Source organism: Lepisma saccharinum, chromosome 10, assembly GCF_977018435.1.
Source record: "Lepisma saccharinum chromosome 10, izLepSacc3.1, whole genome shotgun sequence".
Lineage (NCBI taxonomy): Eukaryota > Metazoa > Arthropoda > Insecta > Zygentoma > Lepismatidae > Lepisma > Lepisma saccharinum.
In genome coordinates this window covers 27,090,287-27,162,375 of record NC_139238.1, presented here as the reverse complement: position 1 = coordinate 27,162,375, position 72,089 = coordinate 27,090,287, and the positions used below count along the sequence as shown (strand labels likewise).

Genomic DNA, 72,089 nt, shown 5'->3' with positions numbered 1-72,089 from the left:
ACGAAAACTACAAGCAGTTGAACGTGGAAGTGAAAATCAAACCGTCGTTTTCTACCGTAACGGATACCATAGTCGAGCATTTGCTCCCCATCGAAAATAAACTCGGACAAGTTCACAGTAATCTGCTCGGCGTCGACACTAAATTCGCTAAACTGCATTTTCTGCAAGCCATCGAAATCAACAGCGTACCCAATCAACAGAGAATCTCCACGTTCGTCGAAGGCAACAAACTGTACATGTTGCATCCTTATCATCCGTACTACAAGTTTCTCCTCGATGGCACGATTCAGATAAACGAATTTTCGTACTGGTCTCACGGTAGAAAAGCTAGCGTTCCCACCATGACTTTGATATCGAATCGTGGTGTCCAGAAAGCAGGAAACATTCCTCTGGCACGTTGGAACGAAACGCGCAACATATATGAAATACACGAAGACGAAGATCTCACCGTTTTCGACGTGAGTGCCGGCGATAAGCTGATCATTCAAAACACGAGCGAAGTGCCACACTCTTTGAATCCCATCACGCTTGTGCTTCTCTTGAAACGTAATCTCTAAAAAAAAATGTCTAGGCAAGCCATCGTCGAAGAATTGCATAAACCTGCACGCCGTAACTACGAACGTTTGGCTGTGGTAACCAAGGGCATCGACGACCTCTGGCAAAGCGACCTCGTGGAGATGAGTAGCGGCAATTTGAAAAACGAGCATAAATTGAACAAGGGCAACAAGTACCTTCTCACCGTCATAGACACGTTTTCGAAATTCGCATGGGCTCTACCTTTGAAGGCGAAAACGGGAACGTGCGTCACGGAAGCTTTCAAGACAATTTTTCGCGAAAGCGGTGGCAGACGACCACGGTTTCTGCAAACGGACAACGGTAAAGAATTTTACAACGCCGTATTCCAAAAGTTTATTCAAAAACACAAGATTCGACATTATTCGAGCTTCAGTCACATCAAAGCCAGCATCGTGGAAAGATTCAATCGAACCTTGAAAACACACATGTGGAAACGATTCACGCTTCGGGGAAATTACAAATGGGTCGACATCCTGCCGGAACTCGTCGACACCTATAATCACACACGGCACAGAACGATAGGCATGAAGCCAGCCGACGTTACCAAGTCCGACGAGCAGCGTTTAATTTCTACAGTTTACTGTCCAAAGTACACACCCACGACAAAAAAAGCTAAATACAAAATTGGAGACCAGGTGAGGATCAGCAAATTCAAACGCACCTTCGAGAAGGGGTTCACAAAAAATTGGAGCACGGAACTCTTTACCGTGGTTCGAGTTCTACCCGGAAACCGACACACGTATATAATAAAAGATAGTAGCGGCGAGATTTTGAAAGGAAGATTTTACGAAGAGGAACTCTCTAAAACGAAACATCCCAACACGTACCTCATCGAGAAAGTATTGCGTAGGAAAGGTGACAAACTGTTTGTCAAATGGCTGGGACTTCCAGAAAAGAGTTGGATCGACGCGGACGAAGTGATCTTGTGAGTACGTGGAACGTGGTGAAGCGTCTACCGGATCCGGAAAGTCAAACGAGAAAAAAAAGAACGGCGAGTTGCTTCCCGACAGCATCCGCTGTCTGATCGTAGGTCCTTCGGGGTGTGGGAAAACGACACTGCTCGTGGACAATTTTCTCCTCGCACCGAATTGGCTAGATTGGAAGAACAGGCACCTGTACGTGTTCTCGAAAAGTTTGGAGCAATCCAAATACCAGCAACTGATGAAACTGTACGATGGTCTGGACATTGCAACGTTCGCCTCGGAAATAAAACCACTCGACGATTGTCGTGAAAATTCAGTTGTTGTGTTCGACGACGCCATCCTGGAAAATCAAAATGAAATTCGCAACTTTTTCACGCAAGGTCGTCACAAAGGAATGGATTGTTTTTACCTAGCTCAAACGTTTTCCAAAATTCCAAAACAGTTAGTACGCGACAACGCTAATTTCATATGTTTGTTTCGTCAAGATCACACCAACCTCAAGCACGCGTACGATGACTACGTAGGCGGAGACATGAACTACAATCAATTTTCGGAACGCTGCTGCTCTACTTGCTGGAACGGTGACGATTTCGGATTCGCTACGATCGACATGACGAGGAAACCCAACGACGGAAAATACAGAAACAAAATCAACGACTTTCTAAACGTTGCAACGTTGTGAGAAACGACGTGTATAAATAACGTCATGACGAAACGAAAAATTGAAGACGAAAATCTCAAGCTTCGCGATTACCTCGCGAAACGCTTCAAAGGTTGGAAATCCGAGAATCGCGGATTCTACGAAGAGAAGAAACGTCAGGATCAACCTGTGATCGATGCCATCAGCGGTCTAGGTAAAGAAATTAAAAGTGTCACGGAACAAAATAAAAATTTGATTAATGAACTCGTACCGCTCGCAGCTAAAAGTTACGCCGTACCCACGCCTATTTCGAGCATTCCTTCGACACCGTTCGAACTGAGGGATGCACCTGCACGACGTCGAGCCATAGGCAGCACGTCGTCTTCGGATAAAATCGAGTTGGGACCTTTGGCACGAGACTACCTGAGCACGGGGAAATTCGACAAGGATGAAGTGTTCGGATTGTATCCCAGCATGGAAACCAGCGAAGGCGGCGGTGTGGTGTGGAAGATTGGGAAATCGAAGGTGACCTTCGAAGGCAACGACATTAAAGTCAATTTAGGCGACAAGGATAGTTGGAACAGGTATCCGGGTACGGTGGGACTGTGGGAACTCGTTGCCAAAAAGCAGCCGAAAGATTACACCGACGAAGATTACCAAAGTTACAAGGAAATTCTGATCATGACGGATGCCTTGTACCAGAACAACGACGCCTCGCAGAATAGGGTGAAATCGAGCAGCGGCGAGAAGTACAGGAATCTCATCAAACCGATTTGGAACCAGGTCAAAACGGGCAGCGGCGTCAAACGCTACAACACGTTACCCAAAGAATTCGTTTGGGTGGACGACGTGAGGAAGCTCGTGGACCGATTGTTGGTGATAGCCGGCGAAGAGAATGCAGGTAACCGTAATTTCTACAACGAGAAGGTTGGCATCGTGGACATGATCAGCACGAAACTTTCCAACTTCATCGTGAACGACGACAAGGGCATAGGTTACCTGATCAAAATCATCAACACGCTGCCTCCGAAATTTTGGAACGTGGCCGAAGGAAAGGGACTCGTGAACGACATCATCAACAAGTTACCTTTCGAGATGCATCTACCTGGCTACCAGTACTGCGGACCGGGTACCAAACTCGAGAAAAGATTGGAGAGAGGAGACAAGGGTGTGAATCCGTTGGACGCGGCATGCAAAGATCACGACATCGCCTACAACACCACGCAGACGGATCTGGACGCACGTCACGAAGCAGACAGAAAGTTAGAGCACGCAGCTTTCGAAAGGTTCGTGAGCAGAGACGCATCGCTGGGTGAACGGGTCGCCGCACTAGGCACCACCATCGCCATGAACACGAAACAAAAATTGGGCTGGGGTATGTAAATAACATAGAGTAAAAAATAATAATAATAACAACATGTCTCGCATAACTGATTTGCCGCACGAACTACTATCTAAAATATTCAAAAAGGTAGTTAACGGAGATGTTAATAAACTTGTGATCATAGCAAGAACAACACCGGAATTTCGCATCCCTTGTGAAATGGTTCTCAAGGACCATCTTCGGGAGATCAGCGGCCTGAGGTGCGGTGATCTCAACATTCTGCTTTCGGCTGCAGGGGAAAAATTGAACGAAAGGTTGGACGAACTGGAGGAGGCAAGGCAGGGAAGAAGATGGTACACAGTAGATTGGTACAAGTCTATGCAGGAGACGAAAGATATCATTACGCACATCATCGCGTTTTCCGAAGCACGGACTTTCTTCCTCTGTTAAAAAAATAATAATATATATACGTGTCAAAAAAACTTGATATATAAATAAATAATCTTCGGTATATATAAATAACACGCATCGTGAAAAAACAATTAAATTTCTCTCTAACACTTTGAAATTTTTTTGATATGACGACTGAAAAAATAAGTGATCTCCAAGCATTAAAACAAATGCTAAATTTGCCAGTCGAGTATGTAAAAATTCAGGAATTGGAAGTCGACAAACCTTACACGATAACTTCCGGTTCAATCGTTTCTACCCAGTATGGTCCCAAGGTACGCCTGTTGCTCAACGCACAATACAGTCTATTTTTACCAGATCGATACGCTAACATGTTATCCGACGAGAAGCTATCTATTTTAATCGAGAACAAAACTCGAATTGTGTACAAGGGGACAAAGGAACTTCTTGGCAAGAAAACGAAGCACGTAATAGAATTTGTGTAACAACTGCGAGGCCTTGAAAATATATAAATAACATACCGTAAAAAACTACACAAGAAAAAATCTCAGAATATATATATAAATAACATACCGTGAAAATAACACATAGAGCATCAACATGAAGCCCAAGGGTGTCGTGTACCAGATACCATACTCCAATCTGAAAAATCTAGGTGCCCTCGATGGGTTACTCACCAAGAAACAACGCGAGAAGAAACGTTCTTGCTTGTCGAAAGGACACGGAATGAAATTGCTGCTCAGCACACCTCAATTGAAAAGATTGCAGCGTTCGCGGAAACAGCAAAAGATCGGAGGCTTCATATTCAGCATCCCGGCCATCCTGGCAGCATTGGGGGCCGTTGGAAGTTTGGCCGGCGGAAGTGCCGCCATCGCGAAAACCGTCATCGACTCGAAGAAGAACAAGGCCGAGTTGGAAGAACAGAAACGTCACAACCTGGCCATGGAGAAGAAAGGGGGGAAGGGCGTGATGAAGAAGTTTAAAAAAAAGAAACAGAAGCACTCACCAACCGAGACATTGAATCTCTGATCGGACCGTTACGAATCAAACACTTCAGAGGAGTTTTCATGTCCGACTCGTTACCTTCAAGCGTTAAAAGAAGAGAATGCGGAGTAGTCAACTTGGACGGTCAAGAAAATCCAGGCACGCATTGGATATGTTACCACAAAAACGATAATGATAAAGCATTCGTTTTCGATTCTTTCGGAGGTGTTCCACCTACAAATTTAATTCATTATCTGAAAACGAACAAAACCTCTATATACTACAACGACGAACGCATTCAAAATTTCGGAGACGTGAACTGCGGTCATCTCTGCCTCTCCGTGCTCGCGTTTCTCTCTAAAATAAATAACCCTACGGTCGAAGATTTCCAGAAAGCATTGTGGAACCTCAAACAGCATCACTAGGATGGGCGTGTTCCATCTCACGAGCGAATCTTCAATCTTGAAACTCACGCTGCACGACGACATCGTCTATCCTAAATCCGTGGCTCTGCGTGCATTCTACAGCATGTACCTCATACCCAATGTTACGCAGCACAACAACAAAATTAGCGTCGGAAGCGAACACATCGTCGTCACGCCAGGCCAATACAATCTTTCCACTTTGCAAGCTCAGTTACCCAAAGGCACATACCTTTCTCAAAATTCGGTCACGCACAGAGTGGAAATCCTATCCGCGTCGGAGACCGTGGACCTGGGCACCATGGGAGAACTTTTAGGTTTCGAGAACGACACCAAACTCGAAGCTGGCATCAAGCACGTAGCAACCAACATTCCTAAATTCTTGGCCATAGAGACTCTGAACGTACACTGCAACGTGGCCGAAGGCATGATCACGAAATCTTCGGACGGATTGTTAGGAAGTCACAAGCAGACGGGAATCATAGCCACGTTCAAACCAAGTTCCGAGTTCATGGAACCGATCATCTACACGCCCTCTTCGCCGATCTATTTTCCAGTATGTCGCAACCGCATAGACGACATAGAGTTGGTGGTGACGAACGAGAAAGGAGACGTGGTGGATTTCGCAGGTGCCACTACGACGGCCATCGTGGAGATCAACGTATAATAAATAACACACATAGTGAAAAAAAAATGGAGCAAATCGAAAGTTACGAATTGCAATCTTTCCCTCCCAACCGTCGCACGTTCGCCAATCTCAACGAGGCGAACAGGGAGATCGAATACGACGTGGACGTAGGGGACGGGTTCGTTCATCCTCACAGAGCGGACCTCTACCTTCAATTCGACGTGGTGAAGAAGGAAAGCGGAGACGCGTTTCCCGCAGCAGCAAACTTGATACTCGTGGACAACTTCGTGCCTCACCTGTTCTCCCAGGTGGAGGTGAGGAAACACAACACCGTCATCGACAGAATAGATTATCCAGGCATCACGTCGACGGCGGTGGGAACGTTGAAATTATCCAAAACGGACGCAGCGTACTACCAGGCCGGGGGATTCGAAGCGGGAACCAAAGTCACACGGTGACGACAAGTCACACGGTGCTCTTTCCCATGCGTCTGCTGCCCGGTTTCTTCTCCGACTACAAGGAGATCATGTGGAAGGGAGGACTGCGCGTCACGTTTCGAAGAGCTGCCAACGACAACGACGCACTGATGCGATACACCAACTTGAACGCCGACGGCACGCCGATAGCCAACACTTTACCCGAAGCGGCGAAATGCGTCATCCAAAGCATGGAATTGAGAATGCCGGTGGTGGAATACGAAACGAACTACGCCCTCAAGTACAAAGCGGAGATCTTGAAAAGTCCGCAGGTGCCGATTCACTTTCACGGTTACCAGTGCGTCCAGAAGATGGCGTCGGGAAGTCACATGGAATTCGACGTGACGACGCAGTTCAACAACATACAGTTCGACATGCCAGATTTTGTCGTAGTGCTCTTTCAGACCGGGCGCGATAAAAATCAGGAAAAAGATTCCAGCAAGTTCGACGACTGCAAGATCAAGAACGTTTATCTGAAGAATGGACGCAACGAAGTGTTCCCGCGCGAGAATTACAACCTCGACGTGACCAAAGATGATTACCTCAAACTTTACGAAGCTTACACAGCTTACAAACGCGTGACCGAGGGAAGCGTGGACATGTACTACACGCCCAGCGAGTTCAAAATCCGCAGGCCGATGTTCGTCATCAATACATCTAAGAGGAAGAAGGTTGTGGTCAACGATCGAACCAACATCAAGGTCGTCTGCGAGTTCCACGATGCCTTGCCCGAGGATACCCTATGCAGTGTCATCCTGATTGCAGAGAAGTCCTTCGCCTACGACGTGAAGAACGAGAGGGTCACAGAGCAGTTTTAACAAGTTTTTTAACATCTATTTTCTTGCACAATAAGAAATTTTCTGCACTAGCACAATCAGTTACAATGGCACAATACGAATTTCACTAGTTCAGATCACTTACAAATATTAATTTCATTAGTTATCAGTCACAATATCTTTTTTGCACTATAGCACGAGACAATCAGAAAATTTGCACAAAAAAAAATTTGTTGTTGTTTTTTACACGTGAAAATTAACAATAAAATTTCTTTCTTATCGTTTCAGATGCTGTCGAAACATCAAAAACACATACACACACTAAAAAAAAGCATGCAATTTTATTTACATACATTCTCCATCTTCATCAAGAAAATATTATAATAAACATAATCATTTTTTATCTATATCTCACAATAAAACTCTATATCCAAAAATATCACAACATCAAATAACACTAGAGTCGTTAGTACACGTTGCATGCATTATGGAGGTCCTCTGTAGGGTTTTATGGAAGTTTGGGGGAAAAAAAAAACACGTGAAACTCTACAGAGGTGCGGTAATCTATAACCGCAGCCATTAGAAAACTTTTACATTTTTGGTTGGGCACCACGCACCCTGGCGAGGTTATAGGGGCCAGGCCTCCTAAAAACAACAATTATTATTTTGTTTGTTTGTTTGTGTTACAATACAGGTGTGTGTGTGCGTGTGTGTGGCACATCGTTCCCCCGAGAGAGGTTTACAAAGGTCACGATATACGGAGTTGGAAAATTACGATATGGCGCATTCGCTCGTTACTGTTGCCAGCCATGGGTCTCTCTCTCTCTCTTCATCTTACACCAACGTTGGCATCTCTATTTTTTTTTAGTTGTAAGTGGGTTTCCAACACACTCTAGTTAATAATACTACATATTATACACACACACGCACACACATACTGCGTTGCCATCCACCCATCTCTCTCTCTTTTACAGCAGTGTCGGCTCTCCTTGCCCAGTGTGTGCAGGTTGGCAAAAATTGCTTTATGCGCTGTAAGGCAAGCCTCAAGCAAAGTTGCCAGCTCCTTGCTTTAGGTTAGGTTAGACCAAAAAAAATCTTGGTGATTTTTTTTCGAGTGAGGAGTTGGCAACACTAATCTCCACTTGAGGGCGGTCAACCGGGTTGATTGCACAAGCAAAATTGCCAGCTCCTTGCTTTAGGTTAGGTTAAAACAAATAAAATCTTGGTGATTTTTTTTCGAGTGAGGAGTTGGCAACACTAATCTCCACTTGAGGGCAGTCAACCGGGTTGATTGCACAAGCAAAGTTGCCAGCTCCTTGCTTTAGGTTAGGTTAGAGCAAAAAAAGCTGTAGGTAAGCTGTCGGTTGTTTAACTCTTCCCTTTCTCTTTTTTTTTCTTGTAAAAGGCTATGGCAAAAGTACCAGTGGGTTGGCAACCTTGCTTTATGCACTGTAAGGCAAGCCTCAAGCAAGGTTGCCAGCTCCTTGCTTTAGGTTAGGTTAAACCCAAAAAAAAACCTTGGTGATTTTTTCGAGTGAGGAGTTGGCAACACTGCGAGAAAATACCTCAAGCAAGGTTGCCAGCTCCTTGCTTTAGGTTAGGTTAGACCCAAAAACAAAAACCTTGGTGATTTTTTCCAGTAAGCAGCTGGCAACACTGCCAGACCAGGGGGCTCTTTGAGCCCCAAATGAGGACGTTCAACCGGGCTTATTGTACTACTTGGCGACTGTCTGAGTAAGTTGTTTGATCTCTGTCTGGATATTCTTGATATCTTCTGATTTCAATATGCGATTCACAGCTCTCTTAATATTTTTAAGTTCCTGTGATGTTGGCAGATTTGATACAGTATCTTGCAAAGATTCAAGTGCCAATTTCACATTATTTAATTCAGAAGCATCAGCCACATTTTGCATAGCATCTTGAAGCAGGGTTATGTCAGCCTGAGTAGGTGTTGATTGTTGTAAAATTTCAAGCTTTTTTTGGATATCATCGATCAAGTGATGAAAATGAGATAGCTCAGATTCAGTGTTGAGGTTTTCAAGTTTTGTGATCTGTTGCTGGACACTGGCAAGGGTATCTACAATACCAGGCAAGCGGGATTCTAGAGATTCTTGTACATTTGTCAAATCACTTTGCACTGCTGCTATTGTACCCTCAAGATGGGTTATGGTACTTTGAATTTTTCCAAAATCTTCATATGTCTCGAGTTGCAGCTTGATGTTGGCAACACTCCGAGTTATAGCACTCAAAGCATCAGAAGATGGCAAGTTGTTCATAAAATTTTCAAGTGTCTCAATTTTTTCTTTAACCTCGGCTATGGCATTGTTCAAGGGGCCCAGATTAGGAATCTCCAGTGATTGAATCTGTTCTTTTAGAGTGGAAATCACTAGATCAAAATCTTCTTGTGATTTTATGCTTTTGACAATTGTTTGGAGCTGTGTCTGGACATTATTTATCTGCTCTTCCAATTGTTGTTTCAATTGCTCAGACTTGGTAGCCTGGGTCTTAAATTTCGCTTGAAGAGCTGCTACAGCCTCCTCTAAACTTTGAAAATTATCCAATGTAGCCAAATCAGTATATTTTTGAAGCAACAATTTGAGTTCTGAATCAATTTTAAGAAGAGGGTCCATGCATTTTGATTGAAAATTTGTAATTTCTAGTTGAAGACTGGCATTGAGTGTGGTTTGTAAAGCTTGTAAATCACTTCTTAATTTTTTGACTCTGACATCAAGCATCAGAATCTCATCACTGTGATTTTCATGCCTTGTATGGCCAAATATATCATTAGGCATTTTGATTTAGTGGTTATTTATTATTGAATATCTAATTCTTAATTCTATAAAAAAAGGCATGAGCTTGTCATAGGATCCCGGGACCTCAATATATAGGCAGTCACCAGCAGAAACAGTATATACAGTGCCAGAAATCATGTTTGAGTGTTTTATCCTGTAAATATTTTTGCCTATTGAAACCTTGACATTACCCTCGGGAGTTGTAATAAATTGTAATTGACCACCTACAGGTAATTGGTAATGATTTAAATTATTGTTAAATATGTACAATATTTTACCTGTTTCATCATCAACATCTGTAAGTATGCTGTTCAGATGAATAATTAACAAAGCACTTAGTTTAGATATTATATCAGAAGAGGGTTGTGGTGTTGGCAGGTCCATAATAGCCTGTATTTTGAACCCAAATAAGTTCATAGGCATGTTTATTTATTTCAAATCATGCTCTGTAATTGGGCATTGATTACCACTTTTCAAATCACAATGACTCCATGGTAGAGTATGTATGCCACATGACAAAATGCATCTCTTATCATCATGTGGGTCCAGAGCCACTTTTCTTACAATATTTGTAGTCAACAAGTGATCCTCACTCTGAATTCTGCATTCTGATGTTCTGATTAAACTCTGGGTTTTGAAACAATTTTTGTAATCTTCAAATTCAAGCTCTTTGTCAACAATTACTCTGCCAATGCCCTTGGCCTTTTTGGCAACAACACCACTACATGTTTCAAAGCTGTACATCTTGGCCCTTAACCCAGCAAATGCCAAAATAACATCACCAAGTGTCTCATCTTTTAACTTGCCAGGCACCTTTTTGTTGTGGGGTTGAATCTTTGTATGTTCACTGGTATCAAAATATTCAAGCAATGCAGGCTTTGACATATCTTGATAAACATCTTCTGTCTGAATATCAAGAATAAAGCTATCTGTCCATGTACATCAGTTTTACACGATCATTATAAAAAGGTTTCAATACATCATAATATAGCTTTAACATGTGTAATTTGGCCAATTCCAATATCACAGCCCCTACATAAATTGGCTTATCAAACTTAATCTTTGTTTTTTTCATGTTGAAAAGTGCCATATTTTCATCATAAATTCTTCTATAATTGAAATTAGGCTTTGCAATCAATCTTTTGCTCAGGCTGGGGTCAGTAATTAATTTAACATCAGTATGTTTTCTGACATTTTCTATGGTTTTACATACACTGAATTTACCACCAATTTAAACAAATTTTTATCAAATTGGCTCATTGCAGATGTTCGAAGCTCTGTGTTTGTATCGATATATGGCTTCAACCATCTTGAGTGCCTGAACCTTAAGACTTTGCCAACTTTGGTCACTTGAACACCATGTTTCATTAGGAACTGGAGGTTTTTGTAATATATGACATAATCCTGTTTTGGCTCTAGAGTCATCATGAGCTTCTTCTGTTTAGAGCCAGGTGAACACTTAACCTCAGGAATTGGGGGCAGATCAGAAAATGTGTTGTGTAAATCATCAGGAATTGTCAGATCAACCTCTAAGAATAGACCATAGGGACTGTCATCAAAATCCTGAAGATCTTCAATATTGAAATCTTCAACCCACTCAAGCCCTGCATATGGCAGTTTATCCATCATAGCATAACCATACAGGCTGTTGGCATCTACATACAGTATATAATTTGATGGCTGTGCTGGATCATAATTGAGAATATACTTGTTATTTGCTCTGGCATATCTCTGAGAACATTGCACCATGCCTCCTCTTATACATTGCTCCATAAACAGATACATATCCTGATCCTGGATCAGATCCAATTGCATTTTAGTGTTTAAAAACATTGCAGACCATGCTAGGCCTTGTGCACTATAGAAATACATTGGATCCAGTTTATAATTTTCCATGGAACTGGGCATGGTGATAATCATCATCAGTGATTCCACATGCCCTGAGTTTACTGTAGAACTCTTGTTTTGGTGGCAGAGAACACTCATTAAATTTAGAAAAATCTGTAACATAATCATATGGGTATACACCCTTCCGCCTAATTAATTTCAGGTCCTGATTTGGAAACATAGCACATGTGATTTTGAATTGATCATCAGATAATTGACTGGCCAGTGTAGCCAGGCTAGCAGACAGAATTCTGTAGGAATCAAGAAATCTTAAGTGAATGGGAACACCATTAACTTTAATTATCTTGCTAATGGCTATATATTTCTCATCATTTTCAGCTAAAATATTTAAATTCTGCTTGTCAAACCCCTCGTACCTGATCAAATGATGAAAATGATAATTGGATGCACCATGGAAAAATATAGGGACAAAGTTTGGTCTCTGGATCTTAATATTACAACTATTACACAGAGCTATTTTGAATTTACCATCTGTATGAGAATGGTGTTTCACCTTGATATTTATATCTGAAAATTCAGAATCACATACCGGGCATTTTTCTGCATTGTTGAAATCTTCAATCTGATCCTGTATTAAAGGCAACATAGGTTTTGATTTTAATAAGACATTAGATGCTATGTCATGGCACTCATTTTCTATTCTATGTGCAAATTTTTTGATGGCATCTGGTCCCATGTATAAATATTCTTCACTAACAACACCATCCTGTACAACAACATAATAAAAACTAGAAGGCTCATGTAACTGGTATGATGTAATTGAAGATTCATCAGGATCTGGGCTGCAGAATGCAAGGGGCTTGAGGTTTGATTCAAAATCACACACTATATATGCTGGGTGTTCCAACAAGGCTTCAATTTTTTTGAATTTGGCATTTTCACTTGGGTTAGGCATAAGCATATGAACAGGTTTATGGTTGCCACATTATTTTAAATGTTCAATTAACTTGTTTTTAGCAATTTCTGTATTCTCTTCACAAACACTATTCACCATTTTTCTACCATCAAATACAGTCAAACATCTTCTACACAACTTGAATATTGTCTTAGATTTGTCTAGTTGTTTTCTGACTAAAGCTTCAAGACTGTGTATCAGAGTGTAATGGTGTGTGTCATCCCCTTCAATTAAGAGCAGATCAATCGGGACAGCAGAATCATCATCAAGTGTACTGATTTTGAGAGGTGCTATCAAGCAATTGCCACGGCCAGTAGAACAAATAAAAACATTAATAGATAATTGTTTACCATTGATATCCCTGGCCTTTTTTTTCAAACTTATCAATATTCTGGACAGACATTGGATATTCTAAGCCCTCCATAGCATCATCAAAATTGTGTTCATATTGTTTATAATAAGTTATTCTCTGAGGATTCCTTAAAACTGGATACAAAGCAGCTAAAATACACCACAAGCATTTCTCATCATTATTTTCTATGTTAACCACAGCTTTTTTGTTTTTAATATTGGCAGGTAATGGCAGATATGTAGAACCTTGTAATGGGCTGAATTCAGAAATATTAATATATAAATTGTGTGGAGATCCGCATAGGCTCCATCCTGACTCTTTTCCAGCAAATTCAGAGTGTTTAATATTCAATTGCTCTATCAAACTGCTTATTATTTTGTCTAAATTTGCATTTGAATATATAGGTACAGTTTCTGTTATGTGGGGCTGTGTAAATTTTGTGCCATTTGGCTTCTTATATTGTGTAAACAATTTGAGGGACAGCTTATAAGAGCCATTTTGTGCATTTAGTTTTGCCTGCATATCAGGATTTATACTGTTCAAAAAATTCTTAATGTCACATCTTGGCTCTGATACAAAACTGTAATCCCTAAGTTGGCCAGCAAAACTGCTATGGATAGGTGGTGCATAGCGTGGCTGCTTTGCCGGTCTAGCATTAACAGGTGTTTCATGCTTCCTTTTCAGACCAGATGTAGATGGCTGTGAGAGCAATGTTGATGACTGTACATAACAAGTACACTTATGCCTATTGTAATATGCTTTGCTTAATATTTTATGGCATCTTGGACATATTTTTGTAGCCTTTCTGCATTTCTTAGGATCACAATTATGCCGGTGCCTAGCCCAATTAGAACTAGATATATTTTTATTGCATTGATTGCAATATTTCAAGTTTGGCATTTTTATTGTTTGTTTATATAAAATTTCTTGTTCCAAAAAACAGAACTATGGATAATATGCCAAAACAATTATAACAGCAGTTAGTGGCTGAGCTGGTGCTTTTATACCCAAACAACAGCAGTAACTAGGCTCTGGTGATCCCCAATATAGAGTAGTTTTGCTCTATGCTGTTGTATAACACACTTTACCAGGTATCAAACCTCAGCTGGTTATCAGCTAGCAGTGAATATTCTCAAAATCTCACGTGTGGGGATATTATTCTGCCACATGTATTTCAATCTTACACATTTTATCAGGCCTCAAACCCAGGAGCCTTTGATTACAAGGCAGCAATACCAACACTTTGCCATGAGGAAGGCCTACACATTCTACCAGGTTTCAGACCTGGGAGCCTCTTGATTACAAGACAGCAATATTAACACTTCTCCATGGAGAGGCCTCAAACCCAGAAGCCTTTGATTACAAGGTATATAAGCTATGGGGATATGCCTGCACTTTACCAGGTTTCAGACCTGGAAGCCTCTTGATTACAAGGCATATAAGCTATGGGGCTATGCCCACACTCTCTACCGGTTTTTTAACCCGGGAGCCATTGAGCTGGATATCAGCTAGCAGTGAATATTCTTAAAGTCTTACTTGTGTATATATTATTGCAGAGCAAGGCTTTTTAGAATTGGATTCAGGCTTGCATGTTGTTATGTAAGGGGGTAATGTTCTTTCACTAAGAATTCCTCCTATTACACAGAAATATTAATGGAAGTTTTATGCCCTTTCAGTGAATTGGAGTCAATGCCATGTGTCAGGCCTAGAATTATACAGAAATATCATTAATGCCCCCTTTCAGCTTATTTCTTTGTGTAGATTATATCCCATGCGTGCTAGCAATAATGTAATATGAAAGCCCCTAAGCGTGCATAATTTATTGCCCGGGGCAAGCAATACATTAGTCTTCCCGATCAAAACTGTTTGATAGATTAATGTATTGCTGAGTTAAGTAATTACTGCCCTGGGCATGAAACTGATCAAAGATTAGGAAGAACATGAAACTTCAATTTGCAACCTACCTTTATCCAAGTAATCCTGTATTGTATTGACCTGTAAGTTGTAGAGCATGAGGATATGAGCATTTTTGGCTTAGTTTTAAGTGTAGCTATAATAATATCAAGAGGGACATATTTTTGACAAGCTTATGGACAACAATCTCACAGATTCAGCCTTTGCACACTTGGCCAAATCTGTCTGTTGAGGCTTCTTCATTTGTACACTAGGGCTCAAGATTCTTTAGATTTAACTGTGTGCACACATGGCCGATTGATTCATATAGACATCTTGACATTGTTTTAAGTATAGCCGAATCGGGCTGTTTAATCATATGAGCTCTTCATTTGTATGATTTTGTGCTCATAGTACCACAAATACTACTACTAGCATTTCGCACCCCAGCCGTCATAGGATATTTTCCTCACTTGTACCTCCCCAATTTCTTCACTATGGTGGATTGCTACCGGTGCTATACCCAGGCCGAGAACCCAGAGACTGAACACAGGCGAACTCGAACCCATGACGTCCCGCAGTCGGAGTCCAAAGCACAGCGCCTTACACGGCACAGTCAAGGAGGGGGACTTTTCTTATTTTACTTTTGGCTAATCGCGACGATGAGGATCAATAATGAATAGAAAAATAAATAAATAAGTTCACGCACAAAGAAGAGGACGAATCTTCAAACCTCTTAGATTACGAGTTCAAGCCCTATATATATATATAATTATAAAAAAAAATGCCTATTTATACTAAATTCTGATCGTGGTCTAAACAGTTTGTAACTGTGAAACTATCCCTGAATGCAAATTCACATTTTTTTCATGCGAGTAAGAATTAAATGTGTGGCACATAGATACTTTTTGCGAAAACAGTTAATTCTGTCCTGTCCCAGCATCTCTGGAGCAAAGCCACACATTTCAGAAGAGAAGGAGAGAGAGAGAAAGGGGGAAGGGGGGGAGATCGACTGCACAGAGCGAAACAGTGCACGCTGCTGGGAAGGCTGGTAACTGCAGTGGCTTTCCTCCCTCCACGCAATCCCATTCCACTCACTTGTTCATCGCTGCTCAGATACCTGTTTTCGTTCACCTGCTCCAGAGATAAGTGGGACAGAGTGTAGTTCGCATACATGTAGCAAGTAAACAAACTTATCTCAGAATGAAAATTCCACAGAGTTTTAAAACTTTCCTTCAGCAATGAATAACTGGAAACGGATCCCATATAATTCCCTTGCAAAAACCTAGTGGTCTAAAATTCATTTGAAGACTTGAAAGTATATATTTACTAGATTCCAAGTTGTAAGGAACTATTTAGTAGATGTTCATGTAACCTTTATAAAATTACAAATAAATTATTCACAAACTTAGATATACTAATACGCAGAAAGACATTCAGAGTTAAATGCATCTGTATAAAGTAATTCTAGAAGTACAGAGCTATATCAGAGTATTGAACTTTTCTTTTGCAGGATAACGTTTACAATATTAAGGCGAGAGAATTATTAAGAATTTTTGCTCCAAGGGAAACGAAGGGCGTAGTGTATTGGTTAGAGTTCTTGAAAGCATTGATTGCGGTCCCAGGTTCGATCCTCCATATTAGAAAACATGTTTCCCCTTCTATTAAACAAGAGCATGGTTACATTATTTGTACAGAAGGTCGTTTCATGTCCATGGTAACAAAGTTAGAACCCACCTCACCTTAAGAAAAACCATGACGCCACGAGCGGTGGTGCTCCACGTGATACCCCTGTCTTGCAGCAATGGCCCTGCAGCCGAGATTCCATTGGAGGAGACTGCGTTGAAGAACACATTGGTCCAAACGATCATATTCCTCCTGACAAGCTTTCCAAAGACCCTCAATTGTGCGGGGCCGTCTGCTTCCCAAGGCTCGTTTCAACAACGGAAACCCACAAAAATCTATGGAAAAGACATCGGGGGATTTCACAGGGATGTCTGTAAAGGGGATTGCATGAATGCCCGTTTCACGTGCCATCCGATCCATGTATGCCTGCGTGGACTTTGCCGTATGACTGGAAGTCTTGTCCTGGTGGATGACAACACGAGATGTGTCGCTGCCATAGAGAGAAGGAATATGATGTCTGTAAAGTGGCTCCAATATATTCGTCTCGTAATAGGTTAAATTTATTTTAGCCTTTTTTTCCACACTGCGCAGTAGAAGTTTGCCGTTATGGCAGTAACCACCAACAACCATGAACCAGCGTGGAAAACTTTCAGCACATTCACGTAGCCACTCAGATCGACCTCTTGCATCACGTGGACGATAGTAGATGGCCATTTTTTACCACATCCCGAACAGATACATCCATGCCTCATCCAGGGACACCACATACTTCCAGCGGTCTCCTGCCAGATGGCGTTCGTAGAGCTTCCGACTGTTGGTCTTCCTCTCTTGGACATGTGAGGCACGCAACTTACGAACTTGAGCCTTGTGCTTCCGCACAAGTTGTAAATCTTGAGCTATGATGCGATTTACAGTTGCAGGGAAACATTGCACTGCCTGTGCAATCACTCTTTGCGTTGCAGGGTTTTCACATCGCACCAAGGATCTCACTTTCCGCACAACATCGGAGGAACGCTTGGGCTTATGATATGTCTGAGGCCCACTTTGACTGGTTCCAGCAACAGGTACAGCGCAAGTTCTATGGCGATTGAATACTGCATTGATGCCCTTCTTTGACACATGGAATGCTTTCATGTGGCACTGTTTAATTATCTGGCTATAACTATAACCAACGTCGGAAAGGGTACAGATGTACCCCTCCCAAAAGACTGGAATTTTTGGTGCCATATAAACACTCACTCACACACACCAACCATCGTTTTTGCAAGTCAACACACAGTACTTTCGTCCTACTGGCTCTGGCTGCTCCGTGCTATGCCTACGTGCTGCTCCCTGGTGACCGAAATCGTTACCATCAACGTGAAACAACCTTCTGTAATAGCAGTGTAAAGTGGCTAGATTGTTGTGCATCTGGAATTTATATATATATAAAAAAATAAAAAATGAATTGACACACGTTCAAAGGGATATTTTCATGTATAAGATCCTGAATTATGATACTCTAACGATAATTCTGTACTGCTTTAAAGACATTGACAAATATTAATGAAATAACTCTTTATATTTGTGGCAATTCAGTATATACTAATTTTACCCCTTTCCCACTCGAGATCAATGCAAGGATACCTTCGCAAATATCGAATGAAAAGTTTTCAACATGTGCAATTCTCCGTTAAATGTTTACGCCGATTCGTTCTACCTTAGTTTTCTTTGTTACAAACAAGTATTATTTGCACATTACATGTAGGAGGAGAGTTGCATCTACATTTCACCTTGATCAGCTCCTTCTACCTGTTTTCGGGAGCGAAAGCTTGTGGGGTAGTGGTTATCGTTAAGGATTGTCAACCTGAAGGTCGTAGCTTCAAACCCCTCCGGTGGCAGAAAATTTTCGTAAGTTTTAGACATATCTCATTGTGTTCATTGTCCACAATGTGTGAAACGGAATGATTCAGTTTGGAATTAACGATGGGGGGAGGGGAAATATTAAATTACAACATCTTCATTTCAACGAAGCGAGAAGTCGAGAAAAATTGGATAATTCTTATAAATATTAAAATTACATTCATGTTTTTAGTGGTATAATCGCAGGAAAAATCAATGATCTTACGTGAAAGATTTCATCTTGCTCTGAACTCAGCCAAAAGGCATATGGCACCGATCTAATACATTCTCCAATATATGTCAAAACTTTATTGAGTGTTTCATATCGATAATTTGATCAATGCATCAATTCTTAACGCCGAGATGATATTTTCTCCAACTACCTCTTCTCTCCTTTCGTTTTCATTCTCTTCTATTTTCTCTTCTCCTTCTTATTCTTTTCTCCTCTCCTTCTCCTCTGCTTTTATCTCATATCACCTTCTCTATTTTTCTCGTATCTTGTCTCATCTCACTCTTCTCCACTCCTCTTATCTCCTTTCCTGTCTTAAGATTTCCGTCTCCACTTCACTCTTCTCCTCTTCTTTTCATTCTTCCCTTTTACTCCTTTTTACTCGAATCTCGTCTCCTCCCCTCCTCTCCTCTCGGTTTTCTCCTCTCTTCTTTGCTCAATTTTCCTCATCTCTCCTCCATTTTTTTCCTTTCTTCTCACTACTTCTCCTCTCCTCGTCTATCCTCTCTTTTTTCTCTCCTCTACTTTTCTTCTTCTCCTTTCGCTTTCTCTTTCTCCTCTCCTTTGTCGCCTTTCATCTCCTCTAACCTGTTATCCTTTCCTTAGGCTCATCAGCGATGAAAAACTAGAAAACCTAGTTTCTTTCTTTTAGTAAGAATTTCGTCATTTGCGATATAATATTGATATTTTTAATAATTGTATACAATAATAATTATTTTCATTTCTTTCGCGTATTTCACAAATATCTGTTGTGCATGTGGCAACCATGAAATTGAGCCTAACTCTGCACGCAACCCACCAACGCCTTGTGTAAATTGGGTTGCCTAGTTTAAAATGTCGTTGTCCTAAAACTTTTGAGAGACACTGTACAAGGCAGAAATGGGCGAAACGCAAACGCTGCAGTCACGTTGCCCCTCTCCATGTAGTCCCATTCTATCGCGCGCGTTCCTTCACTTGGTTGTAGCAACACTTTAAGTCCCTGTTGTGATATCTGCTGGGAACACACCAGCCTCACGTTACCTCATCGACGGCTCCTATTGGCTGCGGTTCCTGGATCGGATGCCGGAGCAACACGTGACGGGTTTGTTTGAACTCAGTGTGACGCCACACTAATAATATAGTCCATTGCGTTATGTATATGTACAGTAACTCTTCAGTAAGGGAGTTTTTGAACGTGGCCCACGAGAGAACAACAGCGTTATGATTTATTTCCTGCGATACGGTTTCTACAGCCGCAGTGTGACATTCCAGTGTAAACGTACTCGCGGAGATTTTTAGAAGGCAACTTTAATCGGTCAATCCTGGTGCACGAATTGTAAATAAATTCAATCCCTGGCTGGGAGAGAAAATCAGCAAACGTGAATGAGTTCTAGACAGTGTATAACCTTTTCATATTTAAAGCATTCCAATTCGGTCCAGGAACCATTTTTCAGGATCAACTTAAATACGATCCAGGAACCTTTTTCCAGAATGAATTTCAATTCGGTCCAGGAACCTTTCTTCCGGAAGAATTTAAATTCGGTCCAGGAAACTTTTTCAATAAAACAATTCGCAACTTGGACCGAATTTAAGTTGTGCGAGAAAAAAGTTTCCGGTCCTGCAACGGAACCCAATACAACCCATTAGAATTTATGGGTTCCTGGGACCTTTAATAACCCTGTGAAGAACTAGGAATAAATAAAAATTAAAAAATGTTATCATTTATTTGTGTTTATTGCTGAGTACAATAAGAGTAAATGAAAATGCACTTGCTTTGTGCATAGAAAACATAGACCTGAAAGATGGAAATAACTGCCTTACGAATCTTACTTTCTATGTCACGATTTTAATGGAACTTTTCAGGTGATTTCTTATTCCAACAATTATTTCCAAAGGAAAATAGGCCGCTATCATGTCCGACCTTTCCAACAAATATTGATGCTCTATTTGTATTGTACATATTACGCAGCCGTGCACTGCATAATCTCCAGAACGTAGCGAGTTATCAGCAAATTTACCACCAACAATGTTGCAACAGTGCAAATTCAGTCGGCAGCCTCATTTACTGCCCTCGAGTGTAAATACATATTTCTAATTGCAATAGAAAAGCACTTGAAGGGCAACAAAACTAAACATTTCAAAGAATTCTAATCAGAGCCTATGCTCAGAATTTAGAATAAGACCTGATTCTTCCAAGCGAGTAACTGAGACCAATTTGTAAATGCTAGAATTAAATACTGTAAGGGACACCATACAAATGCTTGAAAGAAAATATTGATAATATTATTTTGAATTACAGGAACAAGATAAGTAGAATTTCAGATATTTCTTTAGTTATAATACCATTATCACATTATGTTTTTTTATTGACTTACTATGTCACATCAAGAGAATCAAACTAGTAATTATGTTTATATTTCACAACTTAAATAACGAAATTAAGCTTACTTATTCGTTCTGGAACTTTATGACACAAATACAATAATTTATTTCTCAACAAATACAATTCTTAACACTTTATCTCAGAAGTAAATACTGGTACCATGTTTTATTACTTTCGATTACAAAATATGCATAATTCTTTCTTTAGAGCGTAACAATTCTCCTCAAAGTTGCATTATAGATACCATTCTTTCAACAAAATTAATCTACTCTCTCTCTCATATCACCATTTTCAATAAATCAGAAATATTTATTTGTCTTATCGCGAGTGCAAGAATATTTTTCACTCTTTCGTTTCCGATTTCGTTCTGAGTCTCGTTCAAATAGGAGCAGTGGATACACGTATATTTCTCTCGTGATCACAGCAGGGACTAGGGATTACGGCTGAACTCTGAGCTCTCGAAGTGGCTTTTTCTCTTCATTCTGGAAGAAGGACATCTATCGGGAAATTCTTGAAGACTTGATCCGCGAGTTGTCCAAACAATTTGCCCAAGGACTCTATGAGCTGTGGTTTGAAGTCGTTTAATATTTCGTGGGCGTTTTCGTTCAAGAATAGATTCACAGCATCTCCTGCAATAAAAGTGAACAAATTGTTTATGTTAAATGCTGAATATCGTTATGCTTAGTTAGTTTATTGATTTTATGAATGAATTCAAGATGGAAGTGTACTTTGGAGTGTTTGACAATAGAAACATGATCGTATTTTAAATTATACTTGTTTTATGTTTCAAGTATAGGAATGTGTAAGTCAGTAGTAGCCTGTGCATACACGACAGTTCACATTTAAAATGTTAAACGTTTAAAGCGGAAGGTGAACAGTGAGCGTAAAGCACTTCATAGCGAAAGGTCTCAAGTTGAGATCTTGCTCAAGCCATTGAAGTGGGTGTGTCCCATCATCCATTTTATCATTCATCATCATCGTGACGATTAACAAAATAGGTAGAAAAGTTCTAAAACAATTGAAATAGAAAGAAAGAAATAATGAATTATATAAACTCATCCTAAGAAGTCTTTGGTTGTTTGTTTGTATATATTTTGTCAGAAGTGGTCACAGGAAGATATTGCAGCTGGGAAGAAATTGATGTTTGGGAAATAAGAATCATTTTCAGTCTCTTTTCAATTTTCAAAATATTAAGGAATGTTACCAATTACGAAAATTATCTACCATTGATCATATGTGATTAATAAAGAAAGTTTTAAGATATGAAATTCTAATACATTCAAAATATAACTTTCGGTATCAGGACAATTTCAGGCGCAGACAATTGGGACCAAGTTCCAACTAAACCAGTTTAAAGTGAAAATTCTAAGGGACGATTCCAATCTAAAGGATCGAACTTGTCTTTTCTTCCCACTTCTACATGCAAATATCCTATCACTGTATTAGTTTACCTCTTTTGAAATCGATACGCTATTTGTTTGTGTTGATTCTTTGTTTACTGGTAATTATTTACTGTTTAACAAGAATTTTGTCATTCTGTTCGACACTATAATAAATCCGAACTTGAAAATGCTCCAACATCCATCTCTTCCCCATTGTTTTATCCTAATAGGATCTTTAGTTTTCGTTCATTTAGTTATTAATATTCAATAACTTCTAAATACAAGCATGAAATTTGGATAGAGTCAAATAAACTTGAAATATTAAAGTAACGGTATTTTCTACTGTTACGGCGGCCGATCCTAATGCTGGCAAGGGAAGCAGAAGCCTGTAGAACGAGGTGCACGTAGTAGTTCCTCCACTCGACGTCGTGACTCTCGGCGCCACGCTGATGTCTGGTTGGTTTGAGGCGTATTCCCCGCTCCCCACTTCCCTTGCCAGAACTAGGACCGGCCGCCGTGAGAGTAAAAAAGACCTATAGTATAAGAGAACGTGGAATCTAAACATGCGAGTATTCCTTTATTCTGAAATATCAATTAGAAACTAAAGATACATTGCAATTTTATTACAGATACCTTATGTCTCCTTAGGAAAAGGTTCTGCATTACTGCAGTAAATTCTTACACATTTATATGTTTTTTTTGTTTGTTTTTTCAAAATAACACATCGTTCTATCATAATCAAAATAGTGCAGTTCACATAGAAACTTTCTAAAATCTAAATGATGTGTAAGATGTATAGCGATTTTTTAAAAAAAAACGTTAATGTAGGCCTACTTAAATTTCTTCTAAACACAAATTACACCTATTTTTACAGCATTTGGTAACATTTCCCATTTATGGCGACTGCAACACTGTATCATGTCTAATTTTGAGTAATGTGCTATTGCGATTTTGTCCCACATTTTCAACTTGTGATTACGATTATGTCCCATATTTTTATTTGCGACAACCTTGTTTACAGCACTTCACTGTACCCCTAAGTGCACTAGCGTATGCAGGATTATTTTTCGGGAGCGGCTGGAATTGATAGCGGCTTTCTAGGGGGACGGTATACATAACAAAATATTCCTCATACTTAGAACTTTCTACTCTGAAAAGTGGCATTAAGGGGTCGTTTTTAAGTTTTTCCTTTCATTTAGCACTGGTATTCCCCGAGTTCTTCACCGCTTTTATTTGAAAATGTTGATTTTCTCAATTTCGGAGGGGGCTGTAGCCCCATCAGTCTTCCCTCTGTGTACGCCAGTGCTACAGTGTAACCATTAATGTACCATATCTTGTATATTTACCAAGCATGTTATCTCCATCGTACAGGTTGCTGAAGCTGTATTTAACATCAGCTGGCATTATGTCCAACCCAAACTTTTCCACTTGTATATAGCTCTTAGCGTTCACCTCGACTATGTTGTAGTAAATCATCCACACAGAGGTCACATCCGCTGAAATAGAGAAGAGGAACAAAAACGCTACAGAGAGCACAAAATACATGCATGGTTATATGCCAGTGTCTTATTTATCGCAAGTTCTCTTTGAATGAACTAAATTACACAGCTAGAATGTATCGTATAACTTATATTGTCCTGCCGTTGAACATTTAACAGTCTGTCAAATATCGGAACACCCCCGCTTTTTCGTGAGCACATCCGCATTTGTGCCGTCACCTCTCTGCTCTGTCGCTAGCATAAGAAGTAAGGTGGTGTTCAAAACAGGTGCCTGCAGTCTCGTGTCGCTCGTTGCTTTCGTTTTGAAGCCAGTGGGTGGAGCTTAAGTTTGTCTGCGTAAGATGGCCGCATCTAGTTCAACCAATGACTTAACGGACAGAAGAACATCGCATCGGCTGCTGCAAGCGCACGCGGCTGGAAGGAGCATGGAAGTAGGCTCGAACTACAAACGAAAACTCGAGGTCTACTTTACACTTAAATACTACAAAACAAACTATAACTAGCGTTATTTGCTTATGGAACATTATTCCTTCAGGTTTTCTGTCGCTTTTGTTAGTACAGCCGTGTGTTGAGCAGGCACCATTGCTTCCTAAACCTTATTCAAAAGTACACAAAATTACATGCTTTCTTACGGCGTCTTCGAATGTTTTGGTCTGACTTCTCCGGTTCTGTCACGTGACCCGGCTTCAGGAAAATCGCGCTAGCCTTACTCCTCCCCTTTCATAAGGTTCAAAAGGTGCAAATATCGCAGCTACTTGAAGCGAGCATCTTCCGAGAAAGGTCTCGCAGTCTGAATCCTTGGATTGGAAGTGAAAGTCTTTGGAATTGCACTTCGACAGCAGCGCCAAATACGATCAGTAGAGAAAACTAAGGACACATTGTTTTTCCAGCGCAACAAACACTTGCTTCTCACCACAGAAATCCCAGAGCATCTTAAAATGTTCTCATACTTTCATTTCCACACATTAAAAGAACATCAACCAACACCTGACTGAATTTCGACTTCCATCATTTTAGACAAATGAACGAGTACACGAGTCGAGTATTCAAATCTGCAACGATTCGTGCTCCGTGCTATCGTCTCGATTGTTCGTTTAATTGGCGCTTTCGAACTGCACTAGGTGACGTCACTTCCGACCGTACTTCGAGCCTGTTTTTCCGACCTTTCGGACAGAGCCAAAATGTGTGTGTGTGTGACATTGAGACGTATAGGGAAGAAACTTTCAAATTTAAATATGAATATTTTATCTTGCATGAAGACAGATAAATTCCAGTTGTGTGCACCATAAATATAATTCCAAAACTGAATCATTCATGATAATTCAATGTCAAGATAGAGTATGTGCGAAAATTAATTACATAAATACATAACGAACACGTTTGATTAAGCTCTTGAGTATCCACAATTTAAAAATTTGGTATCCTTTACTAAATTCTATAATTTTTAACACATTTTGGTAACTCTAAAGAAAAAGTATACGATTAATAAAATATTTAGTTCTGGCTGAAAAATCGTTTGTTTATCTTCTATTTTAACAAATATTTGATTAAGAAAACTATTTATTGGCTATTCTAAAACACTATTCTTCTGTGCAAGTTATAAAATAATATTTTCTACAGAAAACTATTAATACATGACGTTTCCCAATCATGTTCCTTATAATCCTGAAGCAGTCCACCTTTATATATTCTACGTGGAACCATACAAAATCTCCTATGATATATATGACATGAATATGACATGCTTGCATTTTTGAAGCCATTGCAATTGTCTTTATTAAAGCTTTCTTCAAAGTTTTATATTAATTTCAATAAATGTTCAGTATTACAAAGGACAAATCTCAACAATCTATTCATTTAGATTAAAATACTTTAAATTCCACGCACACCAATATACTTACTCATGCTCACATTGCAGACTCCATTCCCTGCGACAGGAAGTATGAGTATTTGTCCCTCACCGGCGTACGTTCCCTCCATCACGAAGTAAGGGGCTTTAGTTATTATCTCGAATTTATTATCGTCCAAATTCGCTCTGAAAAAGAAGAAATAATGTTTATCTATTTTATATGCATATCACGGAACATTAAAAAAAAAGTGGTCGCAGGTAATTTTGTGTATTTTAATTATTATTTTCTTTAGTAATTTTCTCATCTTGGGCCGGTTAGCTTATTGCAACTATGCGCATGACTGGTGATCGGTACACATAAGAGCAAGCATGCATTTAGGGGATCGAAGGGGTCCGTAACCCTCAGTAAAACTAACTTAGTCCAAAATTAATTAAGCAAAATACTTATTGACGAAGATGATTAATTTCCGCGGAAGTTACGCAAGAGGTAAGGGTTAGATTGAGATTGCGAATATACAGTTGTGCGTTAAGGGTGCCTGTGAAAATTTATGTGAACCGCTACTAATAATAATACACATTAATTTCTTCGGTAGGACAACTCTTTTTAATGTTAGTAACCTACACATAACGTAAGCCATATAATGAATACATGTTTCTATCTGTCATGAAATACAGGGTGTTTACAATTTCGTAAAAGCAAAATTCCCTGGCTTTTCCAGCTTTTCCAGACCAAGTCCTTAGGGCAATCCATATATGTACACATTTGTACAAGAAGGACACTGCATTTTAGCTTAACACCACACTTAGTAACCCAGTAAATGAAGTTACAAGTAATAACGAGAAGAAAAACTGAACACAAATTGGCTGTTGGGCATCAAGGGTGAGCTTTTATGTAATACTTACCATGCATTGACTAATTATAAACAACAAAATATAATGATAGCATAAATAATATATAATTATAGTAAAATATGTGTTAAATTTACTATGCACCAAACACAAACCTACAACTGCAAGCGGTAAATGCCAATACCCACTTATGGCAGTAGATTTCAAGTTGAAAATAATTCAAAATAATATGATCCAATTTCCTAGAGTAGTTAATATGCAATTTAAACTACAGTATAACTGCCTGTAATACTCAGTATATCAAACTGTATCATAGTTTATCCACAACACACTTAAAAATTCTTGCATGTCCTTTAGTTCTTTAAGAACCTACTTTTGGTACACTTCCACACAAAAAAATATTATTTGATGAAACACAGCAAATTTCCATCACATTTCCAAACTTTTCCGGAATTTTCAGACTGGTAGACATCCTGAATAATAATAATAATAATGTTTAATTTACCTATTTTAATACTATTACTTTAATCTCATAAACGTATTAATTACAAACGTTATTATTATTATTATTATAACATGAGCATGGTTCGGACCCCCAGAAATATACAGTAGACCCAATACTAAGAAAACGTTGTTTCATAAAAATGCTAAAAACTGTCTTTTGAGAAATTTTGAATACCTGAAAATTAATAATTGTGTTTAAAAATCTTTCTGCCTGCACCCTACTAAAATTTCATAACGATCGGGCAACCTGTTTTTGATTTACAGAATTTGAAAGAGAGCGATTGTTTGCAAAATTAAAAAAAGGCCCTTTTTTGTTTTCGCGACTATTAAAAATAGACGGCGTACTAGAAACAAAATTGCTTAGCATAAATTAACGCAGAATTGAATAAGCTAAATTTTGATGTAACTCGTTTTAATGTAGGGCTACTGGTTAATGTTTAAGTGGAGTTCAAACTCGAGTATCTATATTTTTAATCCGATAGTAGTTGTAGATACGTGCCTGCCTATAAGGAAGTGAAAAAAACTTCTAGATATTCACGATACTAACAAAATTAGGCTTATTCGAAGTTCTAGGATGAAACAAAAAAAACGACTTACTTAACTGATATAGCTTCCAGCATGCTCAATCCCCTGATCCTAATATTCTTGAACAGCACGTCTAGATTCACGTTTCCTGCTCCTTGGTCTATTTCTAGGAAAGGCAACTTCAGAGGATCTATTGGGGGAATTCCTAGCTGCGAGTCACCTGCAAAATACAAAAGTATAACTTCAATACTGGCTTTCAACGCTTTATATTTAGAATGAAACTCCAGAACACAAGACATTTTTAATTATAATAGTTACTTATGTACAGTCCTGTTTATATAACAGTGGCGCATTTTGTAAAGTGAAATAGTTGAAATATGTGCCACTTTATGTGAGGAGTGTACCAAAGGAATCCTAAAGGTTATCTCGATATGAGTGCCTATCGGACATGGATCCTGGTATTATTTTTTTTAAGATTTATGATTCATCACTTACTCGACGTCACAATTAATCTGAGGTCCCAGGTTTGAATCCCGGCCTGGGCATGGATGTTCTTTGCGAATGTCCCTTCACCAATTTAATCCAATCATCACTCATCCTCATCTTCTCGATTAACCAAAAAGTGGCGAAAAGCGAAGTAAAATAAAACCAATAAATCAAAATTAAAATTATTATCATTAACCTCATCGTTGTAAAAAAAGGCAGAAAAGCGATGTAAGATTACAAAAATATAAAACACATACAAATAGTAGGTCACTGATTGATTGAATTGCTGTTTTCAGTCTACTTTATGCACAGTAAGGCTAATCGGGACTGGACCTGCAGTTAAAAGTGGGATCCGAACCAGTATGTGCCTCCACCTTGAATCGAACCTCGGACCCCTTGATTACAAGGCGACGACGCTACCACTGCGCCATCGGGGAGGCGAGTAGGTCATTGAAATTGAGTCATACATAATATTAATAGCAACACAGAACCATAATGATATTTTGCTCTATGATTAGTGTTTAATATATGAAGCTGAAAGTGTAAAACTTTTAAAGGCATACTAAACTATTGTTAAGGAAATATACATATATATATATATGATAGAGAAAAATAAAAATACATAAAAAATCAGTCGATCATTGCAACATATTACAGTAAATACGACTGATTTGATTTGGTATATTTTACTTCGCCTTTTGTGCCACTTTTGGCTAATCGCGAAGATGGGGATGAGTAATGATATGATGAAATTGATAAATAGACACTCACAAACACCCATGCCCAGGCCGGGATTCGATCCCGGGAACCCTTGCGTCGTAGCACGATGTGCTAACCACTCCGCGACGGAGGTCGGCTCACAGTAAATTCGAGTAAATACGAGATATAAGAGATTGTGATAATTGATATTTAACGAACGTAACTTCCTGTAGTTGGTATTGCCAAATTAGGTTGCATTAAGTGAATTGTGCACTGTAATAAGAGCCAACTGTGATAACATCTACTACTAATATTATAAAGTAGATCCAAGCAGTATATTCATGTGCAATTGGATGCACAAATTTTGATCTTCAAATTGTCCATGACTGTTTTCACCATTTTTTCATATTTCCCTGCGTGTTCATAAGGAACAGATTTTTATGTATACTGGTGCAAAGCTTGTCAATAGCTTGTCTGGCGTTCTGTTTTAATTCTTCAAGCTTCCAATGCCTAAGACAAACAGAAGAGAAGTGGTGATGGACAATTTACTTGGTAATACTTAGGCATCCCACTGTACAATCGTTTTATCAAGAGTACAAAAGCTCTTTGGCTTGTGTATTCTGTGAATTGACTCTAGTAGTTCATAGCACATTTCAGTATTTTAGATTCCAACTGATACATCTAAAGTTTAAACAGATTGGGACTGCATGAAGATGATTAAAATTTTAAGATAGTAAAATAGCTTAATTTAACAAAGTACTACGTCTTTTCTATGGCCTAGCCCTTTTAATTTTCAATTTGACTTCTATTAAGCTCACCTACGTGGTGAAAGGCAAAAATAATATTGTACGATTTATAAGAAGTAACAATCCGTAGATTCACTTACCATCTTTAATGCTCCTAACTGCCATGTTGACGGATTGTCTAATGCATTCATTTAGATCAGTTTCATTACGATGGCAGGGACTCAAATATGGAGCTGGAATGAGAAACAAACAAATTTTTTACAACTAAATCTAACAATGTTGCATTATATACGTACATAAAGCACCAAACAATTCTAACTTGACTAGACATTTTAGTCGACAAAGATTCTTAACTACACGAAGTCATTATGCCAAACTAATAAATTAAATACATTCATAACTTTAATGAAGTATAAATTAAACAATGTAATAAATGAAGAGGTTTTCTAGGGCAGTCAGCCAGGTGATTTCCGGATAGGCTTCCGAGCTTTCTAGAGCTAACGTCACTCTCATCTTCAGGGATTGATGTGAATCACCTGACTGATTGTCCGAGAAAATCTCTTCAGTATTCGCCGCCAGGAAAGCTTCAAGAATGTAATAAATGTTTATTAATTTATATTTTATTAATATTATACAGTATACATAATATTTATTAATTTATCAATTCTACCATACTAGAGTGAAGAGTCATAAAGCTTACAAATTTCACTATAGAAAAATATGACTGAACGTTTTGTCTGCGGATATGTGTAAGGGGAAGGGGCATATATGCAATATGTACTTAATACAGGGTGTCCCATAAAAATGGATACACACGGTAACAGGAATATCAAAATCAAGTGTCCATTGCATTTTGAAACACTTGTATTAGAAGAGTCACATTCCAAGAAGAGTATGCTCTCAATGCAGATGATCCGAACCAGAGAGTGTAGTTTTTTGAGGAGTACTTGGAGAAATTTGCCGAACAGATGGATGAAGAAGTTCAGAAGAATATCCGCCGCGTTCACCAGACCTCACACTATTGTACTTTTTGCGTAGAAGATCAAGTTTACGGTACAAAAACTGGCAAGACTGGACGGATTTAAGGCAGAAATTGAACGAGAAAGCGCCCAAATATCGAACGAAATAATTCTTCATGTTTGCGATTCCATTGCTTCATGTTTCCAACGTGCCTGGACCAGAATATCCATTAGTTTGAAAATAGCAGTTTGACAATGAAAATTACTGACGTTATAATCATTCAAAGTGTGTATATATTTTATTGGGACACTCTGTATATGTTTGATATTTTAACCACATTCAGTGATCGAATTGAAGGGAGGAGCAGAAGCAGGTAATCTGTATTTTCTTTGTGTAATTTGGATCTCATTTTTTGGCTGATCGGAACGATGAAGGGTGCTCACAAAAAAAATACCAACAGGAGTTCCGGGTTTGATTCACATGCAAGGTCAACGATCTGAAAATACATGTACTGTCCCTTCTCTTTTAGGTTTTGAGCAATTTTCACTAATAGAACTAGGTTTTAAGGAAAGTAAGTGATAATTGTACAATCACGGACACTTCTGGGTTGTCATAAATCCTCTGAAGTCAGTGCGGTTGTTACAACACTGAAATATCCGTGATTGTACCACTGGTATGTCAGATAATAGGAAAATGGAAGTAAAACCTATCACAAACCTATTTTTAAAAAGAAAAAATAATACAAAACATCCTTCACCTATAAATGGAGGTTTTACATGAAAAATGTATCAGCAAAATAAATTTATATTGATTAATTTATATAGTGGTTAGCACAGCGCGCTGCGACAGGGTTCGAATCTCGGCCTGGGCGGTTGTCACTGTCCCTTCATCAATTTAATTCATATCATCACTCATCTTCATCGTCGTGAATAGAAAAAAGCGTGACAGAAGAGCGACACTAAATAATAGAAATCAAATATTCTTGTTTGGAAGCCTGATGGTAAGAGGTCTGTGGGATGGCCAAGACCAGTGCCGGATGGCTCAAAACTGGGGGCGCAAGGAATGTTTACCTTCTCATGGTAGACAAGGCTTAGCATTAAGACCTGAGTTCGGGGAAGAATTGACAACAAAAGGGAAGTTGGGGCTAATTGCTGCCACTGAACAAGACGAAGATGAAATGACAATGTTGAAATGGATCTGAAAGTATCTAATAAGTATGGTTGAGAGTGAACTGATCTTGTCCAGGACAGATAAGTATAAGGTTCATATTACTGAACAAATGCCTCAAAGATGGAAATCTATCAGGTTGAGGACATTTTGAAAAAAAATATTTGGAACTACACCAAAGAAAGACTTAATTTATGTAAATTTACCTGCTTCTGAATCCTTCCAATAAGAACTAACGAAACTAAGTGAAATATTAGTGATACCAGCTTTATGTTGCAAGTTAACAGCTGAATTTATGACTTTACACGACAACTTTGAGGAAATTACCACTCGCACAAAGGTGGCGTGACAGACTCCAAAAAAACATTTTAGCTACCGAGCCAAGGTCATTTTCCACCAAGCAAGCTTCCAATCGCTATTGTTTACTCAAACTTCACATCAGGCCTACTTATGTAATGGGTTTCTACATCGCTAAAGCACCTGCAAACTAGAGACTGACATGCAACTTCGTCAGGGAAGGAAAAATGGGTCGCCGTGAATCTCCTTTACGATACGCAAATGTCTAAGCAGTATGACGTGTGTTGCAGTGAAGTTGAAACCATAACATGACACAACGAAAACCCCACTGGAACAGCCCATGCCCTAAAAAGTAGTTCAATGGTCAGGGAAGTAAAATGGTTCACCTTGAGTCTCCTCTACGATAGGCAAATGCCTAAGCAGTATGACGTGTGTTGCACTGTAGTTGAAACAATAACCTGATACAATGAAAACCTCACTGGAACAGCCCATGCCCTAAAAAGTAGTTCAATGGTCAGAGAAGAAAAATGATTCACCTTGAGTCCCCTCTACGATTCGCAAATGTCTAAGCAGTATGACATGTGTTGCAGTGAAGTTGAAACCATAACATGACACAATGAAAAATCCACTAGAACAGCCCATGCCCTGAAAAGTGGTCAAATAAGAAGGCTAACCGGGACTTGAACTACAGTTGAAAGTGGGATCCTAACCACCATGTGTCCACCACCAGGTAACGAGGCTTTGATTACAAGCAGACAATATTGCCACTTAGGGGATGTCCACTAATTTTTTAAAAATTCAGTTGAACCTAAGTTATACGTATGTCAAGGTGAAGAGAAAATAATACGTATAACTGAGAATTACTTACAAATCAGATTTAAATACATTGCATTTGCCACTTTATTAGTGAACACTTTGATACTTAAATACTACAATAGACACTACAGTTTTATAGTTTTACTACCCAATTTTTAAAGAATTGTCTAAAATAGGATTTCTTTTACTAATGACTGTGCCAAGTGTGGAATAAGCGATGCCTAAACCTGCCGCTATTTCAGTTTTAGTTTTATGTGGATAAGCATCCACTTCCGGTATAAATTTCTGGTCAAGCGAGTAACTTTTCCTCTTTCTGTTGTACATGGCCGACCAGTAGCAACTGAAAACTGTCACTTCTGTGACATTGTTGTAGCTTGGTTAAGTAATCAACTGTATTTTATGATAATTGGTAAGTATAACACCAAAAGTACGTATAAATGCATTAAGCACAATAAGGTGTAATTAACACGTTTTAAAATTATATTTTGCCGGGACCTACAGTGATTTACGTATAAAACAGAATTACGCAGAAATGAGTTACGCATAAAGCAGTTTAAACTGTGTGTATATATATATAAAATATGCATTAACGGTTAATATTGCGTGTAATGCCAAAAAATCAAAACGGTCCAGTCCAAACTATATGTTAAGGTCGCAAATCCAAGATGGCGGTTTATATATTTATAGCATTTTCTAAATACATTTCCAGAATAGACCTGTTTAGATATAACTGTAAATTTAGTTTTATTCACTGAATTTTTGTATGCAATTAGGACATCATTTTAAATTAGTTTGTAAGACTACGTCCCGCACTTGAGTTAAATTTTCTACATTCTTGCAATAAAATTACAATTTTCATTATTGTTAAAAAATGCAAATTGTCGATTAAAATGCCATATCCCACTACATTCAACTTGTTCGTTAATTATCTTAATTATGTTATTGTTCATGTAATCGTGTAATTATAATATTGTACAATGTAATAATTGGGCATACGCCTGTTGGGTTCCACACAAGTAAATAAATAAAATACTCCATCCGAAATAGTATTTCTACAACATTAATGGCTGTAATTTTGTAATGTACGCTTTGTAAAGAGGCGAGATGGTGAATATTTTTCTAATTGTTGTCACTTACTGTGCACACTGGAGATCTTATGCTAATTGAATATATATTATAAGTTCTAGACTCTTCGGTGGTGCCAGGATTAAAAATCTTGAGGTGCTGAGGGAGTGCGGAATGAAATTTTAGAGGTACAATGTTGAAAATAAATGAAAATGAAGTATGGGCAGAGCTGTATCAAGGTTTGTGGAAGCCCCTGGTCAAAATGTTTTGTGGGGCCCCTCATTTTTTTATTACTTTTTACTAGGAGCTTTATTAGATCAATATGTCAACCACCAGCAGCAGTGAAATTCTGCGTTTAAATGTCTACAGTATAGTACGAAGAGTGAACATCGTAACTACAATATATAGTAAATATTAAGGGGGTTCAGACAGAAACAGAGAACTGAGCAGTATACTGTACTTACGTACATAATTTATTATAAATTATATTATTTACAATTAAGAGTAAATATGTCACAACATATGCACGGTCCAGCTACTGGACAATTACCGACAGGTTCATTGTGGAAATTGTAGTAACTACACTTTCTTCAAGAAAATTCCCAAAAGCTTAACACTTATAGTAGACACACTTTTCTTGCCTTTTTCGCCGAAAATTCATCTACTATATCATTGAAGTCCAATTTACGAAGAAGTTCATGTTCAATGCTTAATAAACAAAGATTGGATGAGCGATCCTGTCCCATGGCAGCACGAAGCCCATTTTTCACTAATTTCATTTTTGAGAAAGCGCCAGTATCTCCACAATTTTTTCTCCCTAGAAAAACTCACAGTTCTAATACGATGTTATTAACGAAAGAAAGTTATGTACTTCGTAGGAATTATTTATTATCTTAATCGTATCTGAGAATTGATTTTTTTAATAAGTGTGCCTTATTTCCACACCACAGCCAAATCAATCTATGGTATAAAATATACTGAGCTTCAGATATCTACAAACAGATAGACTGAGAGCTGTGCTACAATTGGATCCAGAAGAGTGTAGACATACGACAATATTGAAGTTTTTTGATTTTTAAAATACAACTTCTTATGTAATTTTTCACAAGCATAGCCAGCTGGTTAAAATATTTTTTGGTGGAGGCCCTTCACAGCTTCCTTTTGGTGAGGGGCAATTTAGCCAGTTGCCCATAGGTTAATCCGGCCCTGTGGATGCAACCTTTAGCCACTATAGCAAATAGTGATCAACTTTTAGTAGGCATCTGTGATAATATTTCAATGAAACTGAAGAATACTAAACACACGACCATGAAAATAGGCGGCTGGGCAGAATTGTGCTGATGCCACATTTACGGGAAAAGCAAAGCGAGAGCTGGACAAAAGTCGCTGGTTCCCGCGCACTGTGCGGAAACGTCAACCGGGCTGCGTTGCCTAGTTCCAGTGTCAGACCGACCTCTCTTCGGGGCACTTTTGTGTCATACCTGACCTTTCGAGCGAATACCGTCAGTTTGTATCACATGGATTACAAAGACAAACTCTACAACGAGATCTTTCATTCTCTTAAACCTCCGAAAGCACGGGGTTGCGCTCCGACGTGGCAACAGCGCGAACTTCTGCCACCCGCTTAATTTCATAGACGTACGTTTAGTAACTTGCATCTTTTTTGCTTGATTTTATCCTAAAAAAATAAGTTTGGTAATTTGACTGATTGAAGTAGGTTACTTTACGTCGTTTTTTTTTGTCAGCTTGGAAATTTGAAACCAACAGCTTTTTAAGGCAGTTCAATGACACGTATTGTGTGTTACTCCAAGAAAATGATTATAGAGTGTATAACACAAGTTATAAAGAGGCTGTACAATAACAATATGACACTGCAAAGGAGTGCTGAAGGGAGTGTGGAAGGCAATTAAGGGGTGTGCAAGCACCCACTCGCACTCTTAGGCGCCACCCCTATCTATACTTCAAGGGATGAGAATCATCATTCAGTAACCCCCTTAATCCTCCGCAGTAGTAAGGTCCCTATTGATAGGTCAAGAAACTAAAGCCATTAATCACTGATTGATTGATATGACTTCGATGGCCTGCCACTTTTGGCTAAACGCGACGATGAGATAAGTGGTGATAACATGAGATGAATGAGGGAAGAATCACAACCATAAAGGGATGAACCAACACTAACCCCACAAAGGATTATCCTGGCTGCAGGTACAGGCGCCAGAGCCACGTTAGTCCTTGGATTATTACGTGGAAGGGAGGCTGACACTTGGGTGTCATCAAGAGGGTTACCCCTTACACCACTAAAGAATTTTCATCGCGCCATTGTCTGTGGATTTAGTAGACAGAATAAGAATGTTTTTAGAAATAAAGTTACTTATTTCTTCAGACATTGTCATGTTCAAGAACAAACATTGCCTACTCAGAAGCTGAAGATCAAACTGAGAGTGACGTGAACAGTCGAAAACGCTTTTAGAAAACACAGACTGGCATCCCAAGAGACCCTCTAGACAAAGGAATTTATTATTGTGATGCGGGAATCACCTTTTAACCTCGGTTAAACAAACTTCACAGTTCGGAAAGACGTTCATTACCCAGTGGTGACAAAACCTGCCACTAGACGCGCCACAGGTCTTAAGAGGTCTATTAAAAGTTGTCGGAATGTCGAGATACCTATTGCGTTGCTTGGAGTGTCAATGTTAGAACGTTAGAAAGTCGTTACACCGGAACATAAAGACATAAATAACAATTTTGGAATATGAACACCATGTCATTTGATAATCATAAGGTAGCGTTTGAAATGCTTACCTCATGATTATTAAAGTTGCGGGAATGGAATGCGAATAGAGCTAAGGGGTTAGCATTGAAAGAAAATGCGACTTACCCAAGGAGCTAGGGTGTAAGGGGGTGAGCTTCTGGGGAGGTACTAGAGTCAAACAATTTTCCACACAGTACCAGTATATGTCCATAAAGTAGCCCCTCTACTTCGCTACACTTTTTAACACCAGGTGTAGTGCAGGTGCATCTCAGTGTCGAGCTGGAAATTACGCACAACCAAGTAGACGAAAATGAGTGTTCAATTTTAGAAGATTCAACAAATGACTGTTTGCTGCTTTAAACGTTCATTGATTAGTTAGCACGTCCCACGTGACCATGCACCATGCATTACACCACTCCAGAACGTGGTGCAAACTGTGCAGACACCAAATACACTACTTGCCACCAAATCAACGAAGTAGACTAGTCTGTGTTGCACCGTGTAACCATCTAGACGCGCCACTGCAGAAAGAGTCAAAAAGTGCAACGAAATAGACGGGCTAGTGTGTTACCAATGTGAAAAGTAATCGACAGCACATTTCCTTAATTCAAAAAGTACCCCGCTACACGTCCCATCATCAGGGTTGATAAAAATCATGATTTTTATTTTTAAAAAAGATATTGATTTTTTTTACTTAAATCAATTTTCTTTATTTTTTTTTAAAAAAACACGCATAAAATTGCTTGTGTGGTTTTTGGCACAATACATTATGTTATTTTTTTAAAGAAACGCTCTTTCTAGTAAACGGCCCTGTAAAATGTTTGAACAACTTGATTAAAGCAAATAAAAAAAATATATAAATTTTCTGTTTCTGTAACTGTACCTACCAGTGAAAATAAAGGATTCTTGGTGTACTCTGTAATTGTAACTTAAAATATTAACTTAAATATTTTTACAGTCTTTTAGCTGAATTTTGAAAATTTTTCAAATAGTAGTTCGAAAAATATTAGCTGCCATATTGGTTTACAGTTTAATGATAATGACATCATTTATAGTTAAACATGATTAGTAATATTTTTCTACACAAAATGTTTGCTATTTTTCCCTATAAAAATTATTGAATTTTAAATCGAGACACATGTGTGTTTACATTTCCTTTCGTTTAAGCTTTATATCATCAGAACATGTATTGTATTTCCTTTATTTTCCTTTCCTAGAGTCTAATAAACATCATTAAATGATTTCAAGATAAATGTACTTTCAGCAAAAGTGATTCTGATATGTACAAAATCCTTATGTACATTATTATATAAATTATTTATTGAAAGTGATTAAAATCAGTGATTTTTTTAAAAAAAAAATCAGCTAATTTCAATCAGTCCACCTTGCTCGTCACACTCCCTCAAACATTTCTAAGTGATTCCTTAAAGTCTCTTTCAAAATGTAAGGCTCCAGAGTAGCATTTACAGTGGTTCTCACTTCCCGGACATGTTCCAGATCTCGGGTTAGATCATCAGCATATGGGCTGAAATTTCACAATTCCCCATATGGCAAAGTCTATGGGATTGAAGTCAAGTGACCGTGGTGCTCAATTGGCAGAGCTCTTTCTCCCTATCCAACAAGTCATTTTTAGCTACTTTATGACAACCCTGGAGAGGCGAAAGGGGTTACATTCGCACTCAAGTGCGCACTTCTATCCAACGTAACTGCACTGTTGCTGGCAGATAAGACTCGGATTCCTTTACCTACAGCCTCTCCCGGGAATCTGTGGAGCAAGCGAACGAAATAAAGCCTCTGTGCAAGTAGTGGCTCGAGTTTGGATTGATATTAAATTGAACGTCGGTTATAAAATATAAAAATATTCTTAATTATCGGTAGCATTTATTGAAGAAAATCGGATCAATCACCGTTCCTTTCCGCGGTTGGGGCCTCCACGCTGGCGTTGTGGTAACGTCGTCGCCTTGTAATCAAAGAGTCTTGGGCTCGATACCCGCTTCGTAGTGGTTCGAACTCCATTTTAAACCGAATGTCAGGTCCCGATTAGCCTATTCGTGCATAAAGTTGACTTAAACCAAAACATTTCCAGGGTATACCTTAGACATACTCCAGTTCTTCGTTCTAATTTATTACATCCTCCTTTCGAAGGTCAATTCTCGGCAGTCTTATCTCTTTTTTAGTCTCTTCGCCGACCTCCGTGGCGGAGCAGTTAGCACAGCGCGCTACGACGCCAGGATCCCGAGTTCGAATCCCGGTTCTGGGTGAGTGTCCCTCCATCAATTACATCATATCATCACCTTCGCGATTAGCCACAAGTGCCAGAAAAGCGACATAAAATATCAACAAATATAAACCAAACCAATCAAAGTATTTTTAGATTTTTCTAATTTCCCCGGCGAGTAGCTCAGTGTTGCCTACTTCAGTAGCCCATTGAGGAGCTGAGACCTTGGCGAGAGTCCATTGCCAAGGTCCTCCACAGCGGACCCAATCCAACCGGTTTCCAAGCAACGCGCATAACTCCGAGTTTTTGCACTTTCACCTGGAAACTCGGGAGACATAACTGGCTGGCCTTGGAGCATGAAGAATGAGGAAGGGCACATGGGGATTCCGAATCAATTTAAGACAAAATTATATATCAGGAGCACTCTTTTTTAAAACATAAAAAGTCGGGCTTGATTTATAACAACAATTTTCCACATTTTTATGGAATGAAGTGACACACCAAAGAACGCCAGTCTCCAACTGGCAAACCTATCAGCGTAACAATGTAAGTATTTTTGTTGCATTATGTCGCTTTCCTGCCAGTTTCGTTTAATCCCAACGCTGAGCAATGACTAGACGGAACTGATGAAGGACACTCGCAGAGAACACTCATGGCCAGGGTGGGAGTCGAATCAAGAATTTCGGTGGCGAGATTAAAAGTACACCACTACAAGCGCCACTGAATGGGAATCTAACCTTGATTATGTCATGGGTAAATCTTTGGCTCTGTCCGAAAGATCCAAAAAGCATGCTTGAAGTACGGTCTTGTCGGAAGTGACGTCACCTAGTGCACTTCGAAAGCGCCAATTAAACGAGCAATCGATACCACAGCGCGGAGCACGCATCGTTGCAGGCTTGAGTATTTGACTCGTGGACTCGTTGTTCATTTGTTTAAAATCACGGAAGACAAAAGTCAATCAGATGTTCGGTTGAAGTTCTTCTAATGTATTGGAATGTAAGGATAAGAACATTTTAAAATGCTATGTGATTTCTATGGTGAAAAACGAGTGTTTTTAACGCGGGAAAAACAATATGTCCTCAGTTTTATCTACTGGTCGTATTTGGCGCTGCAGTCGAACTGCAGCGACTGAGTATTTCAGTTATTTAAGCACGGATGCGCGCCAGCATTGGACAGGGTTGCCAACTGCCATTGGTAAATTCAGCATGCGCCTCCCTGAATATGTAAAAAACATATTTCGTAAATTTATTTTGAAGCAGCATTTTGAAAAATCTAAATTTCAGCCCACAAATCAAGTACATTATTTTGGAACTCTTATTTAATAACTCGCTATCGCTATCGACTCTAGAGGATATTTAGGGGTCTCAAGCCCTTCTCCCCCTCCAAACAGCCACAAACAGCATTTAACCTTCCTGTAAACTATTCTTCTTCTTTATCCAGGAAATTTAATTTTCCACACTTTTCTGTTATAAAACAAACTGCTACTATACTATTGTCATAAATAAAATTCATAAAAATACCATACTATACTATATTTTACTACAAGACCAAAGTTAGTAAACTTGATGAAGGAAAGACGAAGCTACATAATATTATGCGCAAGATTTTATGATTTCTTTTCTGCAATTGTACTTGATTATTTTAAACACGTAAAAAGTAAATATTTTAATATCTTTTAGCATCTAAAACGTGGTGCCATCTATTGAACGGCACGTGACAAGGAGATTTCTCCCACAATTCCTTGGGAAAGCAGCCATTTTGAGTTCTCTATTGATTCTCGTGTACAATATTGTTAACGTTGGGACGGTAAGAGGTTTATTGCAGCTTTAGCCTTGGTTCGGTTCCAGAAGACAGGATCTCACACGGTAACAAGACGAGAGAGGCTTCAATAAAACTTCATTACAGCAATGTTGACGTCAAAACTTTCCGCTGCTAACATCCTCAAAGCAAGTTCACTTAGAGTCCAGCACAGATATTTCTGCCGTGCGATGCGCGACACAACTCAAGAATCAGTGTCGCTAATGGAGCAGATAGAAAAATCACTGCAGTGCGCCGATGCACAGCTGCTACGTACAACAAGAAAATGAGAGAATTCAGGTGTATCTAAAGTTGAGTTTTAAACGTCATGCATTATACCAGGACTAGGTTTAATATGTACTAAAAAGTGGCTTTGTATGTAGCTACATACATATGGACTAAAAATTTGCAAAATATGAACTAACACATACGTAAAATTACCAAAAATGCTGCAAAGAAGACTTCTTCATACGATTCCTTATTTGAGTGATTTCAAACAAAATAAAAAAAATATATATTATTTTTCATTGCATTAATGCACTGGTGGCGTTCTAACTGTTCACTCCCAAAACCCGTATACACTGGTACGGAACTGCAACGGCAGATAATAGCATGCCAACGTGTTAAACCGCGACAATTGGAACACAACACTCCTCCTCAAGCAGTATTATTACGAGTATTTCCTCTCTGTGATCGGCGACAGTCGGTTGCCTTTGTTGTACATTTACAAACGATGCCGGCTTCCACAACAATAACAAGTACATATACTGCCACTAGACGATAAGCTGCGCGGATTTTTCTTTTGCTATGAACCAGGGCCGGCGCTAGTCATTTTTCCTCCCTGGGTGGTGGCGGCAGATGCCGCTCCATTTCGACCCCCCCCCCCCTCCCGCCGTTACGCAGCAACGGGAAATTGAAAATTAATATATTCCTAAGTAAAACATCAAAATATAAAATACATAATGAGACTTCTTATGCTCTTTCAATACTACAATATTAAGCGCAAAAGAATATCTCGCTCGACCACAGTTTTCAATAGGCTTATTTCTTTCTTCTCTTCAAATTTTGCCGCTCTGGGCGGTGACACGGTTCGACCTCCCCTTCCGCCGGCCCTGCTATGAACTTGGTCACCCATCAAAGCATGGCAATTTTAACACAGAAAACAATATGCATCGCATTAAGCAGCAAAAATGACAGCCTCCTCTATGTCATTCTACAAGAACACGTGCCGGAGCCAAGAGTTGAAATGCTGTTGGAGCCACATCATTTATTTATTTTGAACAATTACACAATTATGAAATATGAACAATTTGTGAATTAAACCTTTTGAAATGTGTAAAATTAAGTATATTTTCCTTAAATATGTAAAAGTAAGTATTTATTAAAGTTAGAAATATGGAAAAATATTGACAATAAAATGTACCTTAAATCACTACAAACATTACTTTTCGCAAAGATATCACAAAATTTCAGCGATATTTCGTCAAACTAAAAGTATGTATTTACCTATAAATCCTAGCCCTGTTTATTATCAGTAGATAACATTGAACACAGCTATGGGTTCGGGAAATTGTCTACAGTTCAGAAGCACCCGCACACAACGTCAAACCGGTCAAATACTTAGTATAAAATAAAAATGTGGTGCTTCCAATCCAACAAAACTCACCGTCACTTTACCTGCCTTTCCCCTTCCGTGACAGAAATAGTGCTTCATTATTACAGTTGGCAACACTGGTTACTAGCTAGCCAATGAAACATTACCGTCCCTGCCGAACGGTGTGAACCGCGATCTGGAGCGCTATTCAATTGTTTTCAATGATGTTTGCGCGAGTGTGTCCAGGAATGGAATGGCAATATGGCAACAATAACGAAGGTTAACGACCAGGGTAGAACACGTGATGTTAAGAGAGAGGGAGATGAAACGAAAATTGGTATCTAGGCAACGGCAAAGACATGTGTGTTCTACAGTCACAGACACTTCTGGGTTGTAACGACCCTATTGAAGAAGCACTGAAGCAAGCCATCCATGTCTGACCACCAAGCGCCTTGTGACTAGACAACCCAACCAGCATTGCAATTCTGCGGCTTATATACCAGTCACGGGTATACATCTCTGTAAATTGAGTAGTGATGCCAAAGAGAAATACGAGATGAAGATTGTCTAACGTAATGTCTCGTGTTCTCGACATGGAATAATACTCGGTCCACGTTACGTTCCATTATTTAATGTTGTTTGGGAACGAACCTGACGGACTGGGTTTATATTTTCACTCCTTGCATTACAGTAAATTCCATATTTTACAATTATATTAATGCTTTGAACGAAAATAATACCCAGAAAAACATCAAACACACGTTCACACCACTCTTCTCACACACGTGCACGTGATAACAAACACACAAAACTAAGTTTTAACTTCCAAGTGAATGTCCAAATAACAGTAAATGGAGAAGCACGATGTGCGAAACATGGGATTTTTCACAGAAAGAATGCGTCTATTTGTGACATACGTGGTTTCTATTAATAGACAATGAAACAATTATGAGAGAAATTAACATGCATTTTCGTCTTCAGGTGCTGAGGAAGGAAACAGACTGACTGGAAAAAAGAAAACATGGTGCTATTGATAGAGTGTTGGTTAGCGTACAGAGCTTTCACCAGTGAGGTCTAGGTTCGATTCCCACCAAGGACAGTTTTTTTAATTCTTTTGTATTAGTGAAGAAGTATGTAATATTGTTTTCTAGGCATTTTGACGAAAGGATGCGCTTCAAATTTGTTCGTTTAATCTGTATGTTCATTCTTCTAATAAGTTCTCTATCGCAATGGGTAGGGACACAAATTTATGGTAAATAAAAACTGAGGAGAGCGGTAAATAAAATGTTAGATCAGCGGTATATACCAGCAGTGGGAAAAAAAATTGGCACACAGTTTTTCATTATGGGAGAAAATGAGATTATGTGCATGGGAAAACCCCAATTTGCAGCGTCTTCCTGATGTGATTTAAGACAAAACGTTCTTCAGCTGCAAGTTGTAGGAAACTTTAGGCAAACGTTTCGTTACAAATCGACAGTTTGCGCGCACAACCTCGATTGGCGGTTTTTGCGTGTTTTCTACTTAATTTGGTGATATTTCACAGTTATTTCGCGAAAAAGCGTTCGTTTCGTGGAAAAGCACACATTTCGCATTACTTCGCGAATAAAACTCATGCATATTTCATCATTGGGGGTGTGGTTACGTGCAGAATGTTCAAAATTGCATTTTTTTCACATTTCGCGATTTCGCGCATCGCGAAAATTCAATGTCCCTAGCAATGGGATATAGAGATTCTCTATGTAGGCGATAGATATCTTCTCAATGGTTACGTAGCTACGATTCTCCAGTTTCTTCCACCAACTTGTCTTATTTATTTACTTCATTTCATATCTAACGAAAACACACAGATATAGTTAGAACAAGAAACACACCTCGCGTCGAAGGTTCCAGACTCGAGTTCTGGCTTTTTTTTGCGAGGGTGATTATTCTTGTGTGTCTGTTTATCATCTTTGTCAAAAAAAAATATTCCTCATTATTGCCGTGATTAACCTATGGAGAGACCAAAGCGACTGAAATAACAAAAGTACAGAAAATGCAAGACACATCTGCCTAGGCATGTTATATCTTGGGAATTAGCAATCTGAAAATTCACTTGCGTTTCCGTCGAGTACTTGCGAAAGAGCTTCGTGTTGTCTCGTTTGGAGTGTTGGTTATCGAGTAGGACTAGCATGCGGGGGCAACCCGAGTTCGAGTCCCGCGGAAGGAAATTTTTTTTGTCTAATTTCATCCAACCTTATTTATAAAACTGAGGTTTCTGCAAAAACCTTTTGAATTGCATGCCACTTCGTATGTTGGTAATCTGAAAGCAGCAAAGATGAAAATTTGATGATCCGAAGCGACGATGTATTTGTGTATGTGTTGAAAAAACGCGTGTTTATAAGCGAAAAACATGCAGCCACGTGATCATTGAGAACGCTTCCTAGTTGTCAGTGCTGATATGGCAGTCTGTCAACACACACCAACTTTCACGTTTCCCGTAAAATGATTACCTTTCCACGTTTCAAAATCGTGAGTGCTGTCTAAAGCAATACTTTGATACTTGCGTTTGCATGTTCAAATCTAAAGTAATACGAAACTTTTTTCCCAACAAATGACATTGAAACCATTAATTACTGTTTGCAATGTAATATTGATTTCATATATAACATAAGCCACAGCGCTACAGCCCTTGGAGGGCCTTGGCTTACCTACAGACTGCTGGTCTCCCTCCCACACTGTTCCTCCGTCACCTGTTATAGCGTGGAGGTCTCAGACCAGTGTTGGGGTGACGGGTGATCAGCCCGACGAACCCCCAGCCATTGTTTGTACGTCTTCTCGACCGGGTTACGCTCACTCACTCGGAGCTCCCAAATTTCTTCACGATGGTGGGTTGCCACCGGCCCTATACGTAGGCCGAATAAATTCCGACCAGAGCCGGATTCGAACCTACGCCGTCCCGCAGCGAACGATCTCAAGACGAGTGAACGCCTTAACCCGCTCGGCTACGGAGGAGGACTGATATCATATATGGAAAGAATAAAAATGGAGAATTTCACTTAATACAACTTATAAATAAGGAACGGAAGTTGGTGAAATGTCATCTTTTTTCTGACATCTCGGACACGATGCCCATTAAATATACACAATATTACACTTCATCCAGAACCCAAAAAAGGTAATTTTAAAGTGCATTTTTTTGCATTTGTTGCCATTTGTCAGGTTTTAGGTCATTTTCCCGGATTTGCGGCATTTACCCGTCATTTTTTGCAATATTCGGTATATTGTTTCATCATATTTTGTCACTTCTTTAATTTTGGTAATATTCTTGAATCTTTTCACCAAGGTATATATATCTCGCAGGATAGCAATTTACGAGCAAAAGAAATGCTGAACTGGTGACAGTCTTTGTTGTGTCGGGGGAAACCACCAGGTGCCCGTCTGGGACAAACTCAGATTTAAGATCAGATAAGGAGAGGCTTGAAATACCATAGCTAGACCCCGTTTGCACTGAAAATCCTCGTTGCATATTTTAATTGAATGTGCATGTGCTATCATTTGGTGCCCTTTTTTTAAAGCAAGATTGCATTTTGTTTTATTTCATTTTCATTTCAATTTTTAAACTGAAACTAACAAATTTAATGGTCATTTTTTGCATTTTACGTCATTTTTCCCCATTTTTTAGGATATTCTATAGGTCATATACCTATATTTTTTAGTCATCAACTTCCGCTCCCTACTTATAAATATATTAAATTATGTGGATACCTGATGTGAAACGTACGATGCACGATCAGAGAGCCTGAATGTTGCATTGAAAACTGCAGAGAACAATGACTGACTTATGAACAGTGAAAGGTTCTTCCATGCTCCAATGGGATTTTATTTATAACTATAAATAAACAAGGGAGAAGGACACAGTTTGGTATGATGAACTAAATTGTAATCTAAAAGTTTTAATTGAAAAAACAAAACACGTTCGCGGTTAAAAATATGGCATTCAATTTCAGGCACATTACACTAACTGAAAGAGTATTTTCAAAATTAATAATATTTGGATAACCGTCAAATCCAAACTTGATGTTAACCACGTAATGCACTTGATAATCAAAGAAACATAATTTTTCTTAAGCATGCCCTTTATTTTGTATCTTGATTGTTGAAATAATACGTTGAAACGAACAGTAGTATGTTTTAGTTTGTGTTTAGAATCTCTTGTGCACTGCATGGGAATACTGAAGTCATTTTAGTTTCCTAATCAAATAACAATTATTCAGTGTAATCCTTTAAAAGGAAAGCCTTTGTTTCTTTGCAGCTGTTCATGACAGAAATTCAATTGCAAGACAAGTTACCAAATTAGCAATAGTTCTCTTACATATATGTGGTATGTGCTTGTCTGCCTTATACCGCATGATGAAGGAAGCAGATATAAAAGATAGACAATTACTGTTCTTGGCTAACTCGTCCTGCTTTTGTCAGAATACCTGATCAGCATACTGAACCAAGCCATCACACGAGATACGACTTCAATAATATAATTCCGTTTTTGTGGCCAAATAACTCCAAAAAAAGGCAATTAAATTGTCAGTGTGAGGAGACGAAGAAATAATTTCCTTTTATCTTACATTATACTCTGTCTGTATGCCTAGTGTGGTTTGTCTGTCCCATAGCTGAAGACAAACCTCTGTCTGTTGTAACGCGTGGCATGCTTTCTTCCAGCTTACAAATCACGTAAAATACCTTCGTTCACTTCAGTGTGCTGGTTCTGCAGGCACAAGGTCATGTCGACTGATAAGCAGATACCACGTGACTCAGGGGCCACTGTCAGCACCGAAGACAAGCTTCAGTAACTTTTGCGAGGTTCCTTCTAGTCCTTGACAGAGCGCATGCTCCGTAATTATGTGCAGAAAACTCATGTTTTCTGTGTATAAAATTTACGTATGTTTGGATTGTGTGCTCAAATGTTGCAGTAAACATAACTCCGTGACACAACAATAATTACAAGTGCTTCAAAGATTAGAAACTTAGCAAGCGTTACTCATAAGACGATTAGATTGTCCGACTGACAGAAGACCAGGTGGTGGGTTTGTAGCGTGTTAGTTTGACACGCAGGAGATACTGAGTTCGATTCCCGTTTGATTGCCTCCAATTTTTTTCTTAACTCGAGCGACTATATACTTCAGTTTATTTATTGCGAACATTCTTATTTTTTTTTTTTTTGCTGTGTGAATTGTTGAATTTTGTTTTGCAAACGATTACGATAATTTCTTGTGAATAGTATTATATGTATTTCTGTATCATTTTCTCGAAAGAAATGTATACTTTTCGCCAGGCATAACATTTTATTGAGTATGTTTGTAAAATGATGAGAAATGTGAAAAAAACTATCGTAAAAAATTATTTTCACAAATAAAATTTAAAACGGTAAAGTAAAGATTTCCACCCAAAAATAAAGTAAAAATATATTTAACTTTTACTCCAATAAATTATTTTAAAAAATGCAATAATTAGTTGCTCGAGTTATTTAAAAAAACATAGGCAATAGAACGGGAATCGAACTCAAAGACTTCTGTACGTGAAACTTATCCGCTACCACGGGGCCACTTGACCACTTGAAAATCATGTAATAGCTTCGCCTCATCAAGGCACTTGGAACTCATCGAAACCTTCAAGCGCTTTTCCTCGATTTTTCCTTCTTTTTAAGTCCACTTTATGCACAGTAAGAAAACTGGATCTATAGTTTAAAGTGGGATTCCAACAACTTGGAACCACTAAACCGCGTATCAAACTTTTCCTCTGGAATTGTTAGCTTGCGTGCGATATTACCAATACTCGGTTCAAGCATGGATGTGGGGGCTTGTCCCAATGAGAATACAGAGAATATAGAGGAAATTGACATGTGTCACAACTGAGAAAAAGGTGAAGAACGAGGATACTATTAATTTTGAAAATACTCTTTCAGTTAGTGTAATGTGCCTGAAATTGAATGCCCTATTTTTGATCGCGAACGTGTTTTGTTTCTTCAATTAAAACTTTTAGATTACAATTTTGTTCATCATACCAACCTGTGTCCTTCTCCCTTGTTTATTTATACACTCTGTAAAAAAAAGTTAGCATCACTGTATTCTTATTACTGATGTTGACAATTTTGAGTTTCGCATGCATGCATCTTTCCTGCACAACTTGAAATCAGTTGATTGAAGTACTGGTCTGGTATCACTGCGTAGTGTGGTGTTATTCTTTTGTTGATTTAGTGTTTGGAGTGTCCGCTAGAGGGTGTGGCAATCAGTTACTGCTGCAAGGCTTTGTAATCAATTGTCAGGAATCTGTAAAACGATTGTTAGTAGTGCAACTTGTGACGTGTTTTATGTTGCAACTACATGTTCATTATTGATAGTTTGGATACGTTATCATATTTGTGAAGTGTTCTGGTGGTGTGTAGTGTATTTGAGCATGTTTTCTCAAAAAAATGGGCAGAAAGTGTGACATTTCACCACGTAAGCAAGGAATGGTTCTTGCTTTGCATATGGATGGTCATTCTCAGAGAGAAATTGGTGGACAACTTCAAATGCATCAATCCACAGTTAGCCGCTGCCTGCAAAAGTAACAAGAACATGGAAAATCATCACTGAGAAGTCACTGTGGCAGAAAGAAAAAGACATCACCTTGACTGGATCGTATGATAAAGGACATGGCAATGAAGAACAGAGGAAAGAGTTCACGCCAAATTGCACATAAACTTCAAAAATAAGGTGGGAGTTAATCTTACTCATGCTACTGTAGTATCCCGACTAAAGAAACAGGGTGTTTCTAAACACGTCCCACGTAAAAAACCCAGACTAACTGACGCACATGCAAAAGCTGGACGCGAGTTTGTCACACGTTATGGCGCATAGAATGATACAGATTGGGAACATGTGATATTTTCTGATAAAAAATGATTTAAATTGCTGGGGAATGACAGCTCAGTTAAACTGTAGATGCGGAAGGGAGAAGAAATTGCAAAATCTTGTATTTTAGAAACTCAAAAGTTTTGTGGCAGTGTTATGATTTGGGCATGTTTCTCTGCAAAAGGGATTGGCAGGATGTATATTTGCACATGGACCGTTAAGGCTGATCAATATCTGGAAATCCTGAATCGGAAAGTTCTACAAACTGCAGGAGATAATTTTTCTGGACAGAATTTGGACTACTTTATTTTTCAAGACGATAATGCAACCTGTCACCGTGCTCAGGTGGTGAATAATTGGTTTCATGATATGAATATTGAAATACTTTGGTGGCCGCCCAACTCTCCAGACATGAATCCTATAGAAAACCTGTGAGCTATGATGTGCAAAAAACTTGGTAATCAGATGTACAAGTCAAAAGAGGAACTTATGGCAGCAATTGTACATGTTTGGAATGAAATTGAGGTCGAATATTGTCAAAATCTCATTCATAGCAGGCCTCGAAGGTTGGAAGCACTTAGGAAGGCCAGGGGTGGCAACACTAAGTACTAGTCAATGTATTTACTTACTATCATTTCAAATTGGCATATCATGATGCACTTAAAACCTTTGTTCAATCTTTTTACTTGCAAAAATTGTCTTTGTGCGAAAACGTTCCACAAGCTATATTTGCAATAATTTTGTTATTAGTTCTGTCAAGTGCATTATGTACGTAACTATGACTTGAATAATAAAAGTATATTGTACAGATATAGTGTTTTATATAATTGTTAGGAAAACAAATCGACAAGTGGAATTGAATCAATAAAACAACTGATAATTCACGAGCGAAATGCTGACGACCAAAAATAATGAAGTGATGCTATTTTTTTTTTACAGAGTGTAGTTATAAATAAAATCCCATTGGAGCATGGAAAAACCTTTCACTGTTCATAAGTCAGTCATTGTTCTCTGCAGTTTTCAATGCAACATTCAGGCTCTCTGATCGTGCATCGTATGTTTCAGATCAGGTATCCACATAATTTAATATATTTATAAGTTGTTTTAAGCGAAATTCTCCATTTTTATTCTTTTCATATATGATATCAATATCACATTGCAAACAGTTATTAATGGTTTCAATCTCATTTGCTGGGGGAAAAAAATTGGTATTACTTTAGATTCGAACATGCAAACGCGAGTATCAAAGTATGGCTTTAGACAGCACTCATGATTTTTAAACGTGGAAAGGTAATCATTTTACGGGAAACGTGAAAGTTGGTGTGTGTTGACAGACTGTAGCTACTGCCATATCAGCACTGACAATTAGGAAGCGTTCTCAATGATCACGTGGCTGCATGTTTTTCGCTAATAAATAACTGCGTTTTTTCAACACATACACAAATACATCGTCGCTTCGGAACACCAAATTTTCATCTTTGCTGCTTTCAGATTACCAACATGCAATTGAAAAGGTTTTGCAGAAACCTCAGTTTTATAAATAAGGTTGGATGAAATTAGACAAAAAAAACCTCCCTTCGGCTGGGCTCGAACTCGGGTTACGCACATACTAGTCCGACACGATAACCAACACTCCAAGCGAGACAACACGAAACTCGTTCGCAAGTAGCCGACTGAAACGCAAGTTAATTTTCAGATTGCTAATTCCCAAGATATAACATGCCTAGGCAGATGTCTTGCATTTTCTGTACTTTTGTTATTTCAGTCGCTTTGATCTCTCCCTAGGTTAATCTCGGCAATAATGAGGAATATTTTTTAGACAAAGATGATAAACACACACACAGGAATAATCACCCTCTCAAAAAAGCCAGAACTCGAGTCTGGAACCTTCGACGCGAGGTGTGTTTTTTGTTCTAACTATATCTGTGTGTTTTCGTTAGATTCATGGTATTTCGTGAGTTGATATGAATAAAGCAAATAACTAAGACAAGTGGGTGGAAGGGACTGGAGAATCGTAGCTACGGAACCATTGAGAAGATATATATCGCCTAGATAGAGAATCTCTATATCCCCTTGTGATAGAGAACTTATTAGAAGAATGAAGATACAGATTAAGCGAACAAATTTGATGTGTATCCTTTCGTCAAAATGCCTAGAATACTTCTTCACTAATACAAAAGAATAAAAAAATCTGTCCTTGGTGGGGATCGAACCAAGATCTCACTGGTGAAAGCTCTGTATGCTAACCAACACTCTATCAATAACACCATGTTTTCTTTTTTACAGTCAGTCTGTTTCCTTCCTCAACACCTGAAGACGAAAATGCATGTTAATTTCTCTCAAAATTGTTTCATTGTCTATTAATAGAAACCACGTATGTCTCAAATAGACAAATTCTTTCTGTGAAAAATCCCATGTTTCGCACATCGTGCTTCTCCATTTACTGTTATTTGGACATTCACTTGGAAGTTAAAACTTAGTTTTGTGTGTTTGTTATCACGTGCACGTGTGTGAGAAGAGTGGTGTGAACGTGTGTTTGATGTTTTTCTGGGTATTATTTTCGTTCAAAGCATTAATATAATTGTAAAATATGGAATTTACTGTAATGCAAGGAGTGAAAATATAAACCCAGTCCGTCAGGTTCGTTCCCAAACAACATTAAATAATGGAACGTAACGTGGACCGAGTATTATTCCATGTCGAGAACACGAGACATTACGTTAGACAATCTTCATCTCGTATTTCTCTTTGGCATCACTACTCAATTTACAGAGATGTATACCCGTGACTGGTATATAAGCCGCAGAATTGCAATGCTGGTTGGGTTGTCTAGTCACAAGGCGCTTGGTGGTCAGACATGGATGGCTTGCTTCAGTGCTTCTTCAATAGGGTCGTTACAAGCCAGAAGTGTCCGTGACTGTACTCTACCTACTGTCAGCGTCGGACTGGTAATCTAGCACCTGTGAGAAGGTAAAAAAAAAGGTAAAGTGCTCCCCTGTGCTTAGCACCACGCCATGAATGCGTATAGAGGGTGTGGGGGTAACGCCCCACACTTTCTTGATCCGGTCGTGAGTGGGGGTGATGTGATTAGCACCTGACCACCTTTACCCCAAGGGTTTCCCGCAGGTACCCATGTTATTCGACGCTGGGTGGGCGCCGGGACCGCTTCCAACGTTAGAAAAGTTCCCGGATTTGAACCGGCCGGGGATCGAACCCGGGACCTTGAGCATGGTAGTCAGACGCGTTACCGACTGAGCCACCGCGGCCACCACCTGTGAGAAGGGGCAGTCATTTACAAGCAAATTGGGCCTGATGTGGACAAATTTGGGCCGATAGAATTCACCACACGTACAGAAACAAATTCTGTTTCGCCCACGCAGTGCCCATGAACTGCTGCACTTTTGAAAACACATTTGTTAATGTGGTGCAATATCTCACTGTAGCCTTTCACAGCATTGTCAGTCATCAGTAGCCCCATCTAGTTCGCTACACTTTTTGACCCTCTCTGCCCTCGAGCGTCTGGTTGGTTATGGTGGCAAAATACGTTCATATTGTTCGTTTCAAAGACGATACTACCAAGTGTGAAAATGTGTATAAAATGTACTCAATTAATAACAAGCTCACGTAAGAACAAACGAACCAAAATTCTTTCTCTCCGCCACATGAAATCACATGACGTTTTTGAGCAAAATAAATATACCGGTTACTTCTTTAGCAAAGTAACTGTAACCGAGATACTTTTGAGCAAATAACTGTAAGCGAGTTGAGGAGCAAAATAAATATATCGGAGTTACTTTTTTGAGCAAAATAAGTATACCAAAGTTTTTGAGCAAATTGCTGTAAACTTTTGAGTAAATAACTGTAACAGAGTTACTTTTGAGCAAAATACTATACAGTTACTTTTTTGAGCATAATAAATATATCGGAGTTACTTTCTTGAGCAGAATGAATATACCGGAGATATGTTTTTGAGCAAAATAACTGTAACCGAGTTACCTTTTGAGCAGAAAAAATATACCGGAGTTATTTTTTCGAGCAAATAACTGTAACCGAGTTACTTTTTGAGCAACGTAACTGTTACTCGGCTACACTTATAAAAGTGTAATCTGGCAATCATTGAAAAGGTGGAAGTTAGCGGTATTAAATTTAATGACGCACCACTGATTTTTTGTTATACACTTTTACGAAGGCCAGTTATGACGTACTTCTGTATGAAGTAAGACCTGTTTTAACTAAGAGAATACTGCGAGTTATTTATCAGCAAGAACAATGGAAAAACCTGTGCAGAGTTTTGCTACATTCCACATGCCAGAGGTCACACGTGTGTGGATCTTAATCTTCCAACGTCCAAGGTCGTGGTTGGCTAAGGTTAGTTTCTCCCACAGTTAATGAGTAATTATTGACACTCCTGCTGCATTCTGACATCTGCGCAAGAGATTCCAAAGACTGCGGAAGATTTGCGAAACTTCCTGGAATTTCAGCCTTGGGTAACCTGCTAGGCTGGATCGAATAGGGAAGTATTGAATTATTGACGTTTGATTTTCAGCATCATGGTTCTACACTGGCAGTCACGAAATTAGGGATGTACTGTGACGCCATATGTGGAGAAAGGGAAAGCAACAAGCAGCGCTCATTCTCTCATACCAACAAATTGGTTTAATAAGTGAGTTGCGGTTACTTTATTTTAAAAGTAACAGAGTTTGGGTTACTTGATTTAAAAATTAATAGAGTTGCAATTATTTGGTATAAAAAGTAACTGAGTTGCAATTACTTGGTTTAAAAAGTAACTGAGTTGCAATTACTTGGTTTAAAAAGTAACTGAGTTGCAATTACTTGGTTTAAAAGTAACCGAGTTGCAATTACTTGGTTTAAAAGTAACAGAGTTGCAATTACTTGGTTTAAAAGTAACCGAGTTGCAATTGCTTGGTTTAAAAATAACTGAGTTGCAATTAATTGGTTTAAAAAGCAACAGAGTTGTAATTACTTGGTTTAAAACGTAACTAACTGAGTTGCAACTACTTGGTTTAAAAAAGTAACTGAGTTGCAATTACTTGGTTTAAAAAGTAACTGAGTTGCAATTACTTGGTTTAAAAAGTAACTGAGTTGCTGTTACTTGGCTTAAAAGTAACCAAATTGCAATTACTTGGTTTAAAAAGTAACAGAGTTGCAGTTACCTGGTTTAAAAGTAATCGAGTTGCAGTTACTTCCTTCAAAAGATAACTGCGTTACAGTAACTTAATTTAAAAAGTAACCCAGTTGATATTGTACTTGAAAAGAAACTTACTTTTACAGTTACTTTCTGCTCGAAATTTTCTTGTAAGAAAATTACACAAAATTAGTGATCATTAATTGTAATGAAATTATATATAACCCATATAAGTCTTTATACATTATGTTTCTGGGTTACTACATCAATTAACGAAGACACAAGTAGTGAGCTTTGCTTATCGTTCATTTCATTTTATTTCACTTTATTTGATTTTATTTGTTCTAAAGTAGCAGCAACAGAGCATACCTTCCTTGCCTACTCTATTCCATGACAATTATTTCACCTTCGCATCCGGAGAGGACACATAGGTGGAAACAGAGTTGTCAAATTTAGCTCTTCCCCACGTTTCAAGTTAAAAATGTGTCGTAAAGTAACTGTTCACAACATTACTTCTATTGCAAAAAAAATAACGCCGTTACAGTTAGAGCAACTTGCTTTTAAAAGTAACTAGTTACAATTGGAATTTGTCAAATAACTAACTCTTACTATACTCCATGAGGCCTTAGAAAGATAGCTTCGCGGGCTTGCAGCAGACGACAATATGGTGGTTTGTATGCGAGAACCAATCAGGTGCGCGAATGAGCGAGCCCGGTTGCCACAGCTAGCTCGCTGCACCCTTCTGGAAGGGTGAGTGACCTCTGCCTCTTGCTATCTCGGCCTATTTGTTCGGCTGAGGAGCTGACTACACGAGAGTATAGGCAATAGTGTGCGAGCAACGTCTGCTGTTAGCATATGTGTGTGTGTGGGGGGGGGTGTATATACATACATATTTACATATATAAAATGTATGTGTGTTTGTGTGTTTTGACTGCGGGAAGTCTCTAAAGAGAGAGGGGGAGAGATAGAGATGTCCGTAAACACCAAAAAAAGTGGAAGGATTACCCACAGATGCATCGTTGGCTTTCGGGACCTAATTGGCGTTATTGTTACAGGAGACCGTATCCTTAAGAACAAAGAGAACTAAACAGAAGCATTGCGTCAAGTACTTGCTGTTCACGGAAACTTGAGTAGAGGTTCATTAAACAAATGCACAACTATTTTGTATTTTTTTCAAAACCAAAGGTAAGTTAGAAAAGGTGTACGAACGTTTGAAAAGGAACAAATTTTGGTTTTGGCCGCGCTTCTAGCGACTCAAAAACAATGGTATCGGCTAGTATCGGTGCAAAAATATGAACCGATAGTTACCGATACCGATACCCCTGGTATCGGCCGATATATCGGTATCGGATCAGCCCTAATCATCACTCATCCTCATGTTTGCGATTAGCCAAAAGTTGCAGAAAAGTGAAGTAAAATGAACTAATCAATCAATCTCTTCCGGAGGAAACTAACGAAAACATGTCTCTGCGATAGTAGTGACTCGAGCAGCTACCAACCGTTTGAAGCAGCGCCCACTCGCTTTCTCCTCTTTTTCATCGCTATGCGGGACATTGCTCCACACTTCCCCGAGACAGAGTGTAGTAGTTACTTCCAATCACTGGAAATCAACTAATAAGATCACGTGACTTTGTTTACATCATCTTCCTACTTGATGTGGACAGAGATCCAGTAGAGTCGCTGACCACCTGAATCTTCACGTTGCGTAATCTTTTGTCTGGAGGCGGGAGATCCCACTCTCACGATGACCGTAACAGAGAAGGTGATGAATGAACGGTCCTTCGCTGCTCGTGCGAGGCCAGCGCTTCTTTCAATTGTTGCAACGTACATTCTTCTCTACACACGCTGTTGCACATTAGAGAATCACTCCATAACACAAAAAATAGAATTCCAAAGGGAAAATAAGCGTGACGGGCTAATCGGATAATGTGTACCAGAAAACTGGAGTTTCCCAGTAATTGTTTTGATTTGATTGATTAATAGACGGAAATTTTAATTATCGACATGTCAGCACATGGGATGATCTAGCTGCTCTCTGAGAGTCATAGAGCACGTTCGGCAAGGATGCCTACATTCTAGGCATGTTATTGTCATGGGGAAAAATAAAAATGCTTGTGGCACGACCGGAGAATGTTGCTAGGATCTCAAACTTCGTGTGGGGGTGCAGGGTTGTAAAACGTCCAGGAATTTTAAATAAACCCCATTCCGGTCCAGGAGAGAAAATCATCAAGCGTAAATAGGTTTTGGACCGTAAAGAACCTTTCTGTCTGTAAAGTATTTCAATTCGGTCCAAGAACCTTTTTCCCGATCAATTTAAATACGGTCCAGGAACCTTTTTTCAATGAAACAATTCGCAACTTGGACCGAATTTAAGTTGTGCGAGGAAGAAGGTTCCGGTCCTGCAGCGAAACCCTATATAATGTATGGGTTGCTGGACCTTTAACAACCCTGGTGGGGTGTTTTCAAATCTTAAGTCGATTGGCACCCAACTGGAGGTGACTTGCTTTTAAAAAAAGCAAATTTTGGACCACACATTCACATAAAGACACTTTCCAGGGTTCATTTTGGGCTCGATGTGTGTCCAGATCATTGCAGAAGGTACCGAGGCGTACTACGTGACTACAAGCTGACTTTAGGCTGACTTCAGCAAAGGTTGCCGCCCCCTCTTTATATCCCAGTATAGGACTGCAATTACTTTATTAACTATCTCATCGATGCTACTTATCTCCTTTCCTTTCTTCTTCTCGTCCAATGGGTTGCCAGGTGCCTGGGATTGATAGCTTCCAGAGAATGAGTTGTTCTCGAGAAATATTAGATTAGAAATGAACTACTCCAGAACGTATGGGATCCCAGTTTTTACTTTATTTTTTTGTCATTTAAAGTCGCTTTTCTGCCTATTTGGGCTAATCGGGACGATGAGCTTGAGTGATGATATAGTGAAATTGATGAAAAGATACCCATACTCGCAAAGAATACCTATGCTCAGGTCGGGATTCGAATCCGAAACTGCTGGCGTCGTAGCGCGCTGTGATAACCACTCACTCTGCCACGGTGGTCGGTGCCGTGGAATTCGAATCCTGTCACTCACATGTATTCATTCCAACTTAACCCTAGCTTCCCCGTGCAGTACGAGAAACTTACTTACCTGAGGGGGCTGACAGGCCCACACATTTGTTTATCATTAAAATTGAGGCCTCTCCGATGGCGCAGTGGTAGCGTCGTCGCCTTGTAATCAAGGGGTCCCGGGTTCGATATACAGTGGAGGCACAAGTGGTTTGGATCCCACTTTAAACTGTAGGTCCAGTCCCGATTAGCTTTACTGTGCATAAAGTGGACTTAAAACACCAAATCAATCATTAGAATTGAGGAAACCATCTTGTTATTGAATCACTGCTTCCATGTTGATTTCATGTGTGAAGTTATTTACTAATTATAATAATTACAAAAATTACCGTCATTAAAAAAATAATAACCGATAATTGCAAGAGCATCCCAAACCTTACCATTCACTAAAATTTACAAAAATCAATAATTTTGCAGTAATGCTTGTCGTTTAAGGTGGTGAAGTTGATTTCTAATTATAATAGTTACAAAAATTACCATCATTACCAACTAATTGTACACTGTCTTTGGCTTGAGTGTCTCGAATGTCACGCATTCAAAGATGGCGACTGAGTGCATTTAGTCTCCTATCACATTGTGCATTTTTATTAACAAAAGTAACACAGAAATATTATAAACACTGTGGGAAACAATTTTTTATAAAAATTTCAGATTTGAGAAATCGATAAAATAGATGTGATGGGCCTGACTGTCCCTCCTCGGGTAAGCTAGAGTTAAGAAAGGAACTGCTGATATAAGAGGGATCTACTGTAGAAGTAATCAAGTTTGCATTTGCTTCACCGTCAAAAAGTCACCCGTGTTCAGTTCAAAATTTCCTTCTTTCGCAATGTCTGACAGACACGGCATTACAGTTAATGAGTGTGGGAATGTGCTTCAGAAGAAAAGCATGGGAAAATGAGAAAGCAGAAGGTTGTGGGGATTCACCCAATAATTAAAGACAATGGTGTGTGTTTGTATTTCAAATCTTTCCAAATTCAGACTTGTTCACTGTGCGAATTAAGCTTTTTGCTTTTGGTGGTGCACACTCAGTAATATGTTTGTGATTTCATTTCGGGAGGTATATTTCTTGGGTATGCAAATATGTATAGTCCACACGTTTACTTCGTTAACGTCGAAGAACTAAAGAAAACCGTCGCCACAAACATGGGTGGGGATAAGTAGCGGGCGAGTTGTTTTCGTCCAATCACACTCAACCTTCAGCCAATGGGAGCAGCTGTCATTCTGCTCGTCTACCCCATGTGGAGTCTCGGTCACATGGCTGCGGATACACTGTTGCCGTACTTTGCAACTTCAATGTGAAAACCGTGGGAAGGTGCTTGTGCGAGGAGGGACAAGGTGGCGTAGAGTAGATGTGTGGCAACACTTTGCGTTGAATGTGATTGTTGCAGCTGGTGGGCGCGCTTCGTGGACTTCAAAGCCAGCCGATCGTTAACGTTGCCAGCGCGCCGACTATATGTGTTAACCTACCCATTCAGTAAACTAAACTATTTCCTCGCGGTTCTGAGTACCTTGATTCTAACCCAGGTCACTAAATGTTATGATGACATTTAAACATAATTTAGAAACACTTAGTATTTTACATTTTAACAAATATCAAATTAATACACAAAAAATATTATCGGGAGTAGTAACACCAAAAACTTGATATGATCAATATTTTTATGTGACGTCACAACTTTAAAATATGTCACTGATATATTATATTTTTATGAAAGGACACGTAAATGTTGCGTTATTATATGTAATAATGCACCTTGTTTGTAATGTATAACTTTTGTTTAAGGTTTATTGTATTTTATGCTCTATTATGAGTAGTTTAATGTATCTTCATGTTTGCGAGAGTGCACTATGTGAATTTGTATTTCTATACATGTGTAGATGTCAGTTCTGTTGATAGTATCCTTTTGTAGATAGTGAGTGATTCATCTGTACTTGAATCTGTGTTCTCCAAAATAGTATAAAAGCGAGGATATCGCGTAAGAAATATCACACTTTCGCCACGGATCGACGAAGCTTTTAAATTTAAAAGAACTCCTCGGTGTGCGCATACATCTTGGTATGGTAGTTCGGGGCACAAGCTAGGCCTATGTGACCATAGGTACGCCTATAGCCATGCATTGATGCTATGCACAATACTGCAACCATTCTACGTTAAATAATAAAGCTAGCCTAATAATTAATTTGGAAATAAAAGGCTAAAGAGCAAATATTAGCTCAGTTATTATTGCATATCTCTTGGTGGGGTAGTTCGGGGCGCAAGCTAGGTCTATGTGATCATAGGCATGCCGATAGCGACGCATTGAGTTTATGCGTTTTAGTTGAGTCAATTCATCGCCAAAGCGAAATCCTCGCCTTCGTCTCAAGTATATTTGCATTATAATTTCAATAAATAAAGAATAAAACCTTTCAGTTTATACATACTTCAGTAATGTGGTTTTATTTCTCTGTGCTGTGAAGCATTGTCTTTGCTTAACACTATCCCTGTACCTGAGAGGAGTCTGTGTACTTCACCGAGTCTCATCGTTGCTACGTCCTTTGGGGGTACGTATTTAAATGTTATTTACCACGGCTACAGATATCTTAATCTCAGGGGGATAGGTTCTTTATTCGAGAATTCCAAATAAAAAAGCGTTTTATAGCCAAGAGGATATAGTTAAATGCGGATCTATATTCTGAAAAACTATACACAATACAGAGAAAATATATAGCGAAGCTTGTATATACATTGAAATATATGCTGATTCCAAATTTACGTCCGTTATATTCTTCTTGAAAGGAAATCTTCTTCTTCTTTCTTGTCGTAATTTCTGGCAAAAGGCTTCTTCTTCCTTCTTATCTTTGATTTGGAAAAAGGCTTCTTCTTCTTCCTTCTATTTTTGGAAAAGGCTTCTTCTTCTTTGATGGAAAAGGCTTCTTCTTCTTTTCTTCTTTCTAATCTTGGAGAAGGCTTATTCTTCTTTTCTTTCTTCTATTTTTGGAAAATACTTCTTCTTCTTTTCTATTTAGGAAAATCCTTCTTCTTGTTTCTAATTTTTGAGAAGGCTTATTCTTCTTTTCTTTCTTCTAATTTATTGTCTTTCCTTTCAAAGCGTAATCTTATTTATTACATATATGCGCTCACTTTCTTTGGCATTATATAAACAACACAAGTTATATTTATCGAAAGATTAGGGGCGTCTAAACTGACAATAGCGCCACCTCCTATGTAACGACCAAAATGGGGAATAGCCCAGGATCGCTAACAGCAAGCGCTGCCTATGGCCCAGTGCGTCTAATAAGAAGCGCAACCGTAAGTGCTTCGGGGCGTCTAATTTGACACAGCGCCACCGAGGGACGGACAAATACAAAAGCTTACGATATTCTCCTCGTCAGAAAATCAAAAAGGAGAGAGATACAATTTCTGAATTCATTTGCTCACTTATTAGCTTTCCTAATTGTTTCATATACGAGCATATTCCTATTTATCTTAATTGTCTATTTACAACATTTTATTTACTTCATCTATAAGTTTTATACTCTTCCTTTATGTATTTTTCATTTACTAAAATATATATAATCGCTCTTCTCCGCTCCAAGTTTCTATAATGAACTCTGCTCTTCTTTATATGGCGTGCTGCCATCTCTCGTCGCTTTCGGGAAACAGTTCTTCCTTGCATTTTTCATTGTGTCGTCGAAACTGGCATGTGACATCGTTCACAGCTGAGTATCATTAAGTTATTATTAATAAATATAATAATACGTTTAGTAGTATAAAAATACAGGCATGAACGTTTCAAGCTTGACCAAGTTCAAACTTATGCCAAACCTAACTACAAGTTTCTTGTAAGCACTTTAATGCAAGTAAAGTATCAGCACTATGCCACGAAAACTGAAGTGGAAAACAGGTTGCTGGAATGCGATGAAGTCTGTGGTCTTGGATTGGTGAGGTAGGTCAGCTGCAGAATGGTGTCCTTCTTTAATCCACAAGGCTGCATACTTTTCGACGGGAAAATCTTTGATGACTGGGCCATTAATGGATACGAATGATTTTTCGTGTTGTTACATAGTGAAGAAATGGTATACTATATACTTTCAATTCCAGTTCATATGAGGGTGGTAAAAACGTACCTTGCAGGGATAAAAATAGTTTTATTTCGCCCCCTACCCTTTCAGTTAATTCACACATTGGACTTGTTCCTAAACAAGGTATCGTTCTGTATTTGCAAATTCATCGAAGCAATCGTTGACATTTCAGAAACTCTGCGAAACTAAGTGAGCTTTCAGACAGAAGCGACGGGGGAATTTTACATCGGCTGATAAGCGACAAGGGCTGCTACAGTCTGCATTCACTGTGAATGCGCGACCACAAGACCGAGGTGACACGATGCACGATACTGAGAAAACGACCCAGTCCGAGCGACACGTGCAGCCTGTCATGTCGCTTCGATATGAAATGTTGCATTTATTTGTGAAGGTTCGTTTCGAAGTGGCACGTCTCGCTTTGGTCGAAACCTCCCTAACAGAATGTACGCAGATTATAAATAGCCAAAAAATATTTATTATTTACGACTTTGTTTACATGACGAAGTTAATGCATTAATGCCTTCTCTTCCACTTAAGCATTAATTACAGTAGCCATTGTTTCTCCTTGCAATTAAATAAATACAATTAAAAATTAAAAGTGAAATAACAAAAATATAAATAAAGTAATACAGTTTGTAAACATGGACTCATGCCATTGATTAACCATTAATTACGGTCGTCACTTTTTTTTATTAAATACAATGAAAAAGATAACTAAAGAATAAAATTAAAAATAAAAACTATACAGTTTCCATACGTGGACGCACGGACACACATACAAACAGAGGAAGCACATTTTACGTGAGCTATAAATACTCTGCATAATTTACGTGAAATTCATTTTCTAGGTGCCATCTCCGTGGCGGAGTGGTTAGCACATCGCGCTATGACGCCAGGTGTCCCGGGTTCAAATCCAGGCCTGGGCATGGATGTTTGTGAGTGTCCATTCATCATATCACTCATCCCAATATTTGCAATTAGCCAAAATTAATAATTAATCAATCATTTTCTGTCCAATTGTTTAACATGTGTAATTTTAATTGTATTTTGAATGTTAAAATTGAGGAAGAGGCTTGAAGGTGAATACCCTTTGTGAAGAAAACCAAATGCCTGCCTAACTTCCACATAATACAGTAATACACCCTGGACTTCAATTTGAAGACTGGCTAGGCTGTGGCGTCTGGACTCACGACCAGTATAGTCTTTGTGATGAGTGATAATCCTTTTATCACCATTCATAGTGATCTTCGCAAATTAGCCAAAAGTGGCAGAAAAGCGAAGTAAAATAAATAAATAAAATTAAATGTTTTTTGTATAAGAAAAAAATGATAATATTTGTTAGAATGAGAGAACTCCAAATATGTATGTTTTATAATGCAAAAGCAACGAATAGACGAAACACCGACGTAGCCAGACAAGGGCTCACCAGGCCCCAGGCCCTTCTAGAATTTTTTTTAAATATTACATTGCTCTAGACTGAAATCATTAGACACGTATCATTACTTGGTAGCCTACATTATGTGGACTGCTGAATTCCAAAATTACATTAACTTTTGTTAATCAAGGGAATGCAACTCATCCTGTTAGCACATGCTCATGCAAACTGTATTAACATTAAATAAATGTAATCTACAGCAATGACGTATACATTCTTATACATAGAGAGAAGAAGAAGTAGTATAGGAGACTGGTTTCATTGGCCTCGTCAAGCACCTGCTACAGTTGGAGACTCTTATAGGATATTTGCTCCATCTGATCCCCAAAATTATGATTCCATTCCGTGGATGGAACAATAAATGTTATAGTGCTATTTTACAGACCTAGATGAAGACACGTGGGCCTCCCTGATGGCGTAGTAGTAACATCGTCGCCTTGTAATCAAAGTGTCCTGGGTTCGATATCCGCTGGAGGCACAGTGTTTGACACGTCTTTTCCCATTGCACAAATATTTATTGTTAATATTTATTGTTATTAATTATCTTTTCTCTTGTGCAAATGTTTATTGTTCTTTAATATAAATTTCTGTAATTTACCTATCACTGATAATGTCAGGATAGTGACTAACCTGTATATACTTATCTTGGTAGGAGCTGTTGCCATGGCAATTACGAGTGTCTTTTGTCTTGACTTAGAAGTTCGGGCTCGGTTTTTTAAATAGAGTGATCAAGTTGAATTATAAGAAGTTTAATTTATTTGAGTGACATGGATTATATGTTAGAAATATAAGTATTTAGTTTGCAAAGAAGTAAAATAGACTTCCTTTTTCTTAGTGCAAACTTAACTTGGATTTTTATTTGGTTTGGACAACGAAGAGAGATAGTACCCGATACCCTGAGAGACATCACGTGTATGCTTTCGATTCTTTCATGTGAACTTATTATTTGCTCTGGTAGTTAAATCATGTTCTTTTGACTAAAGAACGTGTGATGTTTAAGATCTCACTTTAAACTGTAGGCCCAGTCCCGATTAGCCCATCTGTGTATAAAGTGGACTCAAAACAACAAGTCAATTACCAGGACACTTACGTATCTACGACAAAAGTTTTGATGAAAAATAGGAATTACAGAGGATGGTAAAGGGTTGACTCTCATCACATCACATTGATACGTCTGAAACGTAGCAGTATGTTGTTTATATGTGGTATTTATCGTCTTCTTTCAGCCACTTTTGGATAATAGCGAAGATGAGGATGAGTGATGATATGATGAAATTGAGGTAACACTTTACTATACCGGACACGGAATTCTTCAAATTTACAGGAGAAAGTACTTACGGAAATCATTTTCTGTAGCGTTGTTGATGTTCGGGAATGTAGTTTTGATCTATTTTTAATGCGAATGCATGTGGTTTTCTAGGAAAATCTATTTCAGACGCGCTATTGCTGCTGCCGCCATTTGCTTTCTGCACGAGAGCACAATACGCTCTCGTATTGTCCGTGTATGCTAAATTGAACGAAAGGAGTGCTAATGGAACCTAACCTAACTGGCCTAACCTAACCTAGTAGTCATACCTCGTCCCCGTGATGGTTCGTGGGGCTATCGTGAATTTTTGGGCTAACGTCAATGGTTTTTGGGGCTACCCGTGGATGGTTTGTGGGAAATAAGGAATAACAGTAAGTACTCGTTAATGTAAGAAATATACATTATTTTCGTTAGAATTTCATTATTTCATCAAAAGAAATGTTCCTCAATGCAGACTAAGCCCTGCGTCAGGTCAACCTTGCAGCAGGTTTTAGCATATGTAGATCCAAACGTGCGCGCAAGAATATAGTTCCACTGAGACGGGTTCTATTCCGACACAACTGCATACTTGCAAGAAAACAGTTATTTAATTTGTAATATACAGACAAAATAATACATTGATTAGCAGGTATGGACTTAATTGGTTGCAATCACTGTGCAGACGAACTTAGAACCGCAGATTCGCCAACTCGAATCTGTAATGCGTTGAAGAAACATTGAAACTTTAGAGCGAGTCGAGCGAGACTGAATGCGTTGCAGAGCGCGTGAAATCGCTGATACCAGTGTTGCACCTCTCACTATTTTAACCCTATGTTTATTGTAGAGCGGCGAGAATGGCTGAATCTCCTGTTCAGCGCGCGGTTTTACCCGAATGTTATTTTGGGCTTCATCCGAAAGGAAATGTTCTTCAAAGTCAAGCAAGTTGTTTTAAATGCATAATCCTCCTTGCGGCAACAAGATCAAAGTAAAACAGGGCGTGAGGTGATTTGCCGTCAATGTGCACACGAATTGTATCACGGGTGTTGAATGATTTGCGGTTTGAGTTTAGCAAGAGGAAACGATTGTTTGTTGTTTGACGACAAAAGAATCTCCGCGGTATTAAAATATATCGCAGTGAGAAGAAACATGTTTATTATTTGGACGAGACGTCCTTCAACTCGGTGAGTGGGGGAAGGGGGAATAAACCATGGAAGGATACCACCATGCAAAACCACCGCCAGGGCTGAAGAAACCGACGATGAGGGGAAGGGGGAGGCTTATTGTTTCACCCACTGGCGGCAATGAAAGCTTTGTTGAAGGCGCATATTTACTGTTCCGCGCAAAGAAAGGGAAGAGTGATTATCAGCAACAAATAGACAGACCAAGATTTGAATCCTGGTTTAGTGAAGTGATTCATAAATTGAAACCAGAGTAATAGCGACAGACAATGCACCTGATTGTATATATCACCAATAACAAATCATGCTTTTTTGGTGGTACAACTTGAAGTGCGTGTGTCTTACAGTAACGGATGTATTGCGAACGAAGCAACCAAGTTTTTCATAAATCTATTTCTTTCTAAACCAAAAACAATAATTTGTCATTAAATTCAAGAGGGGCCTATCGTTGTTTACTTTTATCTTTGTTTATTTTTATTTTTGCGTGCTCGAAATATACACACATGCTCTCATGTTTAGAAGTTGTTTCGCTCTTATATAAATGACACATTTATTAAATAATATATGCGCAGAAAGTACTTTTAAAATGTTATGTTTCAGGAGACAAAGAGAAGCAAAAATACAATCCACTTGACATGCATGCGGGTTTTGATGTGTTGTGCGGTTGGCAATACTGTAGATTTTCTCAGTGTCTCCGATGTAAGCAGCTCGGCGGTTGAGGAAAGACTGGCACGGAAGATTCTGAGCTCAGTTCTCGCGCGGATTGATACATAAAACCTGCTGCAAGGTTAACCTGACGCTTGGCTTAGTACGTTAGCAAGGTAACTCCGGTATAGTAAAGTAGTACCGAAATTGATGAAGGGAGATCCACAGAGAACACCTATGGCCAGGCTGCGATCCTAAGCCAGGAGCCCTGGCGCCGTAACGCGCTGTGCTAACCATTCTGCCACCGGGGCCGGATGCTAATACGTAATTCAGAATTTTATGGCTTTATTTTTACTAGTTTACAGTAGTTATTATTTCTATTATTCATATTAATGACCTGACACCCTCTTCAATTTATTTTTGTAACTCCCATCCATTTCGTAAATAATGTGAATGAACGTTACGACGATGCCGATCTCTGTGGCAGAGTGGTTAGCATAGTGCGCTACGACATCATGGGTCCCGGGCTCAAATCCCGGCCTGGGCATGAGTGTTCTTTGTAAGTGCCCCTTCATCAATTTCAACATATCATCACCCATCCTCATCTTCGCGATAGAAAGCAGTGGTAGAAAAGCGATGTAAAATAAACCCAATCAAAATAATTAAAGAATCTGCAATGTCAAAGATAAAAGAATGGTGAAGTCCAATACTCACGTAAGGCGACGTCACTGCAACCTCCCAACAATGAAGTGGCAAACACGCACAACACAACTCCAGCGCGAACAACGGCACCGCTTCCCATTGTTAACAACTTCCAACACTGAACAGTCTTCCCACACGGCACGTGAGGCTCTGACGAAAGCTGCAAAGTCAAGTCCGCACTTTAAGTACGAGACAAGTGTCCCTGAAGAGAATCTGCAATGAAGGATTCGGCGGGTACCTATAGCGAGGCGAGGCTTTTGCGTAAGTGCGGGTGCGTAAGCAGGCGACCCATTGTCAATATCAAGGTGTTTGACTCAGAAGACGTCACGTGCTTCCGCCTGGAGCGGTTGCAGCCAGAACTGGAGCTGCGAGAGACGCGGGAAACCAGTTTTCAGCATTCTGAACTGCATTTGTGGTTGGCCGTGAAAGTTTGATCGAGGCAGAGGAGGGGAGGGGATTGACATTGCGACTTCTCGTGTTCGGCTACAACGAAGAACTGCATTATCGGGAAGTGCTAAACCTACTCCCGTTTGAGACATAGCTAGACCTTGGATTCTTAGGTTCTAGAAAGTGTGCTTCTAGGTTCCTAAATAGGCTCTAAAAATCTTAAGTTAGGCGTGAGAAATCCTGAAGTAGGTTCCAAAAGAAACTTCAAAATTCCTGAAAAATACTGATGTGGTACATCTTCAGGAGCGAATATACAATATAGAGAAAGTCTCCAAGTTTGTTAATTGTCGGTATACTAACTAATTTTGGCCTCCTAATCACAAATCTGTTGTAAAAAACTGCGGGTCACGTCTGGAAATTTGAAGAGAAGCTGATTGATTTTTATATATATATATATATATATATATATATATATATATATATATATATATATATATATAGGTGTATATGTGTAGTTTTACGAACGAAAATGTAATCTTCTGTCATTGTTTCCAACCACGCCTTTGTTTTAGAAGAAAATGATTTATCATGTTCAATTTTAGTACGAACTCTATTTTTTCGATGAATTTAGGGGTGAAATGAGTGCTAATGGAACCTAACCTAACAGGCCTATGAATGGATCGTGGGGCTACACGTGGATGGTTTTTGGGGCTAACGTCAATGGTTTGTGGGGCTACCCGTGGATGGTCTTTTGGGCTAACGAACAATATTTCATCTAAATGTACAATTTCCAGACGTGAACCCCGGTTTTTTACAACAGATTCGTGATTAAGAGGCCAAAATTAGTTAGTATAACGAAAATTAACAAAATTACAGACTTTCTCTATATTGTCAATTCGGTAACACTTTACTATACCAGAGACGGATTTCTTCAAATTTACAGGAGAAAGTACTTAGACAGAGGAAAAAACAGAGTATATACAGAGAGTGTGGATTATAGACGAAGAGTGAACTTGGAGAGTGGGGAGTGAGGTAAATAGAAAGAGGGAAGATAAAGAGGAAGAGTGACGATACAGAGACAGGCAGAGGAAGAGGTTCGATAACAACAACAAGAGGAGAGAGATGAGAAACAAAGAGAACTCTTACAGTACAAGGTCGCTGAGTAGAATCTTGGCGCGGGCGGTTTGGACAGAACAGAGGGAGGGATTGAAGTGATTAGGCTCGAATGCTGAAACAAAAGAATAACTTGTACTCGAGGTTTGAGCATGTAACCTCAAATTACTCAACATATTTCTCTCAACATAATGCCATCAAATCGTTAATTGGTTTAGAATATATTCAATCCTTTTCAATATTTTTCCAGCAAGTTCCAAAATAAATCATTTGCCTGTGTCGTGTTCAGGTAGGAAGGATCCACACGTCCATGTGCAAGTGCGTAATAATCTCTCGGCGTAATGATTGGCTGTTAACGAAACTTGCTCTCTCGCAGGTCCGCGCTCGTGGCTACGAACTTCCTGCTCACCTTCAGACGTGAAAACAGAAGCGCGGAAAGTGACCAAGCTTTTGCGCACAGTGTTCTCGTCTACTGTAAATGCTGATACAGGGCGTGGCGCTTTGAAGGTCACAGGATGAGAGTGAAAAAGAAAAACCGAGAGTGTCGTATGCAAATATCTCTTCCACGCTTCAGTTACGACAACTGTACAGACAGCGGCAATAAAAATGGGACGCATATATCCTGAAACACTCAAGTCCTTGCAGTTCGTTATGTGTGTTGCCTAACTCTACGGCGGTGGCAGTTCTCATTGAAATTGAGAGAGAGAGAAATGGAAGAATCAAGATAAATGTAAAGGCCAAAAAGGAAGAAGAAGAGAGAGGAAGGAAAGGAAGAAAGAAAACTATAAAGTAGGACAAAAAACAGGAAGTAGAGATAGAAAAATGGACGAAAAACTTAGAAAAATATGAAGAATATAGAAAAAAACAGAAAAATATGAAGTATGGCAAAGAAAGAGGAAAGAGAGAATGAAATGAAACAAAGACAGAGTAAACTATAAAGTAAGTCAAGAAAGAGGAAGAAGAGAGTAAAATGGAAGAAAAACTGAGAAAATTATAGAGTGAGGCAAAAAGCGAGAAAGAAGAGAGAGAAAATGGAAGAAAAACAGAAAAATATGAAGTTAGTCAAAAAAGGGGAAGAAGAAAAATTAAGAGAACATAGAAAAATTAGAAATATATGAAGTAAGGCAAGGAAGAGGAAGAAGAGAGACAAGGAGAAGGAAGAAAGAGAAAAACTATAAAGTAAGGCAAGAAAGACGAAGAAGAGAGAAAGAAAGGAAGACAAGTGAGAAGAATATGAAGTAAGGCAAAAAAGTAGGAAGAAGAGAGAAAAAGAAAGAAATACTGAGAACAATATGAAGGGAAAAAAGTGGAAGAAGAGAGAGAAATAAAAGGAAGACAGAGAACATACAGAGTAAGACAAAGAAGAGGAAGACATAGAGAAAATATAAACTAAGACACGAAGAAAGGGGAAAAGCTCATTGGAGAGAGAGAGAGGAACACGAAAGACGGTCGATCGAACAAAATTATCTGGCACTGCCTCTGACGCACTTGAATGATTCGTGGCATCTCAACAACATCCGATCGTGACGTCACAAACGCTGTCTAATGATCGTTGACCTTATTCTTGACTTGTCAAGTTCACCGCGGACGGTGAAGGGCATGTCCTATCCTCAACCTCCCGTCTCATTATATCCTTCTTTATTAGTTTTACAAAGCTTATGCTTTTTTTTAGATACTTACAAACAATGGGCTTGTAAAGACAGGAGACCTTGAATTCTATATTCACTTCATTGTTGTCAACGTTAACTCTGCTTCATCATTCTGATATTGCCGTGGTACAAGAGGGCTGTACCCGAGGGTATGCGGCGTATGCTGTGCTATCTCACAGTACTTTTGTGTTCGAATGGACAGATAATGTTATGAGGGTGGAGGGGTTTTGAAACAATGACAAACAATTCCTTTTTGGACCTTAAAATTCCTGTTCTTCATACTTTTTTCTCAACTGTTCCAAAAGTCTGTCTTTTTCTATTCAATCTGGAAAGAAACTATGGCAGCTGAACACACTGTTGACGGGAAGATGCACTTTTGTTTTAGAAGATTTTTATTTTCCTTTCCTGCAATATTTTGGCTCCAAAAATTTCCTTGGAAAAACAACACTACCTTCAAAGAAAGGCGAAGGTTAGGTCTCGGCGATCAGTATGGTGAAGGAACTTGTGATATTTCGCAAATTCTTGAAACCCAGGCAGGTTGCCAACTCCAAAGAAATCAGGTTTCCAACTCCTGAAGAACCATCATCATCTTATTAAAATGAACAATTTTATGCACGTTCTCTAATCAATGTTTCTTGTGTAATTTAGTCTATGGGCTTCGGGCTTCGTAGATAGCCTAAATAGACTAGAATATATCCTCCTGATGCAGCGGTATATGTTTTAATGTCACGATAGATTTTTGGACCACTCCTTTAATGGCTTATTTCACAGTAGTTACCAAGTATGTGCACTGTACTTCATAAATTCTTTACAATGACATCATAGACATAAACTTTACTTTAATACCGGGTTATTTGAAAAGTATTACAATCCCAACAATAAACAAATGCGAAGTTGACCGTTGGCAATTAGGTTAGGTTGACAACCAGTAGCCTATGTAGTTAATATGCTTTATTTATTTGGGTTTGAAGCATTTAAAGCTTTGAACTAGCGTAATGTGGGCAGTTTAGAAAGAAACTTTTACAATTACCAACTATTTTCCAATAATAGATAATTTCCTAAATTCTGCTATTTTAATGTTATTACACTCCAAAGTTGTATACGAGTCATTCCATATGAAACAACACAGCCCATAACCTGACCAACTCCGATTTTCATGAAATTTGAGGAGTTGAAACTATGCATGGAACTTAGTAACTATGAAAATTTTGAGTCTCGTGCGTCTTGTAATTGTTAAATTATTCAAGGTCAAATTTCGCATAAATTGTCCTTTTTGAGCCCGCTTAGCTATACTAAATGTGCTGTAACCCCGCCCGTATTTCGCCTAAGAAGCTCAAATAAAGCTTATTGTACAGGGAATTGTACATGCTTTCCAGTGATATATTACAAGCCTACCTTTGGATAAAAATATAATTTTGTCACGTGACCTTGACCTTTGACCTTGTACATCTCAAGACATGTCTTCACCAAAAATCATGAAAAAAATATATTTGGTCCCTCATGCCATACTCTAAAACATATCAAAAAATCGTTCTGGGACTGCAATGGGATCAGAAGATACAAAATAATATGTGTAACTATGTGACTGATAAAAGCCTCATTACATGAACTATGACGAGTCAAAGTCTCTTAACACCCCCAACAAAATGTAAAGGAGTTATCCTGGTCATGAAAGAAATAGGTTAGGCACAGGGAGATCACTAGCTGTGTGTTTCAAGCACAGGTCCGGCATATTGTTGACCACTATATTGAATTCAACGCAAAAATTTCAAAGGAAAGGGGGTGATGTGATATATCAAACGAGTCTAGAATTTCACGAGAAATGAAGCGGCGAAGATTTTTCCAACATATCTTCAGCCAGCAAAAAGTTATACGCATATCTTTCACTTACGATATATGCACATTATAATGTCAATGTTTCTGTGAGCACACTCGTTGACGTCTCTCACACTCACATAGAAAATTTGGCAATGTAGCAGGTGCTACATCATCGCAAGCAGCAACTATGGCTTCTCTCAGATGGTCAATATCAGGGACTTTTAGTGCATGCACAACTCTCTTCAAATGTTTCTGAAGGTAAAAGTCCTCCTAAGATGTTAGATCTGGGGAATGTGCAGGCCTTTTAATAGATCCCCGTCTGCCCATCAGTCTACCTAGAATTTTACCGTGAAGAAATTGCCACTGTCCACACTCTG

At 38.9% G+C, this 72,089-nt stretch overlaps 1 protein-coding gene across 1 annotated transcript; it reads right to left on the bottom strand.

Annotated features, from left to right (window-relative positions):
- Window positions 1–20,445: 20,445 nt before the first annotated feature.
- Window positions 20,446–67,144, bottom strand: LOC145994265 (protein takeout-like). The gene is made up of 6 exons (XM_083130369.1): window positions 66,758–67,144; window positions 29,778–29,870; window positions 27,779–27,926; window positions 25,881–26,014; window positions 23,827–23,976; window positions 20,446–21,727 (listed from the first exon to the last, which is right to left on the bottom strand). The coding sequence occupies exons 1-6, from the start codon at window positions 66,843–66,845 to the stop codon at window positions 21,576–21,578; spliced, it is 765 nt and encodes a 254-aa protein (XP_082986495.1). The 5' UTR covers window positions 66,846–67,144; the 3' UTR covers window positions 20,446–21,575.
- Window positions 67,145–72,089: the final 4,945 nt, after the last annotated feature.

What these genes read in the sequence shown, in the direction of transcription:
- LOC145994265 (XM_083130369.1), bottom strand. Translation starts at nt 66,845, where the DNA reads ATGGGAAGCGGTGCCGTTGTTCGCGCTGGAGTTGTGTTGTGCGTGTTT. An exon ending in AGTCTGCAATGTGAGCATGA is followed by an intron (nt 23,977 to 25,880) that starts GTAAGTATATTG and finishes TCTCTATTTCAG; the next exon opens with CGGATGTGACCTCTGTGTGG. An exon ending in CGATGGAGATAACATGCTTG is followed by an intron (nt 21,728 to 23,826) that starts GTAAATATACAA and finishes CTTTTATTGCAG; the next exon opens with GAGATGCTGTGAATCTATTC.